This window comes from Sinohyriopsis cumingii, unplaced genomic scaffold (assembly GCF_028554795.1).
Source record: "Sinohyriopsis cumingii isolate HCF-2022 unplaced genomic scaffold, ASM2855479v2 utg002106l, whole genome shotgun sequence".
Classification (NCBI taxonomy): Eukaryota; Metazoa; Mollusca; class Bivalvia; order Unionida; family Unionidae; genus Sinohyriopsis; species Sinohyriopsis cumingii.
The window spans coordinates 1,560,710-1,622,500 of record NW_028316131.1 but is presented as its reverse complement, the minus strand read 5'-3'; the positions used below and the strand labels follow the sequence as shown (position 1 = coordinate 1,622,500).

At 34.4% G+C, this 61,791-nt stretch overlaps 1 protein-coding gene across 1 annotated transcript; it reads right to left on the bottom strand.

The window, feature by feature from the left end:
• Window positions 1-32,199: 32,199 nt before the first annotated feature.
• Window positions 32,200-61,181, bottom strand: LOC149771151 (uncharacterized). Its single transcript, XM_089948812.1, has 5 exons — window positions 61,102-61,181; window positions 54,754-54,886; window positions 51,589-51,778; window positions 47,625-47,715; window positions 32,200-39,855 (listed from the first exon to the last, which is right to left on the bottom strand). The coding sequence occupies exons 1-5, from the start codon at window positions 61,157-61,159 to the stop codon at window positions 39,851-39,853; spliced, it is 477 nt and encodes a 158-aa protein (XP_089804938.1). The 5' UTR covers window positions 61,160-61,181; the 3' UTR covers window positions 32,200-39,850.
• Window positions 61,182-61,791: the final 610 nt, after the last annotated feature.

The following is a 61,791-nucleotide window of genomic DNA, read 5'->3' as shown; positions in this document are numbered from 1 at the left end:
AAACTATCACGAGAGGAAGTACGTCTGAGATATATGACAATAATCTAAATCCATAAGTCGCACCGTGTCAGGACTGTTGTCGAGAGATGCAATAAACCCTTTAGGCATAAACAGGTCCCGAACCATCCGGGAGATCCATGAGAAACTAAGAGAACTGAAGATCCCTAATATTGAGGCGAACAAGATTATATATATTGAGGAGAGAACCTGAGAAACCGTTAGAAATAATGGTCAAATTTTTACGGAGATTTCGACTCCATATACAATGACATCCTGGTTTGGTTCCCCGCCAAAGGAAAAGAGACTGCAAATATAAACTCTTACAGCACATCATTTTGGAAATCAAAAATAAAAATATTGTGATGTTAGTTTAAAACACCAAAATACATAAACATAAGCAAATAATAGGATAAACAAATGAAATGACAAATTGAACAGGTCTTTACTCTAGGGGACGTCGGCCACAGGAGAGGCGATTGGGGGATGGCTCCCAGGTGTCAGGTACGGCAAACGCATCTAATCCCACCTCTAGGTGCAGAAGAAATCTTCACAACATCTACGATTGACTTGAATGGGTAAACATCAACAAAAGTAAACATAATCAAGGTCATAATCAGAAACATACCATAAACAACACAAAGACTTTAACATAAACAACGAGTCCATTATGGATATGAGACGCTTATTCATCGGAGAAGGGAGTGGATACCGGCTCAGCTAGAGGGTCTTATTTGTATAGCAAATAATTAAATCTATCTGTGCAAAACTCATGGAAATCTAAATTTTTCTTCTCTTGTCCCCATTAAATTGTATTTTTAGTTCTGCGCTTTTGGTCACATGCCTGGCGCCATAATGCTCAAAAACTGTTCATTCATCGTCACCTTGTTCTCTTCGTATGTTTAGATTTTACTAGTAACACTTATTTTTTGGTTCAGTATTAGCTTATTCAACCTCATAATGTTAATTGTAGCAATGTTTAGCGAATGTAACATGATATATTGTATTTATTATGTCAGTCAGATCTACCAGACATACACTGTAATTCGTTTATCTGTCTTTGTATAAAACCTTTATTAACATTCATGCTTTTCTCTTATCACTGTTATGTCATTCTTCATCTGCGACTTTTTAGTGTTAGATCCTTTTGTATTACGTCTATTATTCTCACGCTAAAACCACTTACTTTAAGCTAATTGCCATTAGCTGAGACATTTACCTGTGCTAGAGGGCACTTGATAAGACAAAGCATATTACTACCAATAAATGCCAAACGTATACATATGCCAAGCATATACAACGGTCTTCGTGATATTTGGCAGCGTGTATTACACCGATAAATGGCGTCTTTAAATGGTTTTGAAAATGTGACGTTGCCACAAATATTATCTGTGAAATGATAATACCCGGCCATGGTAAAATATTTAGACTTTACGTAGTTAAGTCCATACAGTTTACCTATTTTCCTTTGCATAATAAGTGTGGGTAGAACTTAGGGTAAATAGTGAGCTATTAAAATCGTCCTGAATAAAATTCATTTTGAATGGCGAATAAAAAGAGACACCAAATTAACTAAACTTGAGAAAAATAAATCTAAAATCTCTTTATTTTAAACAATTTTATATTTGATGTTTAATGTACAGAACATATGGCAAAATATCTGATAAGTGGATCTAGACTGACAATGCATTACGCATATTATTCTAAGGTATTACATAGGTAATGTATAAATCAAACGATAACTCAATTTTACAAACTTCTTCCTTTCTTGCTAGTGACATGTGTACACTTTTCCCACATTTAAAATGAGGATAATATGTTTTATACACTATGACCTTCTTGGCTGCACTCTGGTGTACTCTCTTCGTCTAAACATGCAGCATGCTAATTCGAACGGATCAAAATTGAATTGTCTTGGAAACCAATGCCTCAGAGCTAGTACCATCGTACGACAGGCAGGCGACAATACATAACGCCATTTTCTCAAAACCGAAGATTACTATGAATTGTATATATCAGTTGATAAAGCTATTCAGGCGGAAATAGTTAATTAAATCTCTATTGAAAAAGGAAACAATTAAACGTATGCAAGTCAATATATAATTATTTCTCTCGGCATGTTTGATTGGTAGTTGAAGTACGAAACTAGTTTGTGATTGAATAATACCGGTTCTATGTGTCTACTCGTAAATTTCGTCAACGTACAACTCTGATATTCCAAAAGTATAGCTAATTCCTAATTTGAACGGAGGTAAGCATTGTACTTTCTTGATTCTAGGCAATGGTCAAATCAATATTAGATTTACATTGAATAAATATGATCCGGTTTAGGGGAGAACGGGCAGAAAGAAAAGTAATTTAGATCTTTAAGTTTTTTTTTTCTCCTGATATACAAATTATCCAGCAATATTTCCAATTAACAACATAAACTAGCCTATGAACTAAACTTCTTTCTTTTTCAATAAAAATCCTTTTTCCCTCTTTTTCAATATACTTTTGCCTATACAATCAAACATTTATTTTTTTAAATAATAATAGAAAACAACACAATTTGTAGTTTGAAATGAGATTAGGCTTTTACATATTAGAGTATCATTGAAATGACGCTGGAGAACTTGACAATGCAAAGTATATTAATCAAGTAAAAATATCGCCAATGCATTTATTACTAAAGCTACTATCATCAGCACTACTATTAATACCACTATCATCACCAATACTAATGTTGTTACTGCGAACAATACACACTTAGCAAAATGTAAAACATTAGATGAATATTAATCGTCTTTGGTGCCACGCGTCAAGACAATGAGGTCAAAATTTCGTCTAAATGCCTCTAACGTCTTAACTGGAAGGAGAGGCAAAGTTCCCTTGGAAATGTCCGCTTGTGACGTCCAATAGTCCGAGGGAGTGGCTTAAGTAGCCAGGAGGGGTAGTGTTTCTTATAGATGACCACGGATGCCTGTGGTAGTAACGAAGAGTGGGTGAAGGTGACGGACCAACCTTTACTTTGCCTAGTAAACTATTAGCCCTTTAAACAACTACGAGAACTCTTTCGCCGTCTATAGCCAAATGTAGAGCAAAATGGGATCTGCATCTGGGGTAGCTCCAATATACTGTCGACACTTGAGAGAATCTTCTTGTACTCTGAGACTGAGAGTTTCGGTCCAAAGTCAGGAGTTAGAAGAAGGTCAACTTCGTTTGTCACCTTATCAAAGGACCTGAATGTTTTCTACTTCGTCGTTTTATTTGATGGGTTAGTGGACGTATCGTACCAGAAGGAGGGAAGAGGCGTCGTCTCACCCTTTTTTGTGATGATCGCAATACAGTCCACTAAAACTGACAGGAGGTTTTCGTCTAACTCTCTTTGCTAGGGAGGCTTGACTTAGCATCACCCTTTTTCTCTGATGATGAGGAGAAATACGGGTAGGGGAAACATTGTCTCATGTGTAGCGAAGGAACTGGCCATAGGGCAGATTCTGTTAGAGGACAAAAACACTCCTCAACCGTTCTTGAGAGCCATTGTTGAAGAAGACAGGTGTCGCCACCTCCTTTTACTTTCACATTATAAGCAAATTATATCCTGCTATGAGGGAAGGTCCCGATGTCGATGACGGCATGTATGAAATGGACAATTCATTTCCTTGTAAAAATACTTCCTCACACCTCGCTTAGATTAAGAGAGGTCGGATCTGCAAATCCGCGTGGCTGTCAGTACCTAAGTGGGTTCAACGGTAACCTTGAGGGAGGGGAGTCTCGACCCGGTCCCTGTCTTTGTGCCCAAATAGGATGTAATGACCAGTGACCGACACCATCACATTGGTTCCCACCGACTGGTAACCTGTGACCGTTCGGTTACCTGTCACCTGATAATGTCAAATCAGGCGAATCTAATCTGTAGAAGGAACTTACCGTAAGCTTTATAAAGCTAGCTTGCAGTCCCGCTTACATGGTATCTCAATCCGGCTCTTACCATCACTGGTTTACGGGCTCTGAGATAGTCTCCAATTCCCGCACGTGCTTGAGGGCTTACCAGGCTCACTCTCTAGTCTTGTATTACCTCATTTGGGAGGACACTTGACCTAACATTAACTGGGTCGGAATATTCGTTGGGCCTTATACCAATGTATATACACAGAAAATAGAGTAGTGACCTTGAATACTAAAAATTTAGGTTTATTTTCCTGACATTCGTGTCATCCATATTGATTATAGCACGAGGAGGAATATATACTTCTCCTCTTCCTACCTAAATGTGCCTCTTCTTTCTGCTAGGCCCCAATCCCCATATAAACATGCGGGACTATGACTCTCAGTTGCCTAAGCTTGTTAACATACATGAGCGGAATAAAACTGTGAAACTAAATACTAATAATCAAACCTTATTAAAAGAGAGAAGCCAAAAGCGACGTAATTACCTAACACGCCACGTACTGTAAAACAAAAGTGTCAGACCTGTGGTCAGAATTTATTTTAAAAAATCAGGAATAATGAACATTAATTAGACATATTTTAAAATGTTCTTTCTAACAAAGCCTCGGAAATATTCAATATCTAGACAAAGTTAATTTGACATATGTTTAATATACAAAGATGATGAATTAAACTCCTTGCTAATATCTAACACTATAATAAAGAAGAAATTATTTAAACTCTTTGCTATGTTTGCAAAGTAATTACGGCTTTGCCAATAATAGTAAGAAACTTACTACATGATTTGTATGAAAATATACGGTCTTTTAACGTCTTTCAGATTAAATTCGATTTGTTTTATGATTCTCGAATAGCTTCATCTAGAAAGTCTCCTTTCACATGGCTAATGTATAAGATATCTTTATCCCAAATGTCTATCAATAGGCCAATTATCTTTACATTTCCATTTTGTGCTTTTCCATGCTTGTCATGTCTGTTATGCATTGATGTTAAGATGCTCTAATTTATTTAATTCTCCGAATCCGATCTAATTCTAAGATTTTTGTATGTTAATCAATTACGTAAAATAATAAAATCCTTGAAGGCTAATCATACATCATTTGCATCATCATAAATCTTAATTGTGTCATAAGGAAGTTGAATTAAATCCTCCTTAACCTTTGCTTCTGAAAGATTTTGAAATCGCGATATTTAAAATGTATATGGGTGTTTTGCTTAATTCTGCATATTTTCCTAACTAACATACACATTCTGGTCACTAATCCCAATCGAAATAAATCCATAATCAACATCAATGTGCATTCCAGATCATTTAACGTGATCTTACCATGAAATTCTTAAATACTAAGCAGAGATTGAAAATCTTCTTTCAAGACATCCTAATGTAGAGGGAATATGGTTGTAAATAACAATGTTAAAGATTCCTATTGAAAGTAAATACCAGCTAATGCACTTATATCTAGTGCATCCAAGAAACACCGTCATGTATCCCAAATAGTATATCTTACTATGACAATAAGAGATTCTCATTACATAAAAATATTGAGATATTCCCAGATATTATCTTATACTATAATATGTATAAACTTTCATACGATTAAAATATCGATTTGTATCCAAACAATTTGTATCATACAATTTAAACAATGAGGCTTCCTATCGATGCTCTTAAAGTTTGCATCTGTTCATATTATGCCTTAAAAACAAGCAGATAATAAAATGGTGAACAAATATCTTTTTTCTCCAAAATTAAGTTCTCCACATATATTCCAATATGGCCGCTTAAAGCTATATATCACAATGTCAATAGTCAATTCTGTATTAGGGTAAAACATGGCAGAGAAGGCTACTGCATATGCCGAAATAAAAACTCTTATTATTGCATCCAAGAATCCCACGTTCCACATCTGTTGAAAGAACAAATAAATTGTAAGACTATTAAACTTTTGAGAGATATTAGGTACAATCTTCTGAATAAAAAAGAGTGAACCAATTTAGAAAGTTTCGAAACACATACACAGATGCATACCAATGTTAAAAATATACAACTTCACCTTCATCAATAATAAACCAAGAATATAAAATAATACATTTTACTGTAGATTGAATATATAAGACATACAATATGTTGGAACAAATGCTGGCTTTAGAAATAAATGAATTGTGTACCAGAAACAACGCGAGAACAAATCATGACACCTATTCAACTAAAGATGGACACTCGATCAATTCCTTTGAAATGCATCACACTCAGATAAAAACGCAGACGAATTTTTTTGTATCATAAATATAAATATTGGCTATCAAAACTCTCAAGTCCAAGAATTCTGTATTCAAACTACCATATATCGTTTCGTTTATATCATTTAGTTATTCTCACCCTTATCGAATGAGATAAAGGTTTACTCAATCTAACAGTGCTGTATTTAATCTACCATGTATTAGTTTCTTTTCTATTAGCTTACTTAGTCTCAACCACCCCAATGACAAAACTATCTTCCCGATTATACCCCACATATCTTGCATTATGGATTTAAAATAGTCTGGCTGTGGGGGCAACAGCTGGTGTCATTATATAACTTGTATGTTTTTACTTTGCATTCGATGTAATTTTATGGATATAGGCATGACAAAACTTCTTTTGCATCAATTTCAAAGTGAAATTTTCTACTTCCATTAATGAAGCAAAAAAGTGATTTCACAACTGAAATCCGGATTTATGTATATTAAATATAGCGTGAATGAAACAGGTAATATATGCTTCATATGACATGGATAGTTTGATCTGATGTCATGAACATCATGATAGTTTAGTTCCATGTCAACACGTATACTGCACATATTATTAGAAGGTGTATGTTCGGAACTATATCTAGGAATTAACATTTTAGTACCTAATTCGTAAAACGTAAACACTTTTCATGAATTTGGAACAAGACTGCATCATTAGGTTTTGGTCACAGAAATGTAGTAGGTCCATATTCAAACAAATGTAATGTGCTTTCCCTCCTTTTCTTCGGTTTATGAATAATAACATTTTCATGGGATTACTACAATCTACAATCGTGTTATTTTCAGAGGATCATACAGATTTTTGTACGTATACTCAGCATGCCCGGGAGGCGTGAAACAAGTATCAGATTATCGAACCATATTTTCTTCTCATAATAGAATATATTATTGTCAAGCAGAACTGAAAACTATTCGCTGCAAAGTGAAAGTTTGTTCCACGCACAAAGCCTTAATCTACAAGCATTTGAGACTACAGTATTGGATTTATCGCTGAAGTTTTCCAATCATTTACTCTGCAATGTTTGTTATCATCTGTCTATAATTTGTTTTATCTAATCATACACTAAAATAAATAGATAAATATATTGCTGATTATATCAGAACTGAATAAATTCATATGAATTTTTTGACATGCCCAATTTGATATGAAATATTTTCTTACTTTGTATGGATGGTCATGATGCTTCTTTTTTGGTACCAAAATAACTATGAATGATTTTGGAAACGTTAAATCCCAATCTCATCTTATTTTTAAAAATTCTTTATATATTCTAGTGTTTTAATTTCATTAAGATATCCCTTCCATGGCATAAATATTGGCGTGATGAGAACATCTGAAGGGATAATTATACATGTGCTATATGTGTTACTGCCTTGTGCTGTGTAGGGATATCATGATTATTCCGCACATGATAGGATATGAAGGAGATGAATGAGGCATAACTGCCAAATAATGTGAAAATCCTGGGAAACATTATCATATATACATGTTTGGTGAGTCGAGGTTTGAACCCAAAGAAGCTTAGGTTTGATGTCAAAGATGCGCATCATAGACAATAGGAAACCGGAGGCCCTTCCAAGTACATTACGTGAGCTTGTGGCTGTAAGAAAAGTGGAAATGAGCTGGAGGTTTTTCAAAGACGTAGTGACACACAGAACCGACATGGAATTAAGGTAAAATATTGAGAGTGTATTTAGTTTAGAAGTGACACCGTTCAGAAGAAGTCAATAAAAAATATTATAGTTTGTGGAAAATAAATTAGTGGCAAAATCTAACGTTGACCTGTGATGTGACAAACATATAGAAAGGGTCATAACTATAAGCCTATATAATTTGATGCAGGGCCATAACATGCAGTATGTTACATACATTTAACACAGAAACTAACCCATACCAACCCAGGTTAAAGTTTGGACAACTAGGAACTGGAAGAATTGCTTATTAAATCATACTTAAAAATAATTAAAATATGATCATTCCTTTCTTGAAATTAAGGGTATCTAAGTTCTTGCTAAAAAATGAAGTATTATAGCAAGTATGTTCCAGCTAGAATATGAGAAACTTAATTCGTAGAAACCATTAAAATAATAAAGAAATACAACGTTAAAAAGTCATCATAGATCTTGATGAGAAAAAGCGTCTCTGAATGTATGGTTCATATTAATCGCAAGACCGTTCATATTATAAGGCTATTCTACGGCACGCAAAATATATACAGATTTATGCGCTGAAGATAATTTATTTTTAGAAATTGTCAATAGACTGTCAATGACCAGTCAAACAATATGTTAACACTAATATATTCAGGAGCTAGTAATATACCGCAGTCATTAAAGGGCCATACTTATTTGTGAGAACTGGTCTTTGCAATAGTCATCTTAGACCACCTAAATATGATCCGAAACAGCCAAATACAAAGCCGAAAGTGAAAATATTTTGAATGTCCTGTAAATCTAATCATATCGTGCAAGTATAAAAATTTATATTAATATATTTTCATGTCTTTTTACATTCTGTTAACAATTTATTTTGATAATTGCCTTAGGTAACAATGTGCATAAAAGAGGAAATGTTGTATAATCCCAGTACTATGTTTTCAATTATGTTAATACAGATATGCGTTTAAATTTGAATTTGTCTGCCTCGGAATGTTTGCAGAATTGCGAAAGGTCAAACATGTTGATGAATTTAAAATATAACCAGGTCATCTAGTCATGACTATTTTGGAGCTTAATTTATGAAACCAATACTCGGCCTTCTAAAGGCATACTAGTAGCTCACATCCTATTCTGTTGTTGAAAGTTTTCATATTGTCATAACTTTGCACATTAAGGCTAAACTTGTGTAATTTTCAAATTAAACCTTCCTTGTACATTTTGCGGCACTCAAGTATAACATGTAAATGACAGAGTGCTCACATGATAAAAGGATGCTAATTCTAAGTTGGTCAAGGACAATAACTCCGTACCAAGTGGCTAAAATCTACTCATTCTTTAGCTGCTCTAAGGGCGAATTGAACGAAATCATTATGGAAACGTTAGTTGAAACCAATCATAAGATGTGGATGCTACATTCCTCCCAAGATGGTAAGGATATCTTCCCTGAGTTGACCAAGGGTTATGACTCTCTAAATGTGCACCTATCTGTCCATTAGTTAAATCTTGTATGCGCTATTTATAGATATTTTAAGAACACTATGGTCAGATGAACATCACAAACCTAATCAATATCAAGTTGATATAAAGTCACGTTTCGTTGAAATTTAACCATGATATAGAAACCAGAGTGTTCACAGGCTAGGACACGAGCCATAGATATGCTGAATTATAAATGGCCTTTACTATATTAAATATGTAGCAAATATATTCATTCTCGATTATACCTGTACTGTTCATAAGATGACGCTTCCAGAAAACTCGTTTGAAGCCATCATAATGAATGTGACACAACAGGTCTGAGGACAAAATATTAGAAATTGAAAATCCAAACTCGAATATTATATTACCTAAGTGTGTCTTTAACGGGCAGACCAAGTTGGTTCGCAATCAACTTAGTTGTGAAAAAATTATGTTTCTGAGTCAAAACATTTGTAAATGGATCGACTTATACTAAAGCTATAGACAAGAAGACAGGTGGTAATCCTACTTGATAATCCAGGATTTGCATTGCAAAGTATGAAACAATTATGGGAGATCAAATCTGTCTTATATGAAGGAAAAACAACGGGTCTAATCACTATATACCATATTCATGATCATCACGAGTTTTGGTCCTATTTGTCTGTACGCATGACAAATATGAAAACTTCCTATGAAAAACAATAGAAGATCTAATCGCAGTTTGATTCGAGCAGCTTCTATTACAAGAGATTGAGGGTTAATCCTTAAAACAAGCATTCCAATTATTAACAGCAAAATTGTGAAAATGTCTAAAAAATTCCAGCCATCTGCTATAGCTGAAACCATTTGCAGATGCACGATGCTGGTCTTCTTAAAACCTGTTTGATAAAGATAAGTAGTTTCAATAAATAAAAATGAAATGTGGAACACTAATAGCTGAATAAGTTGTATGGCGATTAGTGTATCCCGAACATAGTTAAACTGAAAATATCTTTATCAATCATTTGCAAAGAACCTCATCTAAATAAATGTGAGCATGTCCAATTGTATGAGAAATATTATGTAACAAAATGACTGCAAATGTACTGATATATTTGTTGCATTGTTACAATCAACTAAACGCAGCCCTGCTTAGAAATGTCAAATTAATTACGATTTTGTATCAAACCAAAAAGGAATGAAAAAAACGTTAAAATGGTTGAAAATCGTACACTTGTAAGAGCTAGCGATCACCGTCGTGTGCCAAGTCAACTCATTCATATGACAACTGTTCTGACTCAATGGTTCGAAATTAAAGATGGAAGGAAGCAAAATTAACAATTTTACTAGCAGTCAACAAATAATCTATTTACCTAAAATTGAAAGTAAAATTATACAAAGAACGTCCAATATTGAGACTTAGATCCCAAATAATCTTCTAAAATGTATCACATCACAAAGAGTAAAGCTAGCAAGTTTAATAAAGCCCTGTATTGTGACTTAAATTCCAAATAATCTTAAAGATTTGATCACAAGTCCAAAATAATAGTGTGTTCTGCATGCATTCCAGTATAGAATGTAATGATGTTCCAAAGCCTTGAATGAACTGATAAGTAAACAGTATTGATGTATCAAGACTATACAATCCAGAATGTCATTTAATAAATTCACACTCATTCAAAAATGTTGTTAAAGTTCAAATTGACAATGAGCATTTAGTGCTTAAAATGAATAATTTATGTCTGAACGCAACTAAAACTGATTTCAGAGACTAAACCATAAGATAGAACTAGAATTAATAGTGTTGATAACAATAACTGTATATAAGATCCAAAACAAAATAACATTAACTCAAACATCAGTAAACAACCTATTTATAGCTTACAAATAATACAAATGCCGCTACTCTTTTTATAAATTTATATGGTCAGGTCAAATGAGCATTTCAGGATGTTTATACAATGGTAAAGTACAATCATTTACAAAAGTTAAACACACATAATGGATAAACATAATTATGGACAAATATGACTAATCGTAGCAAGACAACCAAGCAGGAGGAATAGCCAGTGAATTCAAAGCCTTTATGGATGGATAGGGTTAATTATGGAGAAGCGAATTCCAATGTTTGTAGTGAACTTTTGTTCCTGAGTTGGCAATTATTGATTGGGTCAATGAAAAGAAGTTTCTCAATCGCTTGAAATGACAATAGGGCATCAATATGTATCTAATATAAAGTCTTTAAAAAGTTGAGTTTCAAAATTGACAGTTTTTTCGCAACGATTTGATCAAAATTAATCTTCTTGTCTTGTTCTCCAAAATGCAGTGACAAAAGATATAATATTTTGCAGCAACACAGCGAAACACAAATGTACGTGATGTGTTGAAACATCTTGAAGTTCTGATTTTCACAATCATTCCGAGATTGGTTATTTTTAAACTAAAGGTAACATTTTGCACACAAGAGCGAACCATTTCTTTACTAAAGGCTTTTTCTATTGATAATTATTCCCGCCGCGATTACAAAATAAATATTCAACCTTTAATCAGTGCCGCTAACATGGGCTTCTCGAAATCTAGCCGAAATAAAACCCCTAAATTAGTTTTTCACAGATACATCGGAAACTAACACCGTCGCTTATAGCGATTTCTGTTTTTGAGCCATTGATCTATTATTTACATGTGGTATTTAGTGATGTATACAGTGAACCTAGAACCTTGCTAAAGTCGATTGTTTTTGCACAAGCATCATATGCGCAATAGAGAACTGACGCTTATTACCAACCCACTAATACAAAATACAGAAACATTTGTTCAGGTTGTAGCATGCATACTTTTTATAACATTAACGTTAGCAGTGTAAACATACTGTGTTTGGATGATGAATGCATTTTCAAGATTGTGTTATCTCGTAATTCTACTAAAAATCAATTTAAAAAACAAACGTATGTAGCAAGTCTAGCATTTTATCATTTGTATGTGAAGACATGAAGGAATCAAATTTGTATTTCTCTGGGATAAAGAATAAAGTATCTAGACAATTTCTTTTAGTTTTCAATATAAAAATGAAATCAAGACGGTAAGACAAAACGTAATTTAGATACAAATAGACTGTACAATTAAATTCTGGAATTTGTTCTGAACATAAAACCGAACAGTAACGAAAAATAGTAAATTTGGTTGGCATATCAACTTATTTAAGTGATGTTCGAGCTATATATATATATATATATATATATATATATATATATATATATATATATATATATATATATATATATATATATATATATATACATATATATATATATACATATATATATATATATATATATATACATATATATATATATATACATATATATATATATATACATATATATATATATATATATATATATATATATATATATATATATATATATATATATATATATATATATATATATATATATATATATATATATATATATATATATATATATATAGAATATATATATAATGTATTTCTTTCTAGGACACAGAACACCAATTCATCTGGCGTACACCTGAATGGATATGCTAGAGACCATACAATTTGCTTTGAGATTTATGACATTATTTTATAGTGAATGCTGTGAGCATGAGAGAGACCTGTGTAATAACAGTTCACAGAGAGAATTATGTAGATGATAAAGGCACTGACAGATGGCAATACAAATTACAAAGAAGCCTTTCAAACAGGTATTACATCAAATATCCTTACGTAAAGTACAGTTTCCAGCTTTCCACCACAGACTGGAGCACAGCTTAAATGATAAATAGGAATCTGATGACATCGTACTCAGTAGGAAGGAACATTGCAGCAGCTATACATCTGGCTCAGTATCATTTCGTCTACTCACAAATTGTCTATTCCCAATTGGTCTCCTCCCAGTGCATCCACACTCTGCTCCAAACGTGCCTTTTGTATCTATATTTCTACTCTCATCTGGTTTACTTGGATATTATGTATTATGTTTATAATGCTAACGATGTTGTCAAAAGGTGCATGCATTTATAACACTCTTTAGTTCGAATAGTAATCAGATTTCAAGATACCAACATCATATAGTTAGAAAATATCTATAAAACTAAAATTACAATTCTTAAAAAAGAAATTATGTATACTCCTCAGTGTACAAATAGAACGCGTTAAAATAAAAATGACTTACTAAATCAGCTAATTTTGCATTCTTATTCTTCATCTCCCCCTCTCTGTGCAAATAGATAACCTGAACTCGAGTACAGATAATTATATCTTTCTATACATCTAACTATCAGGTGGATAATGACACCATGTAATTAGATGTATTTATATTCATGAGGACGTAAACACAACATATATTTAAGCTGATTGTTCAACCAGACTGTCCAAAATACAAATTAATACGTTTTTGTACAGAGTTTGCTAACACTAAACAATCGATGATATGCAGCGGACTGTACAAACCTGCACAATATCTCCAAAGAAGAAAGGAGCTACCCACACAATAAGAACAATGTCTGCCTCCAACACATTTAACTCCATCTTGCTGATCGGTACGTAGCTGTACAGGAAGAGAAAGGCAATGAAGGATATATGAAATGAGATATTTCTGGGCTGAATGTATCTGTTGAAATAAGTACGTATTAACATCTAATTTGCAATCTCTAGTGCTAATGCACGTAGTCTAAATTACTATTACTGTCCTTGCGAGCTGAAACCAAACGGAATGAGTGTCGTTCACAATCACAGGAATATGCAGGCAAATCGCATTGTCATAGTAATAGCATCAAACTTGGGTGTATTCTTGAGTATATGCTGCATGAACAAGGTCATGGGTATGGAAGCTTTCAAATAATATCAAGGACTTTATAGACAACATTTTTGCGTTGGATACCTGAAACGTGCAATCAGTTTCAATTGTTTATATCTACTTTCTTACCTACACAAACCTAGAGAGATAGATAGATAGATAGATAGATAGATAGATAGATAGATAGATAGATAGACAGATAGATAGATAGATAGATAGATAGATAGATAGATAGATAGATAGATAGATAGATAGATAGATAGATAGATAGATAGATAGATAGATAGATAGATAGATGGATGGATGGATGGATGGATGGATGGATGGATGGATAGATAGATAGATAGATGAATAGATAGATAGGTAGATAGATATATAGATAAATATATAAATAGATAGATAGATAAGTATACACGTTCATATTTATGGTGTGTATGTGTTTGAATTTTTAACGTAGATTTTAAAAAATTCAGTCATATCGCTACAATATCCCGATACCAGGCCGACCAGATCTAACACTAAGCTCTTAGTGTTGAGTTCCAAGCAAAGCAGCTGTGGGTATCATTTTAATAAGTATTTGACATGTCTCGGCAGGGGGTTCGAACCCGCCACATCCCGCATCAGTTGCGGATGCTCTACGAGTTCTAACCTCAGGACCACCGGAGCGATACACTTATTTATGGTGGTTGTTCAGGCCAGAACTCATTTCGTTTGAAAAAGAATGAGAGTTAGAATTGAATAATTTATTTAAAACATATTTTCATTAACAGCTTTCAACAGCGAACATTTCAATAATTTAGGAGATAGCGTCTTTTAAATTTGTATCATTATTAAAGCTCCGCAAAGTGCATTATGAATACCTATGTTTGTATAGAGTTTATCAAAAACAATTTTCTTTTTTTAAAAGAATTCCTATCAGCATTAATAATACTGATAATAATAATAATAATAATAATGATAATAATAATAATAATAATAATAATAATAATAATAATAATAATAATAATAACTTCAATTAATGAGGTTGATATGATTAATTGCATGGACCAATCCTCGTTGTTTCAGTCTAGTATATGCATATTTGTTACATAACTTGATAAAATATGATACCAAAGTATATATGCTTCCATAACAGAAATAAATCTTGAAATATTAAGGTGGAAGGTTTGAAAACATATATTTTAATTTTTACTGATTTTGACAAAACACAGGTTTTTCACTCATCTACTGAATTAGATTGTATTTAAATGCATTACTATTCTGAAGTTCCAAAAAAAAGTTATTGAAGATTGTAATCTCTATTAAGGGGTTTGCTAGTGAAATGGAAATATAGTCAAGGTGTAAGTGATCTGAAATTTAGGGAGGAGTTTGCTTGTTAGAAAACATGTAGTAGCTCTTCTGATACAATGGGGCTAAATTATTTTAAATTTGGGGTATAACATTAGACTTCCTTCAAAATATTATTCAAATACTCTTCACATTTTATTATCATTCGTTGCATTGGGATTGTTTTGTAATATACAAGCTCCTAATTTCAAGTATTATTGTCAGAAGTCTTCCTACAACACGCATTAGAGTAGAATAAACGTCTTACTGTATTAGCCTGTGTTTATATTATTTGGTATGGCTCCTTTTGTCTAAACACTACAAATATAATTGACGTTAAGACATATGAATGGAGTATTCTATTCTTGTGGAGTTGTGATATATCTTTTTAAGGATGATTTAGGATTTAATTCATAATACTGTAAGTTCCTTTGAAATTTGCATTTTACGACTTGGAGAATTAAATTATTTGTACTGTTTTACAAAACTTGTTGGTTTCTCTTTCTTCTGTTATTTAATGTAAGACCATTGATCGTAACATATATTTGATGTGTGGGTCATAATTTGTTATGCTGATAGAACAGACCAATGCAATCTGGAAGATAGTGTCATCTTTACCGTCTTTCAATGTCAGAAGAAGTAAGATCTCACTTTACGCAACTGATCGGTCCTTCCAAAGTACCACTTCAGCACTTGCGTTTGGTTCTGCGTACGACCTTGAGATATAGTGTCCAGAGTAGACATGAATTTAATTACACAAGTCTAATTCCGCAAGAACAGGTGCATTTTCCTGACAGACAAAAGAGGGCCGATATGAACGATACTGACCCATCTTATTGGAACTGCTTTTGGTTTTATTCGAATTTGCATGGGGGGAAAAGCGCGACAATTGGATAGTTGGTCGACTTCTATATGATTGAGAAAGATTATGACAATTAACTAATATTAGTCGAAGAGTTCATGAACTGTGTCCATAGTGACTGCAAAATGTACCTTGATGAATGTTAGATATATACAGCTGACGAATATTCCTTGGCCCACACAGTGTAATTTGTCAAAATGTTTTCATCTCACCAGATGGTTAATAAGAAGCCAAACTAGTCTCAAGAAACTACTTACACCTTTCAGTCTGGTACAACTAATAGGAATCCAAAGTTTGATCAGACTGATAAAACATCCTTACCCCTTTCTACGTGCCCATACTGCACGAAACTGGGATATGTTATTTATTCTTGATTTAAGTTTTAAAAAATAGCACGCAATAAAGACAATGCAGTTCCAACTGCAGCACCAAGAACAGAATGAACTAAAACAGCTTTTCTTGAATATGAGCAGTTGTTTCCTGATGTTCATATAGGAACACTTAGTATCTGACATAATTTTCAAATGATGAATTCCACGCCGGTTGAACAGCATCCCTACATCATGAATAATTCCAAACATGTATTATTCGGGATTTAATTTGCAATACCACAAATTCGCTTTACACTTTTCACTCCTTATTCTAGGAAGTAAATTATTTGTTGAATTTTACAAAACTTGATGGTATTCACTTTTTTATTTTACCTAGTTTAAGACCAGTTGTAATAGTACGTATGGCTGGATTGTAAACCATAAAACGGTAAATATCTGTTCATGAGGTACTAAGCTGTAGATTGTATATATTTTTGACACAAATGCTTGAAAATTGTGTCATTGAATGCTTAGTATCAAAGACAAATTTTAACAGCCAAATATTTTTAAATTAAATATTTTTAAATTAAATATTTGATATCCTTAATAAACGAATAAAAATATAATATCTAAAAAGCAATTGGCATATGACCTTAAGAATTTGATTTTCGTCAAATCTTGATTTACTTCTTCTAGATTATGTTCTTATATAAAACTCGGACCTTTTTTCAGGGATGAAAACAATTATCTACGTGACGATTATCCTAAAATTAATAAAAAGATACTAACGATTATTGTTTTTAAGATACATATACGTCGCCTTAAATATTATTAGAATTTTTTGCAAATGTTGTTATCAAGTAAGGCTTTGATTGAAATGAAGAACGGTTGTAGACAAATGATGCTATTCCATGCAGAACAAAACAATTGTCTCAGTATAATGATTGCACAACGTTTGTTCTGATCGCTGCAAAATTATAAAAATAAAGTGGTTTATGGCATTTAAAAATCACAATTTCTTGAGATTAGAGTTTATGCGAATTTTATCGGATGTGTTTTCCTAGTGATAACTGCCTAATGAGTACCCATGTTAGGTCGTCTCTTTAAGGTAAAGGAGGTAACTCTTGCACCACCACAACCACCCACCCAGCTCGACCATGGCACATATCAAAGCATATTCAAATGTGCAGCTTCATTGTTTCTCAATAATTTCTTCTTCCTTGTCCCTAAGCAATAATTTAGAGTGGGTTTCATAACATCTAAGTGAATAACTGTGCAAAAGGAGGTCACTGCAACCTATATTTCACATCTTACTGGCTTATGCTACGTGTTTGCGCTTGATCTATGAACCAATGTTCATTTGCACATTGTACAAATATTATTATGCCAAGAATTAAAAACAATAGTGATGGGATGTATCTTGGTCAATACTACGGTCTCACAACAAAAGTAGGTCACTAGAACCCCATGTGAATGCTTCATCGAAAATTACTTATCGTTTATGCTTTTAAAAAAATTCCCAAGCTTTGATGATGCTTTGATAATCATAATAGATGATAATATGCATGTCTGTTAGTACCATCTAATTGGACAAATAAAGGTTACTATGATATATAATTCAGATTTTACTGGCGGTTTTCGTTTAGGTCAGGACCGAATATATAGCTTACCACCCCACCTTCGTAACTAGAATCATGAACCTTGATGCTTGAGTACTATACCGTCATCACAGAAAGATAATCAATGCAACCCATATTTCACTGACTGGTCGAATCTCGAACAATGTGCATGCTAGAATCATCAAGCCGGATTATTGCTTGCAAAACCATACAACAAAATAAGGTAATTGTGACCTACGTTTCACATTTTACTTAGATAGGGTAAATTCTTGTGTTTAGCTCATGACCACGTAGGCCTTTTACAGTCGTTACACCTGAAGTTATGAAACTTGGAGGGGTAGTGCAATTTGATAGGCGGTACACCAAAATCACAAAATTAGGTCACTCTGATTCATAGCTAACGCTTGATTAACATTGGGCTATCTAATTTTTAATTTCTCACGTTTGAGTCATTACATTAGATAGTTGTATACATCTCTGTTAGCACCACGCATGTGCATAAAGGGTTACTGTGGTATAGTTCACATTTTGTTGGATTCGTTTATGGGTTAAATTTATTTCAGAACCTATATTTTATTTGCTTGCTGTGTACATACTACGCAATCTATCATCATGAAACTTGGTGTAGTGCTGCATCTTGAAAAGCACTCTTCCCCTATTTCAATAATAGGTCATTTGATCCAATAGCATTTATGTTTGATGTTCACACGAGACTTTTCATGTTATATGCATATTATCCACCAAGATTCCTGAAAGTTCGTGGGAACATTCTACCTGACAAGTACTACACTTTTGTGGCACAAGGTTTATGTTTCAGTGACTGTTTTTGAGCTTTTGAGGTTGAAGTTCATTCATTGATAACTGTTTATATGTGAATCATGACAGTTTATAATTAGATCATTTATGTTAGTCTTACGCCCTTACAACCAAAAGAAAAGCACTGTTACTTATAATGTATGCTTTACTAACATGGCAAAAGAATGTGTGTTTAGTTCATGACCCCATAGATTCGTCCACACCATATCCGCCCTAGCGTACACAGGCATTGTAAGTAGAAATCAATATGTTTATTAAATTGTAAACGTTCTATGTTAGCAATCATATTGTATATATTTGTGTCAGATCCTTTTCAGCAGGGTAATTATGCCTTGTGCGTCAGAATGAGTACAGGCATTATCCAAATGTACCAGCATGCTTTTTATGCGATGTCTCAGCTTGTCAGATTGTTTGAAATAGGTTGTCATTCAGGGTTACACAAAGCCTCAATCTGAATAAAATCAGATCTCCACTGTCTGGCATTTACCACGTAAGGGTCATGCTCTGGATACCTTTGCAAAAGCCAGTGGAAATGCAGCTTTCAGACAACTGAAAATGAATCAAATAGTTCGGCACACATTGATGCTCTTGAGCAATATTGCGCAATCACAAAGATGTCAAGATATAAAATTGCATTATATTGGCTGATACAATTAGCGATTATGGTAATAACATAGGTCACAAGAACAAAATCCCTACTCGGTCGCTGTCAGATCTTCACCTGGAAAACTTATATTAATAATATTTCGGAAAGCCTGTGACTTTCAGTCAGTAAAACCTGGCTTCAAGAAACGGAAAATGGTACTAGAGTCTGACACAGATTTTAACAAGAATGATTTTACAAATTTATCTCCGATTTTTATCAATTCATTATATTACCTGTACTTTGATACCATAGAAAAAATGTTTCTTTTCTTGTTGCATGTCTTTTTCGCCCCGTCACGGTAAGTAAGTATTTATGTGTGTAGGTAGGTAGGCATAAGGCTTAATAGTATGTCAGAACAATACAGATCATATACTGACAATTTAAACATAAGATCTGTAAATATAAAGACAAAGAAAAGCAATAATGAAACAGAAAACGGACCACCATTTACCTGTTAATATAAATTTTATATATTATCATTTTTCTTCATGACAAAATATTTGCAATGGATACTGTAAACAACTAAATATTATGCAAAGTGAAATATTTGATCGTTGATTACATTCAAGTTTCAGTGTGCCCTACTTGATCAATATTTTCTTAATGTATAAATGTTCTGAATAAATTAGATTATTATCATTTCAACATGTTGCCTATTGTGACTTGATGGCGAACATACACTGCAGCAAAGATCTCATTTGTTGCAGCTATATATATATATATATATATATATATATATATATATATATATATATATATATATATATATATATATATATATATATATATATGTATGTATGAAGTTCAAAATGTTTACCATTGTTTATTAAAGAACGTGATACCTTGTTACACTTAATTCAATTAGGAAATGTTACTTTTGTTCAAATGATACTTTACTGGTCTTAAACTATGATTTTTAAAATGCAGCTGATAAACTTTAGTGAATGTCTATATGTTTGATTATTAATAACATCATAAATAGTCCATTAGTTTAACATTGTTTATACGGGTCAATTCGCAGTAGTATTAAGCGCTTTCGAATAACTAATTTTGTCAACGTCGAACAAAATGACAACCAGCACTGACCGAGTTCAAAATTGTGATTGTCACGGAATGGTGTAAAGGTTGTTAATTAAATACATGTACTCGGGTTTTGTTTCTTTTCTCTGTACAACGATACCCGAGGGTGATTATAATATGGTCTATGTAATTCGAAATCGTGAGTACGATTCGTACTGTGCCACACGTGCAAGGTGCCTTTGATAAAGAATAACGAAAATTCTAAAGGTATAAATACGTCACTACATGTAAAGGACCTTTACAATACTAATGGTTTTGTCAGCAAGCGGCCTGCTAAAAGGATTCGCACAACTCCAGCTGTAGGGGTAGGTAATTTTTGGGTTTTAAGTGATAACTAGTGTATTACCATATTTGCCTTTGCATGTTTGTTATAGTTTTCTTTACATACCATAATGCGTGCATTTTTTTATTCTTGTTGCGACGTAGTGCAGGACTTATATTGGTAATGTAAAGCTACATTTTTTTTAAAAAGAATTGTTTACTATTGTCTTATCAAGCAGGGTTAGGTTTACTATTGAACCTCTGTTTTGTAATTGCCATTATAATATAATCTTTTTAACTTACCATGTATAACGTCCTTACGTTATGTCTGTATCAAGTTTAGTACACTGTATCGGGTATATTTTCAAGTGAGTGTTTTGAAGGTAGGAATATCCGGGGTGTCGGGTGTTGTCAGAGGGTAGAAACGTCCGTGTGTCCGGAGCGTTTAAGGTGCCGGAGCGTCTAATGTCTAGCGTCCGGAATGTCAAGAGTGACTAAGGTGATCCAGCTGTAGAGCCGTCAAAGGACCAGGGGTTCGGAGGGTCTAATATTTCAAGTGTCCGGAGGGTCTAATATTTCAAGTGATCCTAGTATTCCGAGGGTCCGGAGTCTATATTGGTTCTGAAATTGATTCAGAGGAGCTGTGGAGCGGATATGGTGCACGGGTGACGGAGTGCATCTCCACACATGTATTTTTAGCTGTATGCTAATTTTGGGTTAGTAAGACCCAGTGTATTATTCAGGACTGGAAGGATAGATTGTATATCCGTTCTTGTTTAGTGACATAATTTCGCTACCTGAGCGAATACATTTTTTTACTATGTGTAAAGACTTACATCGTTTACTATCTGAGTGAACTATATTCATCTTTCCATTATTGAATCATTTGTGAAATCATTTATCCTGTGTTTTAGGGTTACTGAACTAATTTATTTGTATATTTTTTCCATCTTTGAAACTGTGCGTTTTTCATGTTAAATAGATCCAATATTTGGATTATAAATACGCACACATCTTCATAATCCACTACTCATATAAATCGCCACATAGAACCATATATCTGTGTCGTCAAAATGTGTTCTGTTGTTAATCCGAAATATCCCACCCGGTTATCTTGTTACAAATGGTGTCAGAAGTGGGATCATTTCGGATATAACAGAGCACTGAAATTGTTTTATTATATTTGTATGCTTTTTGTGTGTTTCAGATGCGTTTGACAAAGCACCAAGGTTAGGTAGATACCTAATATTACTTTATTTTTTGTATTTAATATTTTGGTTGCATTTCGTGAAAGAAAATACGGTTTGTGGTAATTACGTGTTTTGTATACAACTGCACTTTAAGGTTGGTCACCACCAAACTTTTGAAATGTCTTCTATGAAAGAACTGGTAGAACTGGGGAAACAGTTTGGTTATGAGGGGGAGTCCCTTAGAAATTTCGTTCGTGAAGAACAAGCCCGGGAGAGGGATCAAAGATTAGAGGAAAGGGAAACCGAGAAGGAAATGATAGAATTAGAGAAGTGTAAGATCGAACTAGAGAAACAGGCTAAGAGGGAATTAGAAAGGGAAAAATTTGAAAGGGAACAACAAATAGAAAGGGAAAAAAGGGAAACCCAGAAGGAAATGATAGAATTAGAGAAGGGTAAGATAGAACTAGAGAAACAGGCTGAGAGGGAAAGGATAGAATGGGAAAGGGAAGCAGAGAGGGAGAAGTTAGAAAGGGAAAAACAGGTAAGGTTAGAAACTTTAGAGATGGAAGATAGAAATCGGCAGAGGGAACATCTAAGAAATTCTGAGCTATTGCAAGCTAAAAAAGAGGGGGAACATGATGTTAAACTGAGAGGTCCAAAATTGCCCCCATTTGAAGACGATAAAGATAATATGGATAGTTATCTAAATAGGTTCGAGAGGTATGCTACGGTACAAAAATGGAAGAAAGACGATTGGCCGCTCCATCTTAGCGCGTTATTGAAAGGTAAAGCGTTAGACGTGTATTCGCGTTTATCCACGGCCGATTCGCTCAATTACCCCATGTTGAAAGAGGCACTTCTCAAGAAATATGAACTAACCGAGCAAGGGTTTCGCAAGAAGTTTAAGTATAGTAAACCAGAGAGAGGCGAAACATGCACACAGTTCGTCAGTAGGACTTGCAATTATTTGCAGCGATGGGTGGAATGTGGTAAAGTCGTCAAGACATTTGAGGGTCTTGTCGATTTTTTGCTTCGTGACCAATTGTTAACAACTTGTGGCAAGGAGTTATATTTATTCTTGAAGGAAAGATCCTTCACAAATGTACATGAAATGGCCACACAGGCGGATTTGTTCGCCGAAGCTCGGGGAGGTTCGCAGAATGTCATCACGCGAGATGTCAAAGGTGGGAATCAGGTCAACGACAGAAAACCCAGGGAACCTGAAAAATCTGGTAGGAGTAACCAGGGGAAGCGGAGCGACATGCAATGTTTCATTTGCAAGGAAGTGGGTCATATGTCCCACTATTGTCCTAAGCGGAAGGGACCAGTCCAGAAAGTAGCGGTAGCCATTAGAGGCAGAAGATCGGTAAATGGAAAACGTAATGTTTCCCAGCAAGTTAAGCGGAAAGCAGTGCGTGAACCGGTGGTGCGTTCAGAGACCAGTCGCGATGTGATCCAATCAATCGGCACGTGTATTTTTCCAGAGGCACGGGTGCCGACCGCAAACGGCACTGTTAACGGACAAGAAGTCACCGTTCTACGAGACACGGGATGCACTACTGTAGTCGTGAAACGGAGCTTAGTCCGCGATGATCAATTGCTTGGGTTTAAATCACCTTGCATGTTGCTTGACCAGACAATCGACCACGTTCCAGTTGCAAGGATAATGATAGATACACCTTTTTTGACCGGGACTGTGGAAGCTTTATGCGTAGCCAACCCGATCTATGAACTGACGATTGGCAACGTACCGGGTTCTAGACTTCCAACCATAGCAGATTTCCGATTCCCTATCATCCAGGCAGTGCAAACTAGGGCTCAGGTAAAGGAGGAAAATAAACCTTTGCGTAAGTACCGAAAGCCATTACTGATATATCCCGCGAAGAATTCCAAAATGAGCAAAAACGTGACGCGTCTTTACGTGCAACCTCTGAGAAGGCATTAACGGGTACCGTGAAAAAGTGTAAGAACGGGGGTTCCTCTCACTTCCTTGTTCGAAAGGGTTTAATGTACAGGGAATACTCTACATCGGATAGAAAGTCCTTGCAATTAGTGGTTCCCCAGAAATTTAGGGCACATGTATTAAAGGTCGCGCACGAGTCGAGTATGGCAGGTCGTTTAGGCGTAAAGAAAACAACGGATAGGGTATTAAGAGAATTTTATTGGCCTGGCGTCAATAGCGACATAGCTCGGTTCTGTCACTCGTGCGACGTTTGCCAGAAGACGATCTCTAAAGGCAGGGTAACTAGAGTACCGTTAGGTCAGATGCCCTTGATAGATACTCCGTTCAAACGAGTAGCCATCGACATTGTAGGACTAATATTTCCGCATACAGATCGGAAAAACCGAAACATCTTGACACTGGTAGATTACGCTACCAGATATCCAGAAGCCATAGCTTTGCCATCAATTGAAACCGAATGTGTAGCCGAAGCGCTCGTAGACATGTTCAGCAGGGTCGGAGTGCCCGAAGAGGTTCTTACGGATTGTGGAGCGCAATTCACCTCAGATCTTATGGTAGAAATTAGTAGGTTGTTGTCCCTTAAACAGTTACGCACAACACCTTACCATCCTATGTGCAATGGATTGGTCGAGAAATTCAACGGCACATTGAAGCAAATGTTGCGGAGAATGTGTGCGGAAAGACCGAAGGATTGGGATAGATATATGAACGCCCTTCTGTTCGCATATCGTGAGGTTCCTCAGGAAAACTTGGGTTTCTCCCCGTTTGAACAGTTCGGTAGGACAGTTCGTGGTCCTATGCGAATACTTCGTGAACTGTGGACAGACGAGGTCGCGGACGAAGAAGTTAAGACCACACACCATTACGTAGTTGATTTGCGCGAAAGATTAGAAAGTACTTGTCAAATGGCGCAAGACGAACTCGCGAAATCTAGTCGTAGGTACGCCAAGTACTACAACCGAGGAACTCGGAGTAAAAAATTTGACGTAGGCGATCAAGTGTTGGTGCTTCTCCCAACGAATAACAACAAGCTGCTAGTCCAATGGAAAGGGCCATATGAAGTCAGACAGGTGAAAGGCGAAATGGATTATATCATTGATATGGAGGGGAAGTCCAAGACATTTCATGCCAATATGCTTAAACTCTACGTAGCGAGACCTGGACAAACGATTGATAAAGGGATTTTGAATGTAGTATGCGTTGCGGTGATAGAGGATAGGTCTGGTGACGAAGCGGAATTCGTCTCCAGCACAGAAATACCCCTTGAATACCCCATGGACGTTGGTAAAGAAAGTATTGACCAGATAAATGTATGCCCTGAGTTATCGGAGGGTCAACGTACACAGATTATGGAGGTTTTGTCCAAATATCCAGATGTGTTCACGGACAGACCAGGCTGTACGGGTCTAATTCGACACGAGATCAAATTGAATACCACTGAGCCTATCAGGATTAAAGGATATCCGATACCCTTTAATGCACGGGAGACAATCAGCGAAGAAGTGATGAAAATGTTAGACCAGGGAGTGATCGAACCTTCAAACTCCCCATACTCGTCCCCCGTGGTGTTAGTCAGAAAGAAAGACGGGACCAACCGGTTTTGCATCGACTTTCGGCAATTAAACAAGATCACCGTATTTGATGCAGAACCAATGCCAGATATGGAAAGTGTATTTTCAAAATTGGCAGGTCATAAATACATTTCCAAATTAGATCTAAGCAAGGGATATTGGCAGATACCCATCGCCGATAATGTCCGCGAGTTAACGGCATTCGCGACTCCCAAAGGACTGTTTCAATTTAAAGTTATGCCTTTCGGTTTAGTCAACGCCGGTGCGTCGTGCGTTCGTCTCATGCGCAAATTATTAAACGGAACGGAAAACGTCGACAGCTTCGTAGACGACATCTGTGTTTACACTCATACATGGGATGAACATGTTAAGGTATTACGCGATCTGTTCGATAGACTTCACATTGCAAATCTTTCAGTTAGGCCTACTAAGTGTAGCATAGGGTATTCCAGTCTGGAATGTTTGGGACATCTGGTAAGTGGACTAGGCCAGTTGCAACCTCATCCAGATAAAATAGGAGCAATCAGGGATGCCCCTAGACCAGAGACAAAAAAACAAGTAAGGTCTTTCCTAGGTCTAATCGGGTTCTACAGGAAATTCGTCCCCAACTTTTCGGCTATTGCCAGCCCATTAACGGATTTGACTAGGAAGGGGCAACCGAATAAAGTTTCATGGGGTGTATGCCAGGAAAAAGCGTTTAACACTCTAAAACACAAACTGGTAAGTGCACCAATTTTAAAGTTGCCGGAAATAGATAAACCTTTTGTACTGAGGACTGATGCGTCCGATACGGGTCTTGGGGTTGTTTTGCTACAGGAGCAAGGGGGGATGAAATTGCCCATTGCTTATGCAAGTAGGAAATTGCTCCCTAGAGAGAAAAAGTACTCCGTGATTGAAAAGGAATGCCTAGGTTTAGTATGGGGAATAGGAAAATTCCATACGTATCTTTTTGAGGGAGTTTACCTTGCAAACGGACCATCAGCCGCTTTTATATTTGAATAAAGCAAAGGTCACCAACGCAAGATTGATGCGTTGGGAATTGTCTTTGCAACCATACAGTTTTCGAATCGAGGCAATTCGAGGGTCAGAAAATGTGCGAGCTGATTTTTTAAGTAGGGTGTAAGTAGCAAATCATTTCGTTCGGTCTGAAAATTGGAAGTTTTAATAATGATTCATTGTTCACATTCCGTGATTGTTCTAAAAGTGATACCACTTTTTTCAGGGGGGAGGTATTGTCACGGAATGGTGTAAAGGTTGTTAATTAAATACATGTACTCGGGTTTTGTTTCTTTTCTCTGTACAACGATACCCGAGGGTGATTATAATATGGTCTATGTATTTCGAAATCGTGAGTACGATTCGTACTGTGCCACACGTGCAAGGTGCCTTTGATAAAGAATAACGAAAATGCTAAAGGTATAAATACGTCACTACATGTAAAGGACCTTTACAATACTAATGGTTTTGTCAGCAAGCGGCCTGCTAAAAGGATTCGCACAACTCCAGCTGTAGGGGTAGGTAATTTTTGGGTTTTAAGTGATAACTAGTGTATTACCATATTTGCCTTTGCATGTTTGTTATAGTTTTCTTTACATACCATAATGCGTGCATTTTTTTATTCTTGTTGCGACGTAGTGCAGGACTTATATTGGTAATGTAAAGCTACATTTTTTTTAAAAAGAATTGTTTACTATTGTCTTATCAAGCAGGGTTAGGTTTACTATTGAACCTCTGTTTTGTAATTGCCATTATAATATAATCTTTTTAACTTACCATGTATAACGTCCTTACGTTATGTCTGTATCAAGTTTAGTACACTGTATCGGGTATATTTTCAAGTGAGTGTTTTGAAGGTAGGAATATCCGGGGTGTCGGGTGTTGTCAGAGGGTAGAAACGTCCGTGTGTCCGGAGCGTTTAAGGTGCCGGAGCGTCTAATGTCTAGCGTCCGGAATGTCAAGAGTGACTAAGGTGATCCAGCTGTAGAGCCGTCAAAGGACCAGGGGTCCGGAGGGTCTAATATTTCAAGTGTCCGGAGGGTCTAATATTTCAAGTGATCCTAGTATTCCGAGGGTCCGGAGTCTATATTGGTTCTGAAATTGATTCAGAGGAGCTGTGGAGCGGATATGGTGCACGGGTGACGGAGTGCATCTCCACACATGTATTTTTAGCTGTATGCTAATTTTGGGTTAGTAAGACCCAGTGTATTATTCAGGACTGGAAGGATAGATTGTATATCCGTTCTTGTTTAGTGACATAATTTCGCTACCTGAGCGAATACATTTTTTTACTATGTGTAAAGACTTGCATCGTTTACTATCTGAGTGAACTATATTCATCTTTCCATTATTGAATCATTTGTGAAATCATTTATCCTGTGTTTTAGGGTTACTGAACTAATTTATTTGTATATATTTTTTCCATCTTTGAAACTGTGCGTTTTTCATGTTAAATAGATCCAATATTTGGATTATAAATACGCACACATCTTCATAATCCACTACTCATATAAATCGCCACATTAAACCATATATCTGTGTCGTCAAAACGTGTTCTGTTGTTAATCCGAAATATCCCACCCGGTTATCTTGTTACAGTGATGTTTCCAATGTATTGCTCGAAATGAACCCAGTGGAGATAGACTTATTTCTTCAACCGTTTGAGGAAGAGGTAAAGGTGTAGGAAAGATATCAACGCATAACTTCAGGTGAAGTGGAATTTTTTAAAACAATCAGTCTGATCAAATACCAGACGGGGCGACGTAACGAGAAATACAAATGTTGAGCAATGGTAATTGGATGTGAAACCTATGACAATAGAAAACATCCACTAAGCTCTAAAAAATAACTACGCAAACGTAAAGGATCTCAAAATGAACCTACTTCCCATAAGGCATTGGAATACTTTTAAAAGGTAAGGGATACACACTTTCTGTTAGAACAGCTCCCTCACTAGATTCTGTCCAGGAAGTGTGGAAAACAAAACCTTGTAAGTAAGGGTTCAATAATTACAATCTATTTCTTCGTTCAATTTTAATTGTGCATATTTTTCATAGTTGGTGCACATCGATTATCCAATATGTCATTGATTCTTATAGATGAAATTCGTCGCTCGAACCTCTTCCCGATAGATAAAATGTCAAAGAAGGGCCCATGTCGAAATTCTTTAAAGAGGGAACTAATGGCCCAACTGTATACATAAGATATACTCTTCTTACCGAATGCGTTGTACCAGCCCCTCCACGTATTCTATATAACCCTCCGGTATCTCGAAATCGGCTAGACGGATTTATTGATAACTTTGTGTGCTGTTGGAACAGATCTCTGACTAGAAAATGTCCAAGAAAGGTTGAAATCAAGATCGCCTAGGTAGGGCTTTGTTGCTAATAAATATTGATATAACTGAACCAATTTGAGTATGTTTTCATACCCGGTACCGATATGCGTGTTTCCCCATTTCCAAGGACTTAAAGTCTCCTCTAAGCATATTATGACCTCACAAGGTAAATCTCCAATTTCATGCTTGTATGGTGTTTTTAGTGATTTGACGTTAGCTTCAATAATTACTTAGCTTTTCGAAAATGAATATTCCTACTTCAAGTATACTAAAACTTCGCGCCATGTACCACAATAAACAAGCAAAGAAACTAAAACAACTAACTAATCCTATTTCAAATTATTTGACATGTATATCTACCATTATCATAAACACTTCCCACATATAGTCGGTGATCTGTACGTATTCAGCTTTATATAGCTGGTACCAACAGAAATCCAGTCGTATTTCAACAATAGGGTTAGAATAATACCAATGTATGCCCTGAAGACTATTCATTGGCAATAACCTAGTGGTATCCAATTAAATAACTTTAACATAAAATTGAAAATAACTTCCGATTGGGAAGAATATCTGGAGTAACATTAAAGGGATGGCAAAATTTGGAAGGAACCAAGAGGGAACACACGATGCCGAAAATATTTTAGACTTGAATGCAGAAGGAAATTGATCAAGTCACCATTTCAAAGAGTTTTAATGTAAACGACTACTCTAGGCCATCAGATACAACAGGCATATGTGCCTGACACAAGTACCAAAGAATGGGCTGTTTGATACTGACGATGTTTGGTTTCGCTCTTTGTATAATAGATATAGTTCACATCCAAACTAAAATGTATCAAAAAGATCTATAGAAACCACCACCAAAATAAATAAAATATATTAATAGGTCTACATCAAAAGACATACAATTTCAAGAAGAAAACAAAACACAATGGGAGACAGAGAGAGAGATGGAAATAAAGAGATAGAGCACGTATACTAACTTTACAAACAATATATAAATCAGCAGGTTTATGAGCATGTACTGTTTCATTTGAACTTTTATTTGCTCTTAATAACATTGTTTCAGCCCATACTTAGAATCTCGTGAAACTCGGTGACATCAAAATGAATATCAATCCTTATTTCAAGGTATTACCAAGACCGACGGGATATAAAACCACAGGGACGTTTATGAAGGTTGCTGCTGGAACACGTAATAGACTGATTTCGTATGAACACAAACGTCTATATAAGTTTTGAAATAAATAACGTTGGCAACTAGTTTCTGCATTGGATCACTTTTCCTGCAGCTGATATTTGGAAGTGAAATCACTATTACAATCTGCAACTGGCTAAAACTAAAAACGATCGATAGTTGATTCTATGTATCGATATAACTTCTAGTCAAAGCTATCAAGCACTAGAGTTGTGCTATTGAAACAGCTTAATTTGTTGGTCCTTTTTCGTAACTGCACTCGAGCAGTTTTAACAAGAAGTGGGACTTGTGTTCTTTTGAAGGACACAATGAGGCAGTCGACCCAGAATGGTATGGGTGGATGTCGGACCTAATACTTTTTCAACTGAGTTAACGAGTCGGTCTACACATGTTTTGACACAGTTACCAGATTCAACCAGCCAATTTGATTCTTATTATCTGCAAATTGTTTTATACAATCTACACACTAACCAGATTAGAATCAATCTTAGTGCTATGAATTTATTCATAATGTATCGAGTGATGTTTATATATATATATATATATATATATATATATATATATATATATTTTGGAAGATATTGCGAAATGTGCATGACATTTAGTGCATATGCAGACCAACATGGAAAGGAACAGTGTGTAGACAGATGGGGCAAATTCATCTAATACAAGTCATGTCATACTATTCGAAGACAGACAATACCAATTGTAAAATACTACAGATACAATTCTAACATTAGATAATGGTTACGAGGAGGACTGTCGACCTAATGTGTTTTTGTTATGTATTGTACTTTATTTACCCCGTCTCGTGTGAAGTTTATGCAGATGTATATATTAGAGCTATGAATTTGTTCTATACTATGACCCTAGGCATGTTTCTAGTGGGTTTTGAGGGATCCACTGGTCTTCGATTGCTGCATAAGTAACTTAGCCATAAGTATTTGGAGAAGCTGTATATTTTGTCATGTATGAGCGATCTCAATGTATTCCAAGTAAAGAACCGAAGATGGCGACTAAGGGTATGCAGGAGATTGGTATTGTTTTTCATCAGGAACTTAGGAACCTAATACATATGTAATTGTATAGTAGATGAACAGATCTTTAAATATAGACATATTTTGCCCATTCAGTCATGTACGTCGGCTTAATTCCGGCAAAGTGGGATTATTAATTTATCGAGTGGGGCACACCCACACGCACTCATGATGATTATATATTGTAATGTCTAGTAAGTCTATAATACTTTAGGCTATGAACAACATTTCAGTTAGTACCAAGGGACCCATCCTAAGGGCGTCATTAAGGGACCCAAATACCAGCCTTGCTTGCCTTCTCATGATTTACTGATAGTGCATATGTTAGCATACGAAGTAGTGATCCGTATAAATTTCAGGTTAACCTATAGAATACGAACAAAGACGTATACATAACCAAGGAGAAATGTTGATTTTAACAAATTAGCGGCCAGGTAATGACAATATTCTCAAGGTTATTATGTTTATTAGATAGCTCCATGCATCATAGTGAGTGGCCACAAAATCATATTTAAATATCTAGAAATTAGGAGGTTGCTTTTTCCTCTCCACGTTCATATGCTACATTTGGGGTCAGATTCACTGTGATGATTAATTGCAATCCATGTTTCATAAATAGTAAGGGCCGTGTGTTTCATTAAATTAAAACTGGTATTTGAAATTTTTCCATTGAATTGTTGTTACGAATCTGGCTCTGAAAATATATTAGTGATGTCAAATGTTTTGTGGATTTACTAACAGGAATATAGGTAACATGGTTATCTGGTCTTTTGCTGAATCTATATATTGTGTTTCTTACATAAACTAAATAATCAAATTCTACTAAACAGAACCAAGAACACTATTTAATTTTACTATTTAATTTTATTTGAAACTGATCAAACAATGTTAGCATTTGTTAAAAATATTAGTATGTTTAATTAGGTTAGATCATAACAAAACACAAAATGACTATATTGTTTAAGCATCTAAACAAGTATTCAACACTAATTCAACCCTGGTGGTTGTAAATAGTAATGTACTGTAGTACTAGAAGAATTTTATTTATTTTTTTCAGTCAATTTTGTTTTTAAAAAGCTATTATTAAAATGTTGTTGTACGATTACAATATTTTCTACTAGCATGTCTATCCAAATAACCTGAAGAGTTATATTTGGTCTCCATTAGAAATCCATAGACAAAACGTTCCCTCTAACGGATTTGTAGTGTTCTGTGAGCAGGACCAATTCATCATTTGCAATCTGCAAAATTTGTACTCTTATAACTGTTTTGACAATGTAACAAAACGTGTACTAGTATGGTCTCTTTGAAAGAATGAATCAAAAGTATAAACCGTCGCTTCTCTGAAAATATAGTTAAACGTGTACTTGCATAGCCACTTTGAAAAACTAACAAAATATGTTCTAAAATAGTATCTTTAGAAAGTGTAAGAAAATTAGTAATCCCATAGCCTCACTGAAACATGTTACAAACCGTGCTAAAAAGTCTATTTGAAAAAATGCAAAAAATGTATCCATTATTATAATGAAAACTACTACTTTAAACAATAAAAAATAAACAAAAACGCATATACTTTAGTTTCAAATCAAGAAAACAAATTGAAAAGAAAATGCAATTGCTATTCTTTGTAGTGTTGCATTTAGCATCCGAAAGGCAGTGGAAACGGTCCGTCTCCCTCCAGAATTGGGTGACACACATATCAAGAGGGACAAAGGAAACAAGAAGCACTTATTGCAACAGAAGGTCTGTAAAGATGAGATAATGTTATTATTGCTGCCTTAACTTTCTTATATTTATGTGGGCGCTTTCATAATTACAATATACCTTTCCTCACGAGATCAGGTAACTCTTGTAAACAATAACGTTTTGTACTATATGGTTAACCTGTTCTTGATCTTATTTCACGTAAACAGTTACTCTTTCTCTACCAGCACCTATTATAATGAATACCCATGTTTTATTAATTCAGTTTGAAAGTAATAAATCAAGGCTCAGTGTGTAATTGCATACATTGGTCTCTTTTATCATTAACTTAGCTTGAAAATATAGTAAATATTCGTTGTTGAATGATTTATATTGCCAGTTTCATTGTTTTGTTACTGATACCCACTGCCATCCTACAGTTATTAATACCTGTACTGATTTTTACCGTTACTAAAACTAACATAGACGTGGATGTACATCCGCTAAAGCAAAGTTGTAGTTACATTTTTCAAATTTTGTCCCTAACAAAATAGCTTGCTTCGTAGATTTAAGACTTAAAATGGATCCCTACTATATATTCAGCAATTTTGCTTATTAATGGTATCTATACGACACAATAAAATGTTTAGCCTTTTGCAAAGTATTGAAACATAGAGAGAAGAATATTACATTTAGATCACACAACAGCATTGACAGTTTAAAAATGATTTCAAAAGTAAACAATGCAGGACATTAACAGCAGGAGTGTCACAACAAATCATAATTGCGAAAACAACTTGGATATTCAGAATTACTAATTCTAGTTATCCACACTCAGTGAAATAGGGGAAACTCAGAAAACCATGTGTATTCAAATCTACACACATTATTGCTAAACATTATTGCTAAATTAATTACAATTATACTTATAGCACACATTTTTATACAATTAAAAATACATCAAACATTGTGATAGTTTGTATACAGGTGTACAATTACCAAAAATAGTCAATTCAATACAACTCATTGAATTTAATTGACTGGATGTTGATTTTATGTGCCTTTGTACAAGACCTATGCCAAATTCTTTTTCTTTTGTAAATGATTTCTCACTTAACACCAATATTACATATTATAAAAGACTTATCAAAAATGGAGATTAGTCACATGCATTACATAAATGTTTTACATGATTTGTCCATAAATACTAGTATGTCATATTATAAAGGAAGTCTCAACAAACGAGTTTACTTACATGCATAACATACATGTAAGCACCTAGATAAATTCCACCTGTTCCCAATAATAAAGTGCATGAATACTAATTTAAACATGTGATGTTTTCTAATAATATCTCGAGGATCTAAGATAAGTAATGCTTTATTACTGGACATATATACTGATCTGAAGAGCTTTCTATTTTTTTTGACCCTTGGTGAGTGTACGACGGAAATCAGTCTGCATAATCATCTGTGTATATTGTCAATAGTCGCATCATTACATTTACTGGTTATACCTCAGCCATTCTCCAGTCTGAGATTTTGGAGATAAAGAATGGCTTATGGATATGGAAGATGTGCATAATGAATTAATGTGAATAGAATGTATTTGCCTGTACTAGGTTATATTCATTTAGCTGTTATCATTGATGTACATTGATTTCACAGGGGTGAATAAAACTCACAGAAACGTGACATGCTTCCATTGTGAAAATACTAGCCCGGAAATATTGAATGTAAAGTCTACGAACTATGTGCTAATAACAAAAATTTCATCATCATCAGATTGTATCATGCAAGCGACTGGAAACTAAACCTCATTACACAATAATAAATTATGTACAGCAAGCAATCATCTACTCAGGGGTTAAAAATGTAGCAAATAACATGAATAATAGAAAAGTAACGTTGTAATCAGTAAGTAGACATCACTGGTTACATATGAAGAGTCATAAAATAATTGCTTGCTCAATTTTATCATTTTGCTCTATTAAAAATTTTATTTTAGATTTGCTGTGTAAAGACTTATTGTAGTTATGGTACAACAAAATAACAATTTGCATCTGAAATCGTATATAGGATCTTATATACACTGTCAATTCATTCAACTACTTCCCCATTTATAATTTAGCTGTATACGTATCGAAAAACAAAACATGACACTTGATAAATGTTTGTTGCTCAACCTTTCCAATTAATAAAATCATGAAATTCACTAGAACACTTTGACCACTTAATGTGTCTTAGTCAAAACGGATTACATGCATTTAACTGTTGTACAAATAAGGCTTGAAGGAAAACACTGTCATGTAAACGGGGTAAATATGAAGTATCCATAGACATAATGTATATCAGAACAAAATATCTCACACAAGTACTTGTTGTTGTTGTTGTTGTTGTGATTTGGATTTTTAACGTAGCTTTAACAATTTTTCAGTCATATCGCTACGATGTCTGCAATGTGGCAGTTTATAGTGATGTATAGCACTGGGGCATCATGCCGCAGACATGTAGCATGATGTCCCACCCAGTCACATTATCCTGACACCGGGCCGACCAGTCCTAACACTAACCTCTTAATGCTGAGCGCCAAGCGAGGCAGCTGTTAGTACCGTTTTTGTAAGTATTTGGTATGACTCGGCCGGGGATCGAACCCACGACCTCCCGCATCCGAGTCGGACGCTACAAGTACTAATGTAACAAATGACATGCAATTGCATATGTTCTAAATCTTACAAGTCAAAAGCCTTGGCAAACGAAAAGCTACAATTATTCAACTAGTATCATTTTATTATGGAGTAGCATAAACTGAAGATTAATAAAAGGTTTTATTGTGAAGTGACAAAAACCTACATAAGTTACTACTTTCTGATTTCTTAATACAATCAGTGAGTTCAAGATACTAATATAAATGTATGATATATACGAATTGGGTTGATAAAATATTGTATTACTGACTTTTCATGTGTAAAATATATTACAAAATGACGAACATAGTGAGATACAATTTTTGCAGAATGTTAGTGTAATACTGATGTCAAAATTTGTAATGCAGGTTGTCGTTTTCTTATTCAAAAATAACATGGTGTGCAGGAAGTGCCTAAACCTCCAAAGCCCCACATGAAACACATCATGGCAGTCCTTAGTTCCAGATCATTCATTCCAGACGTAGTCCCACACCACATTTTTAGTTGTTGCTGTTGTTGTTGTTATGGTATTGAACGCCATTTCGTAGCATCAAATGTTATATATGATGGCCAGTATAACTGGTTGATGACAAACCCGGGGAAAACCCCGGTAAGAACCATCGACCCATAAGAAGCTTGAGACTCGAACCCATGCATAAAGAAATGGCATGGCACTGATTGGTAAAGCCGAGCGATTTAAACCACTCTGCTACTCGGGGAACTCCTCTTTGGACTTTTTCAACTAAATAGAACGGGTTTTGTTTGGGTTTGTTTCCTCATTTTTTCCATACAATTCTTATACACAACTTACGAGAAATGGACATAAAAAATGAACGTTTAGTGCTTAAGTTAGTAATTATGCATGCTTTCTACAGAATTAAGTGAGTGCAAAGTGAACTATTACTTTAATACTGCTGACTTTATTGACTATCTAATATGAGTACTTGACTGTAACATCTAATGTTGCGCTATCAACTAATACCAATAATACCAATTCGTACCTCGGTCATATTCGTTGCTATTGACTGAATGGCTAACTAGTTCACCAGATCGATAACCAGGATATAGATACATAACTGAAAGTTCAGAATACACGGAAAAAGCTCAAATTGTAGAAACAAAACGTTTTAATAGTGATTTTCAACAAAAATGCAAAATGCTAATATCACTTTTAGATCTAACACTTAGGGTATATATCGGTCACTGAACACTAGCTCAAGCACATCTGTTCTCAAACAAATTGCTTTTTACTGGGATTAGATTGGTTGTTGGGTTAAATAGGTGTTTGATTTTGCGCAATGCTTGATATGCTTCGGAAAGGATCAATGAAAGCAAATCCTTCTATTTCTTTTCTTGCGGCTTTTTTGTAGGACACTGTCTATTAAGAAAGCAATTGAAAGCCCACTTAGACAATGGCAAATGAGGAACTGAATCTTCTAAATAACTTAAATTGTTCCACGTTCTATCAAAACATGCAGACCTGAGCGAGCAATTATATAACTGTAATTTGTATACACATTCAGCAAAATCAGTATTATGTAGTTTAAGTTTTAATGTGCACGTCTGTCAATTTAAAACATGATTGTATAGATCTTTATCTTGTATACAATAAACTCAAAATATAATTTTAAAAAGCAAACGCTTAGAAATATAAATTAAAGTTGTCAAGTATTTAAATATGGCCTTAATTGTGTTTAATCCGTAGTCTCATTTGAATAAACGTACGATATGGACTAAAACACTGTCCGAGCCAGTTGTGCACCAGCTACAGGTAACTCGTGGAATGAGCTTCCTCTGTCCACATCTAACTTTTATGTATCATACCTTTTGACAAATATATATTTAAATGTATTATTTCGCGATTTTACATTTCTGGCATAATACTTGTTTGAAATGAGATGAAGCGTTTGCAAGAACACTTCAATAAAAGTGAATAATTATGAATTGACAGTTGATGACTTTTCAATAAATTTGTATTGAATATTGAACAAAACCTGAAAATGTTGATATGAACTGAAAACTGTTATATACGCTTCCAGTTTCTCTTTAAAACACACAAAAAATTTAAATGCCGAAATATAGTTTATCACAGTCATATTACAAGTGTTTTATAAAACAATCTACATTTGTTTTGCTCTACTTTTTAGTACTTAATACTGGTTTGATTTTTAAAGAAAAAGAATTCCCTACGTTTTTCTCATTTGTTACCCTGGTTATTAAAAAAAGAGCTATATGCCCTATCCAAAACAAATTCATAATTATATAGCTTTAAGTCTTTTTAAATTAACTTTTGATTCCATTGATCTTGGTGTTTATACCTACTATGGATATAAACTTCTGAAACGACTGCTAGGTCTATTTGGCCATTTTTAATTTATTGAGTTAAAAGTAAATTGGAAAACACATGACAATAACAGTTTTATAAAAGTCTATGTATTTTATAACACATTTCTTGCACATTCCGAAACTAATGTTTTCTACCTTGGTGAAATTCGTTTTCCTTATTATAAAAACTGTTACAATGGGGTACGTTGAACTAGCGCAATCTCATTTTTCGATCACAGGTACAACCATCATAATCAACGATCTGCTTTACGTTTGCACAGTTACTACATACAAAGCGATATCAGTCACAGTTCATGAAAGCAGCATGCAGACATACCAAAACTCTTTTTCCATGCATGTTGCAAATGCGAACTACTCCTTAAACTGGTCACTCTCGCAAATGTTCTTAATAACTGTATAGCGGAACCTTTGCATATATTAGGAAATAAATTAACATAATATGACCATTTACAAAAATGTTCTTAGTGATTTACTGTACATGAGCAATATATTCATAAGAGCTGATAACGTTGTCTTCAAGAATACGATCCGCATTGTCTAATTTGTCATGCAATTTTCTATTGATTATGTTTTGAAATGTACAGCAAATAAAAGTAAAATAATTAACATTTTCTTTCATAACTGAATTGCCGACATCTTAAAAGAAATATGTCTCCATATAAACATTAGATGAGAAAAACAATTAAAATCGTTATCCATTAATGATGTTTGAAACAGTTGCAGTGTATGCACAATTAGGTGAAACCATGATATTTAGTTATATAACAGAAAATAAACAGAACGAAATTTAACTAGTATTTACCACTAAGTACAGAAAACGTGGTCTTATAGCAATTTAACCAATATTACTTCATTACGATCCAAACTCTAAATAATGAACCTGTCCAAACTCTACATAATTTTAAAATCCTTTTTGAGTCCTTTCAAATAAAGTTTTCTGAGTATTAGCAAAGATTCGATATTTTCCTGCATGTGGAAGAGAAACTGCTGTGAAACATAACTTATACCTCCATACAAATTTAACAAGTTTATCAACGACAACGACAAAATCATCTTGTTATTAATATCAAATCTAGTTATAACTTTTTCAAAGGGAAAATTTCAGAAAAAAGAAAACCTTAAGATCCCACGAGTGTTCTTCATTGAGAGCTTTCACAGGATAATCATAGCATCTAGGCATGAAATGTTATTTATGATTATGGTAATCTTGTTACTGCAAGATAAATGACATCCAATGTATTAATTTACTTGAAAAATGTAAATACAAATTTTCCAGCCTCATTACCTGAGGCTAATGAGAGTATAATTTTACGCTGAAAATAGCTGTCGAGAAACTCTAATTCATGAACCGTACGAAGAAAGAACAGAGGTAAAAAACTACATTCGTGTATTATACATACAAAACAGGCAGTTAGCTTGCCTATGATATCAAATATACACAATCGATCAATAAAATAATCTATTATATCGGTACCAGTTAATGTAAAGACTGCTACTAAGAATGTCTCTTTAGTTTAGTGCATTCAATTTATATACTACTCAAGCTACAATTTTATTTCTTGGTAATTAAAACCATATAGTGCTGACAATTATAAAAGGCACCTCATGCAACGTGCTCAACCTATGCACAAAAAAAACATAGCAGGTATGGATTTATTGTCCTCAGAAGCAGGTATTCACTGATTTGCCACCGAGTTCAGGACGTTCCTTGTATATATGATCGCTATGGAGTTGCAGGACATAGGAATGAGCCAGCCATTTTGCCAGAAGATAAGTGGCATTAGTCTGAAATACAATAATAAAATAAAATTATCAGGTTAAACAGTACAATAATAAATTAACAATTGTAGTACATTGACATAAATCCGATCCCCACTGTCATTTCAAAACCGTAAACAACACACTTATTCAGCAGTCGCTAACATATATTATAGGGCAGTGCACAGGGTGACCTAACAATTCACGCAAAATTCCTTACTTTTATCTGTAGTTGGGAAATATATTCCACATCTAAATTAAGCCGATAAAGACATATTTAGACACAGCGCAAACGTTTGCGGGATAAATGATTCTAAAAGTATCTGTCCTAAAATGATCTGTCCAGTTTGAGTGTTTTATCAGGCTACACCTTCATTCCATTTTAGAACAATACTATTGTCAGGATAAAGAGTGGCAACGCATCATAACGCGGCACAGAAACGTTTTATTTGGAATATTGAGTCCTGTTGTTGATAATATTAGACCACATCGCTAAATCATCGTTACTTTTTTATTAGCTCTGACCATTCGAGACGCTCATCGTTGCGCAAGATTTCATCAGGTTTTATCCTAGCTCAAAGTAAGTGAATCAACAGGAAATAACGAACACCTGACATTTTAGATGAACAATTAAGTCAATGAAGACTTGAATGACATAAGATGGAAATGAGATGTATTTAGAAACTGTTAGAAAGGAGTTAAAATAAATAAACAACAATGACATGGGGATATTACCTTAGAATGAAACATAAGATTTAAAGTTTGGTTAAATTTTGACAAGTGTGCACCAGCTGAAAAGAAACAAAAAGTCATAATCGAGTTACGCGATTTATTTAAATTCATTCTATAGTAATTTCGGTGTGTATATTAAATAACCAAAAGTAATTTAGCAACCTTTTTTTGAATAAATACTGTTAAGAGTGTTGGTAAGTAAAACGTTCATAGGAAATGCTCGACTGAAAGGCATGACCACTGACAGTAAGAAGGGCCTCCTAAATTCAGCATATATGTATGAAAGAGATTTCGATTGTACACAAATTACAAGATAACATTAACAATGCAAGCAATGTTTTTAAATGCCTTAGATATTTCGACAAGATAATAGAAAAGAAGATGCAGCAATTAAAATGCAATTGCACGAAAAATGCATGTTAATTACCATCAACACACACACACACACACACACACACACATATATATATATATATATATATATATATATATATATATATATATATATATATATATACAGAGAAAGAGAGAGTGAGAGCGAGAGAAGAGAGATATCACGTCTGAACTTCTTAGCACTCAATTGGTAATGTAATGTAAAGTAAGCGAATCATAAGGAATTAGCGAAAACCTGACATAATAACTGACGTTTTGTTTCACGATAAGGTAATGCTCCAAATATCATCATCATCATTTATCTCCGTTTATTCGTTTACTACAGCCTATAAGTACATTGATCAAGTCAGTTCAGGTGACTGGAAACACTGATATACTGTCCGTCCATGACCGGTACAGGAAATACATTATTTTTCATATGATAGAAGGCGCTACTGGAACAGAAATGTTTAGGATTTGCCTGAACCGAATAGTGTGCTAGGTGTTCTGTACAAGATTTGCGTTGACTTTGACTGATTTGCTTGTGCAGAGAGACAGCAGAGGGTGTTCTGGACCATATGTTTATGACTTGCAACAACTAATTCAGGTGCTATAAGACAGAGCTACCACCCTGGGAAAGATCCGTACAGGATAGACATTGACCAGTTCAGGTGACAGGTGATATATCATTGTCATAGTATGTCATATGACATGACAGACATGATATCAATTCAAATAGGATAATTCGTTCTCCACATTATTAACTGCCATAATGAAAAAAATCAAGAATACAAAAAAATACGAAATATTCTTCGTGCACAAGAAGAAATATATGCTAGTAAATTTATTTTATCTTAGTTTATGCAGAATACGAAGCAGATGTTTTAGGTAAATTAACTTCAAAACACCCACTCCCATCTATCATTTAAAGACATCAATTCTGAATACATCTAACTACCAGCCCTTTCTTTTGAATTGATGACGTTTCAATAAATTTGTACTGAATAGTTAATACAATCTGAAATATAACCTCAGTTTTAATACAATTCTTCATATTATCACTTTCGTCACTCTACTTATTGCCCACATATAATATGCACCTAAATGAAACATTTGCATGGCAGAGCAGGGTTTCTTTAATATATCATTTGAGCCCCTAGCAAGAAACCAGCCAGTACCAATTTTATAAGTCTTTGCATGACTGGGTTTAAACCAGCAACCTTCCGCATCCGATGCAGACGCTCTAACCACTTAGGTCACAGGAGCGGTCATGTTTAGTTTGTGTCCATTGTATACAAAAATGTTACAGCATATACGCTGTAGTTGGAATGATTTCAACTTTATGGGGAGCGACTTGTAATATACAGTATATCAGTCTAATTAAATATACATAGGTTAAAAAAACATATAACCAGTACTGTTTCAAGATGTATGCATCACATTACACTTGCAACTCAGCATATATTCATAGCCCAAAATCACCTACATATTAACAAACAATATGCAGTCAGTTACATCTAAACAAACACTGTTATGTAAATTTGTACCTCTTTAAGTTTCAAGACGATGTTAGAGTTCAAAGTAACGTATTATTAACAAGATCAGTCAAGAAAAGTGTTCCGTTTTATGCCAATGAAACATTGATACGAATAATTATTTTTGTTATAATGCTATAGCATGATGCATGATATTTTCTCTTCAACTTTCAAATTAGACACACACGTACTTTATATATATATATATATATATATATATATATATATATATATATATATATATATATATATATGTGTGTGTGTGTGTGTGTGTGTGTGTGTGTTTGTGTGTGTGTGTGTAAATGTGCCTGTGAGTGTTCAATAAACTTTTGAATGCAAATTGACAAATTGACGCCTCCTTTATCATACAAAAGCAACAACAACAACCCAAGTGAGGTGCATTCTTGGACCAAAGCAATCATTGTTTCATGAAAGCTGGATAAGTTATTTTGAATGCAGACATTAACAACAAGCTATCCTTCCATACAAAATTATCTTGGTTTACTATATTTTGTCTAATTATCTCTGATATTTTCCCAAGGAGACTTGACATTGTCAATAAGAACATGAAGTATGTCAGTATGATGACAGCTATTTACATTAAAATCTATTTAATTCACGTGATATGTTTGAAATATGAATTTAATTATGAATGAATCTAACAAACGAATGAAGACGTATACTTATTTAAAATGTAGTTTGCTCTTGTTTCATGGATAGGGTGAGTTTAGGGAATATATTCACCATGCTTTTACTATACTGCTCTCATATATTCCTTGCAAGTGTCACAAATGTGGTAATCAAGCATGTAAATATTTCATAATTAAATTTATTTTTCATAACAAAATAACATTTCAATAGAATTTGCACCCTACCTCTAAGTATTATGTTTCTGGATATTCCTGCATTAAAGGGGTATAGCCCCATAATTAGCTGCCAAATGAATCTAACATATGTTGTCATTTGGAGGTTCTATACTGCCAAAACGATGGTTTGATAACTTGAGTGATATACATTCGGCCTCAGTTCTTACATTTCTTGCCTCTGGTGCAACATCGAACGAAACGAAGTTGGAGTGCGACCATCTGAATGCAGCTGCATAACATCAACCATAAAAAATGATCAAAACAAATCAAAATGACGTTCACTCGCTGATGCTGAAGCCAGGGAAAGAAGGACAAGCATCTTAAACACGTGATTCTGGTATGAAGGCTGAAGTTAGACGATGACCAAAGGACACATTACAGCTTTTACAAAGCCATGAAAGGATGCGACACTGGTACTAGGAGATCAAATCACATGATAAATATGATATTTTAACTCAATGGTGGATTAATACTGTTGCCTTTAATATTGAACATTGAAACGTCATTAATTTGGGAAAAGAAAGCAGTAAATCTGCATTTGCAGCCTATTGGACAAGGGTAGATATCAGATAAACATGTTTCTCAATACATCAATCAGAATGGCCCGCACTTGACATTATAACTGTTTGAGGTCCATTATCTTCAGGTTGTGGCGGGAAGACATGGTAGTATTGTTTACCACACCTTCGATAACGAGGTCCGCTGCCAATACACACTGGTGTAGAAGTGGCAAATCGTGGCGTGGTAGCTTGATTTTCAACCTTGTAAACTGGCCTTTACATAGACTGAAATATCTCTCTCTTACGGAATGATGCAGTAACTATAACCTTCAATAAATATCGGGGCTGACCAGGATATCTGTCTCGCTTGGAATCCCAGTATTGTCTACTTTCAGGTTGATCCACTTGGCAGCTATCCATCTAGAAATATTGCAAATTTGTAAGTAAAGAAATGAGGACTGTGTCTTTCTGTTTGACGGATGCACAACGGACGCTCTGTTCCATTCATATAATAATGGTATTTTGTATGTTGTCATCCCTTTAGTGATAGGAATACAGTCTTTCTATGTTGAAGATATAACCGTCACATATTTTCTGAGATTACATGACCTGAATTAGTACCAACTTAACTGTATGGTGTTATGGATATGGAACCACAGACAGTTAATAGTAGTTTGTTTCATGAGATCTTGGGAAGCCCTTTTGACATAATAGACTCTCCGTCAAGTAGATCTAGCCTCGACAGATGTTGAAGTTGTTCCAGCAAAATCTTTGAGGTGTTTAATGCAGCGTCCCTATGGAGGTGAAATTTGGATGAATGTGTCATTTGCAGACGGTGGGTTCCTAGCTGTCTAGTCAACGGTCTTCATATGCCTAGGCCAGGCATCCACTGACAAACATTCCTCCCTCACAAGGTTAACAGAGGCCGCCTAAGTGAAATCGACGTGTAAAGCTATTCAACCTTAGTTTGATCCTCAAATTGTATAGGTTCGATTGACTTAGAAGTGACGTGAATCCAAGCAATCGTGAATTTACCCACTTTGTGAGAATAAATGTCAATAATGATTAGATCTATTCCCTTCGCTTAGAAAATTGATGGAAAACCAGTCCCGACTTCCTCACGAATATCTAAGTCTGCTACATACTACTGGTCACACTGCCTGTTTCCATGTGCTTGGTTAGCACTGACCATTCACTGTCTAAAGGAGAAATGATTGAATAGTTTCTATCCAGGAAATTTATTCCGATCAACGAGATCTTCTCAATGTATGCATATATCTACATCAACCACAACATGAAACCAATTTCATTGCAGAATGTGTTGAGGTATTCCCTGTACCAGTGTGTAACTATAATCCCTATGTCACACATGATAATGAAGTACCTACACCTGGTTGTTTCTCTGCTACATTTGTTTCATAAGTTGGCACTGATTTCTAACACATGGAAGGATACAGTTTCATGATCCATACCAAATGTGGTCTGGTTACCTCTTCCTAATGGGAATTTAGGAAGTCCGTCATTAGTAAGTGCCATGAGTTACCCCACTGTATGTTCTGACAAGTCATGCTGCTATGTCATATTGCGCAAATGTATGAATGATTTTTCTTGAGGATTCCATATGATGCAACACACTGATATCTGACCAGTGCAGAATTTGCATTGATAAATTCAGGTGATAGAAGACACTGCTAAGCAATCTAAAGTTATCTGTCCCATTACAGCATATTGTATCCAGGATAATATGTACGTTAACATGTTAGCAAGAAAAATATAACTATCAGGTATGTAATGTTGTGAGGGCAAATGATTCTGACTATTAATTTTGACAACCATAATAGTATTATTTTATCTGACACAGACTGTACATAGTGCCAGTATAGCATTCGTTTAGTTTAATATAATTGCTACAAATATTATATGCAGTGCCTACTTGCAGTATTATATACAGATACTATATACATATATCAACTGTGTAAATAGTAATTGATATTCAGCAGGTTCAATTCATTACCAAACAGAGTATATTTAGAGACCCTATATAATATTCACCTAACTTCATAAGTTACCACACAAACCGTACTTAGTACCTGTAAATAAGAAGCACTAAACTTCACATTATTAGCAGAAGTAACATAGCATAGGTGGTATTTAATTGTTACGTGTTTAGGCTCTTACAAAAAATATCACGAAAAAAGTAAAGACAGAAGTTTTTGTAAAAGTTCATAAACAGTTTATTTCCTTAGAAAACAAGATAAAAATGAGAAAAAGAACTTTCGGCTTTACGAAACAAATCCAGAATTAGTCCACAAATTAAAAAATAGATGTCCTGTTCTTAAACACTCCTAAGCGAAACTGAGTTCGAATCACGATGAAATCCAAAATGGAAGATGATGACGTCTGTTGTAACCTTTGAATTGCTGCAGTATCAACAGCCTCTTGTTGAATCACAGAAAATATTATTCCAGTGTTTGAAATCTCTATACATTTCGATAAATGTTTTTGTGTAAGAATTAATTTAGAGCACTAGTATTTCCAGGGAAAACAATTACTTGAAATCTAAATAATTTGAATAAAATAAAATAATTAGCATAAAAATGGCCAAACATAAAACAACTTGACTTCTCAAGTGTTAAGGCACGAATGACAAAAACGTTAAAAATAAGTAGAACCAAGACGCAAAAGATGCCCAGAGGGAGGTCAATAGTTCATCCTTCTATAATAACCAAAAGTTTGTAACAATAAACACATGTTATTTGTTATGTAATCCCAGTATGGTCTTAACTGAAATCAATGACTTTTACTCTGGGAAAGAATTTAAAAGAAATATTGTTTACTACAACTATCACTGAATTTTTAATCAATGCCAGGAACTAGGTCACCTTTAGAAACATTATCTTTATAAAATTGTTTACATCAAACATATTTTTTAAAAATCGGTCAGACCTGGGCTCTATTCCAGTAAATAAAGTTACATTATAATAGCATATAATGGTCTAAATAATTAAATCTAACAAATGCACAATTCATTTGAATAAGATTTAAATTAAATAAAAAATACCTAACATGGTGTTAAAAATGCAAAAGAAGAAAAACGCTTCATATACAAAAACAATTTAAGTTTGTTATGCTTCAGGTCTATATTCATTGGAAAGAATTAGTGACTTTGCAGGTATGTCTCATGGCACCTATAAGTAAAATATGTAGAAACTCGAAATAGTAAACGTTGGTGAGAGAAATAAGCTAGAAATGTTGATAAGATGGATGGAGAATACTTCCCATTTGAAGGGAAAATCCATTTTGCTTGCACCAGATAGTCTTGGATTGTTAGTTCTCTCTAACAGAGGAAAACAGGCTGTTCAGGTCGTGTAGAAGTAATCACTACAGTGTATTAAGGGTTGATCAATCTGACCGCCACATATATAATTATACACGATTGAGGTCCCATAGCTAAACGTCTAACTAGAAGGACAATATATGCTAGTTAGTGATAGTTCCCTTAAGCATAATGATATAATAATGTATTTTGAAGAAGAAATATAGCAGATGAATTACTTTATGACTGCAACAAATTCACGAAAAGCATTGCTGTGTAGCAGTTACTTCGAGGTCACGTGAGGTAGTATTGAAACAGCCATGGGGGTTGAAACAACATCCTACACTAAACACTGAAAGCTTGCTAAAGCATGTATTTAACAGCTGATTATGAACATACTCATCATTATTTTGATAATGAAAACACAAAAGCCTCTAAAATAGTGTTACGGAAAATCAAACGCAAAGAATAATACCTTCTACTTTTACATCAGTTTCACCAGTGAGTGTCTGTTTGGCTCCAAGTTTGTGGTCGATCGATTGCAACAGTTCAGACATGAAATCCAACTGTAAAGAAAAATTATTAATCACATGATTTTTATTCAACTAGAATAGTAAAGTTTTGTATCCACTGGGCAATGTTCAAATGGGTTAGGGTAATCCAGAATGTGAAGTGCCCACCCTTCTATAGACGTAGCTAAGGCGAGGCTTTATGAGGTTGAGCTCTTATTATGATCGGGAAAGTATTACATAGAAACAACCTGTCTTTCAAAACAAGTTTATATCCGTATACTTTATTTTAGTGGGTTTCACATTACGTGGTTTTGGTAAAGTACCCATTTTTGCGAGTATATCATTTAAAACAATCATCGACACCAATAAAAAGAGGAAACAAAGATTATTGCAGATTACACCGATATTCATTTTCACGCATCTGCGAGCAAACATGATAATCTAGACTGTATGAAGTAAGTTGATTAAATTATTCATTGCCAGCATCTGGTGTCGATCTGGAGCTATTAAAAACTATTGACGACTTCTTTCTCCAATCATATTATACCATTGTTTTAATCTTCAGTAATTATGATACCAGTATTGCAATCATAACTAGTTTCTCAGGTGTTATTAAACACTGCTGTCAAAGCACAGAGTTCGCAATAAATATGGAGTAGGTGCCGGAACAAAGCCAATGACATAATTTCTAGTCACTCCAACTTTAGCAAGCAAAGTCAGTGATAATCACGCCTTATTATTTGTTCTGAAAAGACAGCAGTTCTGCCACAATGGTTGAGTTTTAATGTGCATGTTCCTGGTTTTTTTGCCAAGAAGCTGGCAACGTGTGGGTAAATGACACTGTTATGGCATTACGTACCCTCAAATATTCTGAGCTACTAAGTATCGGTGGACAAACGTTGGGAGCTCCATTACTTTACGGAGTTGCTCAATGGGAGCAGATTCTACTGAATAAGGACTTGTGAATCAATCAATTCGTTGTTGATTATTTGATTTTGTATGACAAGTGAGTCCACTAGGACACTGTGCATGCCTGTCATGTGGCAGATATCAAATGTGGATTTGTCACCATGAATAATACAAGATAAAATTTCAATCAAGTATGCAGCAAATTTGAAAATTGTTTCACCCTTGCCTGACGAAATAATCGAAAACAGTTGTTACCCAAAATAATCAGCATGCTTTTTGCCTGCCAATATCTCAGGGAATTTTCTATGTTGCAAACCTATGGTCATTTAATCTTATGAGTAAGGTTTTGGCCACCACTGACATATAATAGACATCTCATATGATATATGTCTGCATTGAATAGACCCAGCATGCAAAATGCAATTACTGGGCTGAACTTAAACTATCCTTGTAGATGGAAAATACCAATGAGATAGAATACGTTTCACATTGATTAGGAAGGTAAAGTTAATTTAGAGAGGGGGTTTGAAACCCATCTCATCATAAATGATTTATCATATGGTGATGGTTGGTGGCTCGTTGGTTTGGGGATTTATGGTACCGCAAGACCTGTCTATTATTTTGTACTAAGTATGGTATGTTTCGACAATCCACTCTCTTTGATTGTAGTTTATCAAATTAACCGCGGAGCCATGCCAGTTCATATGTCTTACAATATACATACTTGAACAAATGGCTTATTCTATTTTGCTTGGGTTTGAGGGGTAGCGAGACGAGGGAACTGATGGGTAGACGGATGTAAGCTTGACATAGTTTATATGGAATTCTAGATGATAATTAATAATATTTAAAGTAAAAACATTCGTTATAAGGTAAAAATCACAATGTATAAATTAGTGAGAATTCATTCAAGGACATTAATACTAATCCATGCAATTAGTACATCAGCACAGCCAAGATTAGAATTCATTCGAAGCACCACTGGAATTCATTTGGAATAATTTATACTTTGGACATGTGATTTAACTTTTATGATATTTTGGGATTTATTTCACAACACAGAAAGTTCTTATTACGGTAATGATTTGGGGAAAGAGAATTCTGCAGTCGCAGTATTACTTTGAGTAGTATTTGTCGAGAACAAATTCAGATGTTCAGAAGTGGAATACAGATTTCTTCCAAATAAGAATGGTTTTGGTAAATCCAAGGACATCAACTGTGAGGCTTGAGTGGTCAGAGGATAGCTCGGAAATGTACCAATAAGCTGATTTTGCTTAGATGTGATGCAAGCAATGGTTCATTTTCATTAATATCAAGGCTTTCTGAAGGTAATGATCTACAGGCGAAGTTTAAGCCCCTAATTAAATACCTGATCAAACATGTGCAGTAAGATTGTTGATCTGATCCACACAAATTTGATCCTTAGTGACATTTCGATATAGTCGTTACAGCATCCGCCTCAGATGCGGGAGGTCGTAGGTTCGATTTCCGGCCGAGTCATATCAAAGACTTACAAAAATGGTACTAACAACTGCCTCACTAGGCTCTCAGCATTAAGAAGTTAGTGTTAGGACTAGGTGGCCTGGTGTCAGGATAATGTGACTGGGTGGGACATCATGCTACATGCATGATGCCCGAGTGATAGACATCAGTATAGACTGGCATATTGCAGACATCGTATCGTTATGACTGAAACATTGTTAAAGCTACGTTAAACATTCAAATCAATTCACACAACACATCGATCTTGCGATGGTCATATTCAAGTCGATAAAAACCTTTTGGTTCACTCCACAATCTGGATCACACTACTTGTATGAAATCTGTTTGAAATTTGTCCTCAAGTATGAGGAAGTGACGTGGCCTAGTAGTCAAAAACAAAGATACAAACTTTGTCTTCTTAACAGTAGGGATAAACAAATATGAGATAGATTTTCGGTCATAATGAATTTGACTTAATTCATGGAAATCCATACAGTTTTATATTTACAATGAAATGAACATATTTCCTTCTTACCATTTCTAAATTTTATATGTAAGACGTTCAAGTGTGTTTATATAGACGTTCGGGTGTGTTTATACAGATGTTCATTTGTGTTTATACAGACGTTCATGTGTGTTTATAAAGATGTTCAGGTATGTTTATACAGACGTTCAGGTGTGTATATACAGACGTTCAGGTGTGTCTCTACAGACGTTCAAGTGTGTTGATATAGCCTGATCTACAGGAGATAAAATCTCCAATGTATAATAAGCAGGTCTTGGATAAAGCTATTTGACTATAAACTTATTTTAACAAAGAACCTACTTTAACTACTCTGTAAAATAGGTAGCAATTGTAACCTTGTATAAACAAGTTAAATTTCAAAATGTATCGTATTAATGAGGAACAAAATAATAAAAAAACACAATAGCCTCAAAAATGGTGTAAACAAATCAAACGAAGAATAATACCTTCTGCTTTACATGGGATGAAAGATAATAAATATACTGTGATGCCTTTTATGTAATATTGACAATATATGTAGACAATTAAGGTGAAACTGGTTAGCTTATCTTATAACAAAAATGGCATCTGAAGTCCCAGCTATTGGTATATAATGTGAACATTGCGAATGGAATAGGTGGAACATACATCAATGATGAGAAAACTTCTAAGAATCACCAAAAGTGTTGCGAAAAGGCAATTGCAAAAATTGTTTGTTAGACTTTTTAATAGAAGAATGCTCAACAAAAACAATCAGAGATAGTACCTGGCGAATGATTACATTAGGCACCAAACATCTCCTATCAAGTAGGAAACAAGTAGCAACTGAGTTCCATCTCGGTGACAATAATTGCCACTACAAGCGATACTATATGGTAATAACTTGACTCACATGTTATGGATTAACTTGACTCACATGTTATGGATTTGTTTGTGTGCTAGTAGAGGTTATCATAATGTATTATGATCAGGTAATGTATTAAAAATCAATTTATGTTTTGGTTAATGATATGTCCAATTGATTTACAAACCTTTGTCTCCATATTTTTCACCTTTCTCTCTATATTTGCTACCTTTGTCTCTAAATTTCTTGAACTAGATTCAGTAGCAGTCACGGTATTCTGTCCAATCGAAGAACCAGTTCGATTTTTGCTAGATTTAGGTTCCTTTGTAGATATAGTTTGCAGATGCCTGTCGAATTTTTTCACCAGTTGGTCCAATCTGATTTCAATAATAATAATAATAATAATATAAATCATCAACAGTTTTGATATACAGAGAAATAGCGTCACCCAGTATCCTGCATTATATCAAAATATAATCAAGGTTTTATATAATAAGATGTAACATGAGGTAAGCGAAACAATGCTAACATTAAAATGACATCAGATTATGTTCAAGAGTTCTTATGATACGATTACTAAAACCAAGACCCATGGCAAAATATAGTCAATCGACATAAACAATAACTATGTCAAATATGGAGTAGACAAGAAAACATAAACTAGGGATATAGCATCTAAGATAATCTTCATATGAAATTTCCATTAGAATATATTGCACGATTCTGGAGCCTTCGTGATTAAAAGTAATATCCCATGTAAAGATGTTTAGCGGATTAGCCATGGTTATAACTGTGTCCAAAATTGAATATGTAAGATGAAACCATAATGCCATTTTAAGTATGAGAAGAAAATGTGTGTACCAAATTGCTTGAAAATACTTTTCAAAGGTCCTTAAGATATATCGTTTACATTGCAAGGATACTAGTTTGTTCAGCAAGGCTACAACTCTGTCAAAATATCTTGTTGATAATAATAAACATATAAGCCTGTAAGTCATTGTTCTTATCAAATTGATTCAAAATATATTTAATAATTATTGGGATTTTGATGGTTTCAACAACATTACATATGAGTATATTAAGTTAATTGTCCAGGACCATAATTTATTCAACATGGATGAGACTAAATAAATACAGCAATGACAAAATCCTACTGCATAAGCAGGTAAGACGTAGTAAGTAGTAAGGAAAAAGTAGAAACTCCTAGTATATTAGCATAAAAACCTATGAAAAAGTTTCTAGGCCTATTGTAACAGTATGTAAAAATTTCTAAATATCTAAATGCGCATACTTATGACTATTAGGTCAGTGGTTTTTAATCTTTTTAACTCACGACCCAATTTAATAAAATTGTGTATACCCGCAACCCAGGAAATTATATCTTTTAATTAGCTTTTCCATAGAGTCATACTATTTTAATACATTCTAACCTATCCCACGTCGCACCATAGACACAAGACATTACTTGTGAAGAAAACATCACAATGGCGAGGAGGTCGGGTTTTATTAACTTCAAGTAAATTGTTTGATTGTCTATTTCTCATGATCTAGTATCGATTCAGGATCACACGATGAAATGGTTAAACACATATCATTTCCACTGTTCAGTCGATTCCATTAGTTTGTTTTTTTTAGAAAAGCAGCGAACAATAGCACTCTTGGTTTGCTTAGCAGAGGATATTCTTTGGGAACGCAGATTTAAAACAAATGTATTGATTTGGGTCTTGTTTTCAAAGTGTAAATGCTGGGGAGATGCAGCAGGTCATTCTCGTGTTCAGTTGCACATTTAATTACACTGATGTCCCAGGATGTTTTGAATAAAACTTTCTCTTACCCAGCGATTTTGTTTTACTTTAATATTCAAGTACATTTAATGGGAAATAATGACTAAACATTTTCTCGGGGCAGTGAGCTTTAACTACATAACCGTTTTCATTTCGTTCCAGCTTTCATCACAGAAGCTGTTCTCCAAAGAATTTTGTAACAGTGTTGGGAATATATAACGGCTAGGTAGACTGCTTTTCATTCGTGTTTGACACAGTTTCGATTAATTTTAAATTGATTGTATCTCTTAACAAACAAATCCCTTTATCTGTCTCGTACCTTATATATTAGTCAATTTAAATCAATTTTAGTAAGGTCTGATTCTTATGTTTAAGTATTTGGCAGGAAACACAGATGAGCATTGTTTCTTGTTTACTTTCTCACAATTGATAAGTCATATTTCAATACATCAACACAGTATTGCCTCCACCACGATTTTGTTTATTTAACCTGACTGTTTAGGTAAGGTGGATAAAGTGTATTCATTTTTACTGCGGTAATTGCCGGTTCCGCGGAGAATACTTTCATTTCTCTCTGTAGTGGTCGTGTTTCCGAACGTAGTTTACTTATTACAAAGCGAGCCATCTTTTCTTGTTTTATTGTGATTTATCTAAACATGCAAACATATTAGACTTCACATAGCAGTGGGGGACTGGAAAAGGAATTTAAGTTTTTTGCTACACTCAAATGTCGACCTTATCTACGTATGTATTGCTTAATACGTAGGTGGAAGATGCGACTCTGAGTAAATACAGTAAAAAAGATTTTACACGTGAATAAATAAAAATGTTGAAAAGAGTACATTTTCGAGAGCAAAAATATTCTTGCAGAAACCATTTCTCCTTTTAATGCCACAAACTTATTTTCATGTATGAGGTGAGAACAAATGCTAGTGTGCGGAAACCATTTTCCTTCTTTCAGTAACAGTGGCCTTATATTAGACACTGTCTCCAAAGTCCATTGGTTTTGTCCTTGCCCAGTGATCAAGCTCTTGACAACGTTCAGTATATGAAGAAGTAATCTTATTTATTAAAAACATTTTTGTGACTTAATGAAAAGGCAATACATGTACAGATCATCATAATGGTTCTCCATTTAATGGATAACCGAGATTATTGAGCTGAAATAAAATAGGAAACATACAAAGGTATTTGCATACAAACCGATGGATGTTATAATACATTATGCAAAATATCCTGAATTTTTGTTTGCAATGAGACTTTCTTTTGTATCCAGTATACTATCAACTGGAACAGATTCATCTTGTATGCAAGGGCTGCATTGGTAACATCTGTATTTAGACTTAACTTATATTGACATAATGCTGTTGCAAGAATTATAGATCAACATCATGCCACCTACACACGCTAGGATTTCCAACATTTGTGATTGGAATTCTATTTTTGGTCTCAAATATTTCGAACATCCAAATTGACTATGTTTAATGTCCTTGAACATAGGGTGATGTGGTAGTTTGAGCAAAAGACAACTCAAGGCTAAAATAAAAGCTACTAATATGAATACCTACCTCTTGGATATAGTGCTGACTTTTTTATCGATGATTTCGTCACTATTTCGCTCCATTCTTTGGTAAACTGTGGCTGCACTTAACTCTTCCAATTGACGCAGTTCATTTGTATAGTCTTCAACAAATGTTTGCTCTGTAAGTGATGGAAAACAACAAGGGTAACTTTAAAACAACAATTAACCCATGCGGTCTTCATATTTCTCAAATCGCTGACATTAGCCAAAATTTTAATGTGAAATAAATTCAAGGGCAAGCAGAGTAGTATTTTAGTTCAACCACTGTTGCCAGAAGAAAACTACATATTATACTTTTCAACGCAAACATGAAAAAATTAGCAGCTTGATGCAGTGTGAAAACCCTGTCTTGATTCAACCCACTCTTATCCATAATAATTCTTATATTCGCTGCAATAATGAAAACCTTATATCTTCTTAAATGATGATTTCAACGTAAGTAGTTATACGTTATGCTGAGGAGCTTAAAGGGGAGTCTTTTAGAAGCGTTAACTTTTGAAGTAGTGATAACCAGTTTGTATGGATAATTAGACAAATGTAACCAAAAAAGAAGAGATACTAAAGCGGTTTGCCATAGTGCAAATTATATTGTAGGTGACCCTCCATAAGTTTAGTTTTATAATTAGCTACTTGATGTTTATAAGCCTTCTTGCATAAGTACCTGTCTAATAAGACGTTTTATATGTTATTTAGAGTAATGATGGATAAAACTCTTTTGTCAAATCTGGTTAAATTGTAATATTTAAAACTAAGTTAAATGTTTGCCTATAGTGTGATGATATATTAATTTCACTATAATGCAGTATAATCTTTGACTCAGATGAACAACAATATAATTAGGAAGTCAAGTCTTGTCCAGTATAAAATATATAAAAGGTTTTTTAGACTAAGCATGATCCAGAAAGCACAATGGATTCAAGACCGTATCATAAGTTTACTTGACTGTAAGACATCGTTTGAGAAATACTGACTAGAACTACTTGAAGGCAATACGTAGATCTGCAGCCTATGTACCGAGTTTTATCACTGGTACTGTCAGGGTGAGCGAGTGCGTCTATCACGCAAACATTGTATCAGTCTGAAGACTTGATGAGCGAAATATCCAGCACAATTAGTTCAAAGTCACACATATAAAAATGCAGTCTGAGCTTTATACAACTTGTATTTGACTATTATCCCTTAAAGTGTTTGTTGCGAGAAAAATCAGGCTACCGCTAGAGGCCTCTAAGCACTTGTCGCGATATATGTTGTTTTACAGGTCGGCAACAGTATACTCATCTGAGTACTTCCGCTAGCCATGTATGGTTGATTTGATTGGTGTGTGTGTGTGTGAATGTGATTTGGATTTTTAACGTAACTTTAACAATGTTCCAGTCATAATGCTACAATGTCTGCAGCGTGACAGTTGACAGTAATGTCTGGCACTGGAGCATCATGCCGCAGACATGTAGCATCATGTCCCACCTAGTCACATTATCTTGACACCATGTCGGCCAGTTCTAACACTAACCTCTTAATGCTGAGCGCTATGCGAGGCAGGTGTTAGTGCCATTTTTATAAGCCTTTGGAATGACTCGGCCGAGCTTCGAACTTCTGACCTCCCTCATCCAAGGGGGACGCTCTAATCACTTAGACCACGGGGTTGGTACGAATGGATATAAAACTATGGATCTGGTTTAGTTTCAACACTGCATTATTTATGAAGTTCTACTTCAGTTGATGGTTTCATTTGGCCAATATTAGCTAGTGATGGCAATGAGGATAATGAACTTGAAAGTTTTAAAGTATATAAGATTATTGAAGTTGGCAAAGTGTTACTAGAAATACCAATTAATAATTTCTGCTGAATAAGGATCCGATGTATATGTTGGAGGGACAAAAACAGACAGATTGTATGCTGGTCAACCCTCTATTTACAGGCATTTCAAAACTAAATGGAAAAATGGAAATACCAAGCCTAATTAGCATACAGGCTATCTTCAAAGTATACTCTCAAGCAATGCAGCCTAGAGGAATCATGTGCTACAAATTATATACAACCTAACCTATAAGATTAATGGAATAAATATGAAGCAAAACATAAAACTGAATGGTAGGATACTTATCAGTCCCACTATGACACTGATGGACATTAAAGTCTAATCCTGAATTATTAAAGGTATAACAAATCTGGCATAATAGATAACAAAGCAATTATTAAGAAAAGTGAAACACCATGTTCATACGAATGAAAAATAATATTATGCGGCAATACTTATGAGTTGTTGAACACAAAAACAAACGTTAAGAAACTGAAAATTCATTGTAAAATGTATCCTTGGTCCCAGTTTATTTTCTTAAGCCCATTCAAAATAAATATATTTTATTTTATTTAATGCTTAAACTAGGTGTTGCTCAGTATTTAGAGCCTCGAACTCACAATCGAAAATGTGTGTGTTCGAATCCTATCATCTGACTAGCCTAGATCAGATAGCTCTGTACTCATATTGTCTCGGCACTAAATAACCTAATTTTGTTGCTGTGCCATAAAGCACCACAGAATCAAACAAACAAATGATAACCAAAGTGCAGTAAGAGATTGAATGTATATATTTATATAAAGGTGCCTGTTTATCATTTCTGTTCTGTAGTTTTGTGCACATTAGCATCTTAAATAAGCAACAATGTCATTTCTTAGCTCAAAATAGCAAAACACGTCCTCTAAAATTCTTAAATTTGCTTTTTAAGAAACACACATAGTGTGGAATTTTAAACCGTACTATTTTCCTGAGAGACCGACATATTTGCACTGAGACTGATAGAGACTGATCAGATAGAGACTGATCAGATAGAAGATACTATTCTTCGTTTTTGTTATCGCTGTCTATTGCGAAAATAATCTGGACTGTTACCGTAGCCTTTATAATATCCATCAATATGAATACAGATTTGGGGGTTTGAGTAATAGGACTAGATGTCCTGTTTTGCCCGTCAGCTTTTCAGTTGTTGGACACTACTGATTACTAGACACATTTTTATGTTACGTTTAAATAAGTTGACATCATATGGAATCATTTGGGCTCGTCCGTAATGCATTCCACGATCGCCGTGTGGAAAGACTTTTATATTGTAGGAATATGGCAGGTGTGTGAATAGTCTTTGTAAAAGTTGGTACACAGTTGTGAAGAAAGATGGCCGGGTATTTCAGAAGTTTATCCAAACTATAATATTTTCTAAACTAGAACTTCCTTTATTATTTACAAATCCATGGATTTTAATAACAAAGTTTACAATAATTGATATAATTAAAATCTAGACATAAAAGACATAAAAGAGGTTTATTGTTACGATGTGTTCATCTGATATGAACCAATAAAGTAACCAAATTCAAACTAGTATCCACAAGTCTAAACTTTTCCCCATTTTATTCATGTTGCAGGTACTAGATTAATTTCTACAAAATACTTATATACAAGCATTGTGACAAATGTTTCATTGCAATTAACACAATACGATCAGCATGTGCTGGAAACTTGTGTCACCGATTCTGCTCTAAAGGAGTAATATGTTCCTTTGATTGTTTTGTTTTATGAAAAATGACAGTGTATTCTAGAATATTTTTTCATCTAATTTGAAATAATTGGCGTGACTTTGCAAAGATAACTTTACTTAATTTCCCTTCCAATAATCAACCGTCATGTCCTTTATGTTATATTCGCAAAATTGTAGATGGGTTTTTTACTTTAATGTAACTTGTACCTTGAGTCCTACATTAACCCTTCATTTATTTGAGGGATCACAATGTAGTAGCTGAATAGATTATTCTACTTGTAAAAGATTACTCTAGTAATTGATAGAGCATATTAAACGTTTGTGTGTTCTGACATTAGCAATAGTTTTGTTCAGAAAGCGTGAAAGTACTTGTGTTACATCCAGAACATGATACAAAATATTAAAATAAATATGTCCAATCAAAAGTCTTTTTTATTTGCTATCATGCTATAACATAATATAGCAAAGTATATCCTTTAGGTCTTGTTGAAAAAGTGTTATTTTGACACCCCAAATGAGGTAGCAGGTATGAGCCTCGTGTTTATTTTTTCACATACAAATTAAGTCTCTACTTTGGTTTATTTTTCTTTGAGCTTTGAATTGGATTCGTCGGTCCTGATTGTACTCTTCCTTTTACTGTACAGAAGCGAAATTGCTTAGTTTGGTCTTGAAATTAATGGCCAACATGATTTGCATTTTTATACATAACTGCTACAGGAGCAAATAACAAAAAGTCATCATGACAAGCACACCAGTTTCTTGGCGTTATAACAGTATACTTTAATCGTTCATGAGGCCAGTTCTATTTACCTGGGCTGTCTTGTTACAAAAATCCATACTACCCTTTGTATTGTGAATTGATATTATAAAAGAGAGGTTTGTCTGTATCATCTAACGATTATAAGGAGTTTCTGATATTTGTCAATGTTTTACGTGAATGTACACTATAAACCAAAGATAATAATTGATGACACATAATAATGTTTTAAAGACCGGAAAATAACTAGAGATACATGTTATGTTGTACTCTGTTAGGTTTCTTTATCTTTAATCTGTTTGAAACCTCGTACAGTTTATTAAACATTAGTTGGAAATCCAAAGTCACATTAAAATTTCATGGTTGTGTCAGATTTAATTATTGTAATGTTGTATTTTTAACTCAAACGATATGACTTTTTTATTTGGATGAAAACTAATATTCAAAGATTTAAACTAGAAGGAATGTATATGTACATATTTGACCCTGTTTGTGAGTAATCTGAACATTTCGGTGTTCTTTCAGTAAACAAATTGATGTTGAAAACGATGACAACATACCTTTAACAGCAATTTCGTTTTTGAGTTAGGTCTCTGTATAACTCTTGAAAATAATTGTTTTTCTCATATTTGAAAACATTGTAAAGTCAAGTGCTTTGCTAACTCATGATGGAGAAATAATTTATATAAGTGCATATAATATTGAATGTTCGAACATTTCTACCTAAAACAAACTGCCTTTTCAGGGTGATAATATATGCTGAAATGTCTGTATCTCTATTTATGACAAGATCTGAATATCAAAACGTTCTCTTTCTAGGAGGGACATTTTAAATTACATCATGAATGCGTTTATTTATTATTACGTTAATTTTACAGAATCTCCAAAGACACATGCCCTTAGCTTATTTTACGCATTTTTAATGTTGTTGGCAGTCTTGCAACTCACACTATTGTCTAAATTTTCCAAACAGTTTTAACTGGAAAATAAATATCACCGCAAAAGAAAATGAAATGAAACAATTTTTACAAGCTTTGTTCCAAAAAATCGATGAAATTGATGGCACACAATGATCCAATGACCAGATGTTTTAACATGTGTCCAGTACCAAATCAAATTATCTAACAATTTCTATAATTTCATTAAATACTATAACTCACATTCGGGATGTCTCAGATAATATGATGCTCGATACACAATGAAAGATGGTTCTTTTATCCTGAGCTTTATTCTGACTCACGAGAAACGAATACAGTTAGGATCAAAGAAAACGAGCAGACACCACAAGTTTTGCTTATGCTACAATGTCAAGAAAGTTTTATATGCATTATTGTTTAATGCAAAAACTCATTCGCACAGGTACTTGTCCTTAGCTCTACTAGTTTAACGGGATACTTGTATGCCTCTGAATATAACTAAACACTGTGGAGCACTAATGAACCACCCATCCTTGCACTGGTGCAACGGAATACATCCGTCGTTATGACGGACTTAATGGAGTTCGCCATCTTAACTTTCCCTATTTATGCAGCAAACATTTAGCCGCAAATGATTTTGGTTCATTTGACAACAAAAAAAAAAATGTGATGGGAGTTTGGGATCCACCCTCACCCGGGTGTTAGGCGGCGGTGCTCCTAACCAGTTAGGCCATGAGACTAGCGGTCCAGGGTCCATAATGCATTTTCTTGGTTGTCCTTATGATCCTATTATGAGATGGAGACATAAGCACAAAGATGATAGTATGCATCTATGTATGTATGTATGTATGTATGTATGTATGTATGTATGTATGTATGTATGTATGTATGTATGTATGTATGTATGTATGTATGTATGTATGTATGTATGGATGCATGCATGCATGCATGCATGCATGTATGTATGTATGTATGTATGTATGTATGTATGTATGTATGTATGTATGTATGTATGCATGCATGCATGTATGTATGTATGCATGCATGCATGTATGTATGTATGTATGTTGAATGCATATATTTCCATTGAAATTATATTTATAAAACGTACAAGTTAAAATAATCTTACTGAAAGCGTTTCCTCTTTGAGTAAAAGCCGATAGAAGACAGAGTTTGGGACATTGCATTTTCCCACATGCAAAAAGCGAAATCTGCACTAGGTAAAGCAGTAAAGCAAGGGGTTGTGCCAGCCATGATTTAGTGTAGTACTCGCATATCAAGTTGTATCGACGCATGCTATAATGCATTTCTTCCTGTTGTTGTACCTTCTCGAGTGAATAACTGCAAAAGATGAAAGTATTGGTGTAAAATTACAGACGAATCGTAAACTTTGTTTCATTACCCATTGCTATTTTGTGAAGACGTTTGCAAAACGATGTCATTAAAGAGATCTTTAAGTTTGAAAAACTTTGTCATCATTACTTTACGTTACTAGATAAAGTTGAAGACGATTGTAATTTTACACAAAATAATAATGCAGTTAATGAGATAATTGGAAAACATGTTTCTGCACTATTGTATACACACACACACACACACACACACACACACACACACACATATATATATATATATATATATATATATATATATATATATATATATATATATATATATATATATAGCTGGACATATGCATGGATATATGCATAATTCAACAAAGTCAACCTGCTTCACCACCGGTTGCCGCTGCACTGCAAGCATAACATTCGAATACCAAAAGTGCAAGAAAAGCTGACATACTTAGGAGATAAGGTGA

Coding starts and splice junctions, on each gene's coding strand:
- LOC149771151 (XM_089948812.1), bottom strand. CDS start 61,159: ATGCAATGTCCCAAACTCTGTCTTCTATCGGCTTTTACTCAAAGAGGA. Junction 54,887..61,101: donor TCAAAGAGGAAACGCTTTCA/GTAAGATTATTT, acceptor CATCACTTACAG/AGCAAACATTTGTTGAAGAC. Junction 51,779..54,753: donor GTCAGCACTATATCCAAGAG/GTAGGTATTCAT, acceptor TATTGAAATCAG/ATTGGACCAACTGGTGAAAA.